Genomic DNA, 72089 nt, shown 5'->3' on the forward strand with positions numbered 1-72089 from the left:
TTTGTCATAGAAGTAGGAGCCCACCACATCTATGATGATACCGGGTTTTGTCACAATTATCATCATAGAAGTGTCATATGTATGACAGAAAAAAACTTTGTTCGGCCCAAAATGTCACGGATGTGTCTTTTTTTGTAGTGTCAAAGAAGAATGCTCAAATAACGAAGCCGAGTATGATTTGCTCATCTTTGGCCTCTTTCTTGCACTCTCCATGGATGTGTGCATCCTCCATGCATATGGGGATTCACAGTTAATTGTGAGGCAGGTTAATGGCCTATACGAGGTTTGTAAACCCGAGTTAGTACCATATTGTGAAGCTACCCAGAAGCTCATGGAAAGATTTGAATACATTCAAATCGACCATGTCCCACGTAGTAAAAATGCATCTGCAGATGCACTTGCCAAATTGGCATCATCCCTTGTCTTTCCAGATGGTAAAGCAGACATTAGAATAGAAGAAAGATGGCTCTTACCTGCAGTATTAGAGCTTCTGTCTGAGAAGTATGAGGTCAATAGTGTTGTAACCAATTATGTTGGTGAGGAAGATTGGCGTAAGCCTTTCCTAGATTACTTCAAACATGGGACACTTCCGAGTGACCCCGTCTCAAGACGTCAACTCCAAAGACGACTTCCTTCCTACATATTTAAAGCAGATGTTTTGTATGGGCATTCTTTTGGGCATGAACTACCACTCCGTTGTCTCTCCAGAAGTGAGGCCAATATCGCCCTAAAAGAAGTGCATACTGGTGTATGTGGTGGCCATCAAAGTGGCCCATGAATGTATCATAGCATCAAGCTTTCAGGAAGCTATTGGCCACGCATGATGGGTGATTGTATAAAAATATCACGATCCTGCTATGATTGTCAGGTGCATGGAGATTTCAAGCATCAACCACCCGCACCACTCCACCCCACAGTACCTTCATGGCCATTCGATGCATGGGGCATTGACGTAATAGGCTCTATTGACCCTCCTTCTTCTAAGGGGCATCAATTCATCTTAGCCATCATAGATTATTTTTCTAGGTGGGCCGAGGCTATCCTATTAAGGGAAGTTAAATCAGAAAATGTCATTAGATTCGTGGAGCATAACATCATTTATCGCTTCGGTGTGCCTCACCGCATAACATCTGATAATGGCCTGGCTTTAAAGTCAGAAAAGATCTTCAAATTTGCGGCCAAGTATAAGATTCAGTGGAACTATTCCACTGGGTATTATCCACAAGCAAATGGACTAGCAGAAGCTTTTAACAAAAGGCTTTTCAAGATTCTAAAGAAGACAATGACAAAGCATAAGAGAGACTGGCATGACCGCCTCTTTGAAGCATTATGGGCATACCATGTGACAGTCCTAACGCCCACTCAGTCAACACCATATTCACTTGTGTTTGGAACTGAAGCTGTCCTACCTCTAGAGGTGGAGCTTCCTGCACTTCGAGTTGCTATACATGAGGAGGAATCCTACTCAGGTTTGAAGAGTTAGACTCACTTAAGGAGGGGCATCTCAACACCCTCCAAAATCTACAGTTCTATCGACAGAACATGATCAAGGCATATGACAAACTTGTCAAGCCATGAGTATTCAGAAAAGGAGATCTAGTGCTTGCTTTAAGGCATCCTATCATCCTCACTGGCAAGGGAAAAGGCAAATTTGAGCCAAAGTGGGAAGGACCCTTCGTTGTTGAACAAGTATATGATGGCGGTGCCTATCAAGTCATTAATCAGGAGGGCGTTCGTCCAATGCCCCCTATAAATGGCCGCTTCCTCAAGAAGTACTTTGCGTGATTTTTTTTCAGATGTAATTTCTAATAATGAATTTCCCTCTTCTTCCAAAAAGGGCATCAACATGCCCAATAATAAAACGGTTTTTCTCAAACATCGTTGAGCTGGTGGTGCAAGGTTTGACTGCCAGGAGACTTGTCACTTTGTCAAAGGGAGGTTGTGGTGGATCTCGCTTACAGCTAAGTGACCTACACACAATGCACCAATGTCACATGCTAAGTGGGGGCAAACAAGTTGTGGGGACTGATTTGAGCCCGAGCTGAAGTGAAAAGCCTATCATTGGTGTTGCGTCTCATCTTGCTTAGCCGGATGAAACTATAGGGAAAAGAGTAGAGAGGGCTGCCTGTTTCGAGAAAAGTTGTTTTAGTGTGTAGCTTCTTGCCACCCTGGTGAGGCCTAAAACAAGGGTCCAAATAAAATGCCTGCGAGGGTTCTAGTTTCCACAAAGGTAGGTGGCTACTATCCAAGTTATCAAGATGGATCCCCCAGCAAACAGGTCCAGTTCATGAAGTAGTCTGTGGTCAGCAAAGAACACTCAAGCAAAATCCAGGAATGAAACATCAATATCAAGTCAGCGGTAGCCAAAGGAAGTTGCACAAGCAAGAGAATATCAGTTTAAAGTTGCGGTCATTAAGCAAAACCGCATTAGCAATAAGAGAAAATATCTCTAGTAGGCCCAATAAGCGTATCCATCATCTCCAAGCAACAAAGGGTCCACCCGGAAGGAAGGCGGATAGTAGCCATTTACCACCCCTCAGCAAAAGTAATGGCAGAATCCCAACAAACTTTTACCCATGCAAACCAATACCAATCAGCCATATCCTAAGTCCCATGACGGGACCGACACGCAATGCCAATGATGGGCTCTTACCGGATAGATGACTCAGGGAGGTCGACACAACCTTGGTCAAAGCCCCATTGAAACATGTTGTCTCTTACATGCAGACACAATGGAAGTGAAGTTGTGATGTTCAGACCACCACCTCCTTTAGCGGTTTAGTCTCCTTGCAGCTTTACCCGAAGCCACCTCATAGCTCGGTGATAAGAGAAAAATCCAAAATTTCAAACAAAACAAACAACCAACTCTGTTTTTTGGGTTTACTCAGAATTGCCTATTCAGGTACAACTTGCTCAGATCATTGACCAACTTTCACATGTCGGGAGCAGTGAAGTATGCCAGTGCGGTACATAAGAATCTGTGAAACCCTTCAGTTCTATTGGCTGGCACCGTGGCAGTTACATGGTTGCAATAGAGTTGATAAATTCCTTTAAGAAGTGGCATCGACTTTCGCTACATATTAAAGAAGATCCAAGGTGACTTTGTTGGCTGTCATCGCAGTGATAAAGCGGTCGCAACAAGTACTTGAGATATTTTGAGGCAATGGAATGGACTTTCTTCATGGTCTCACATTATTTTCTACGAGTTCTAGTGTTTTCCTAGTCTTGCATCATAGATAATGGAAACGCACTAATTTGTGGCATGGACTTCCGCTGCATTAATCTCTTCTCTCATTTGTGGCATGGTTTCGCCATAATATCTGTAACACTCATTGGTGGTATGGTTTCGCCACAACGTTTAGTATTCATCTACGGCATGGGCTTTCGCCGTGTTTTTTTCTCTCTTACTATTTGTGGCATGGATTCACTGCAACCATACTTACAATCTATATGGTCCACTCATGGCATGGACTTTTGCCATGGTGTTCCATTCATTCATTATTTTGGCATGGACTTTCGCCAAATTCTATGAGTTCTTTCTTTAGTACCCTGAACAGGTATAATTATTCTGTCCAAACTGAGGCAGCAATTCATATTTGCGCCATATTAGATAAGTTTGCACCAAGTCGAGTTTGTCTTGCTCCGCACGCATACTCCACTTGGTGGGGGGCATTTGTTTGATGAAATTTTGTCACCGTCCATAATAAAGTTGCCTGAGTATGTTTACATGGGCCACTTTGCTAATTAGGCCATGTGTTTAGACTTGGTAAGAAAAAGATTAAAAGAAAAAGAATGAATGAGAAAGCAATGTGGTGCTTAGTAATATACGTACGTGCGTTAGACTAGCCATAGTGGGAGTAACTTAAGCAGTAACATCGAGTCTAACTCAGCAAATTTGCTTATGTGGCAATGAGTTAATGAGGAGAGAGGTAGTTATAGTAACTTAGCTAGTTACTGTAACATCACATGTCCCAATGCAATATGAGTCTATAACCTAATAAATGAAGCTTTGCATGTTACCACACTTATATTACTACCCACTATGAAGATAGTAACATAGTCTAGGGATATGTGTATGTTACTAGTATATGTTTTTTTTTGCGGGTGATGTTACTAGTGTATGTTACTATGCATTGTGGCTAGTCGTAGACACTAAAGTCCCGTGATTAATTAATGTTGCATGCACATGCACGGGTCATGTCTCACGTACAATTACTAGTCATATGTGTGACATCATGCACATCAGGCGCGAAGAGCCGTGGCTAGTTATGCATACTGTACGTATAATGATGGGCGGATATGCACACTGGGAATAATACACGGGCCGGGATGTGATCAGGTCGTCGTGTACGTATGCGTCGCTGATGCCCACGTCCAGCCGCGTACGCATGATTGTTTTGTGTGGTGGATTAAACAGCCTAACAACCTACTGTATGCCTGATAAGAAGAGATAAGGATTGGAGAGCCTGGATTCTAGGCAGCGACGCACTCAGCCCAACAGAAAATTGGCCGCGCTCACGGTGCCCCCTCCAGCCCTAGCATTAGGTTATAAAAGGGACTTCTCCTTCCACGCAAAAGAGGGAGACGCACGCACACACACCGCCGCAAGGCTGTCGCCCTTCACATCCACGCACACCCATCTACACGCCATAATGCTTTTCCTCGACCTACGTAAACACATCAGGCGAACAGCTTCAAGAGAAGATCAACCATGGCATTCCACGATGCTGAGACTACACGCTCGTTGCAGCGATCCCTTTGATCCTCTCCCTCTCGTTCTTTATGGCTCGGAAAATTAGATTGGTTCACACCGTCTAATATGTTGCCTCGGAAAATTAGATTGGTTCACACCATCTAATATGTTGCCTCGGAAAATAGATTGGTGCATCCAATCTTTGTTTCCTCGAAAAAAGAGAAATAGATTGGTTCATCCGATCTTCGTTGCCTCGGAAAGTAGATTGCTTTGTTCAGTCTACAAATTTTCTTACTGACAGGTACAAGTTGCAAGATTTGTTGTTGATGCTTGTCGCATAAAACAAGCGAGTAGAATATAGGTACAGGACAAGGAGAGGAGGAGATCAGGCCAGAAAAGCAATTTATGTTAAGAGTTAGATTCGACAGAAATTACAGGGCTGACATAGGTGCACTCCGAAATTATTTTCGGACGTTCCATGATGAGTATGAAGCTCAAATTTTTTACAGGTGCAGAAGTCACACACGTTGATGTCGTGTTAAAATTTTAGGTCATTCGGCCGAGAGGAAGGCCAGACAAAAATTGCAGAAAACACGATATGTGCTTGGTGGTACAGCCAGCTTCAGAAACATCATGCCGGCCAAATCTGAAAGAGTTCTGATCTGAATTTTTTTTAGGCAATCCAAAGATCCTCGGATATGTTCAGTAATATTTTTTTAGGATTTTTGAGGCAATATAATAGGCGTAGCAGTGCGCACAAGTCAGATCTTAATGTCGGGCGAAGCAAATTAGTATGCCCGATTGATGATTTTGTGTAGGCTGATTTGTTCGGCGACAAAGCTTGAGAATTTTGTAGAACAAGTTAAGTTATCAAAGAAGCGTCTCTAAAAGTTTGGGCTCAAATGCTCAGAGATACAGAGAACAACATTTTTTTTATGAGTTACGTCCAGAGAATAGGTGTAGCAATTTAGTACTAGAATTAGTAAAGCTCAGAGTGGTGCTTGGTCGTGTGGAGCAACCCTCATAAATTTGGTGCAAACGTTGGCACTCGCCATCATGATGATTTATGGTGTGCCTCTCATACTCAAAGCCTTGCCATCCCATGCGTGCACGCATGGTGCAACAACATGCTACTTGTAGTTGACAGTTATGAATTAATACGCAACAGTGTATGGCGCTTGTGATTTGCTATGAAGTCCCTGTTGGAAATATGCCCTAGAGGCAATAATAAATTAGTTATTATTATATTTTCTTGTTCATGATAATCGTTTATTATCCATGCTATAATTGTATTGATAGGAAACTCAGATACATGTGTGGATACATAGACAACACCATGTCTCTAGTAAGCCTCTAGTTGACTAGCTCGTTGATCAATTGATGGTTATGGTTTCCTGACCATGGACATTGGATGTCATTGATAACCGGATCACATCATTAGGAGAATGATGTGATGGACAAGACCCAATCCTAAGCCTAGCACAAAGATCGTGTAGTTCGTATGCTAAAGCTTTTCTAATGTCAAGTATCATTTCCTTAGACCATGAGATTGTGCAACTCCCGGATACCGTAGGAATGCTTTAGGTGTACCAAACGTCACAACGTAACTGGGTGACTATAAAGGTGCACTACAGGTATCTCCGAAAGTGTCTATTGGGTTGGCACGAATCGAGACTGGGATTTGTCACCCCGTGTAAGCGGAGAGGTATCTCTGGGCCCACTCGGTAGGACATCATCATAATGTGCACAATGTGATCAAGGAGTTGATCACGGGATGATGTGTTACGGAACGAGTAAAGAGACTTGCCGGTAACGAGATTGAACAAGGTATAGGGATACCGACGATCGAATCTCGGGCAAGTATCGTACCGCTAGACAAAGAGAATTGTATACAGGATTGATTAAGTCCTTGACATCGTGGTTCATCCGATGAGATCATCATGGAAAATGTGGGAGCCAACATGGGTATCCAGATCCCGCTGTTGGTTATTGACCGGAGAACGTCTCGGTCATGTCTGCATGTCTCCCGAACCCGTATGGTCTACACACTTAAGGTTCGATGACGCTAGGGTTATAAAGGAAGTTTGTATGTGGTTACCGAATGTTGTTCGGAGTCCCGGATGAGATCCCAGACGTCACGAGGAGTTCCGGAATGGTCCGGAGGTAAAGATTTATATATGGGAAGTCCTATTTTGGTCACCGGAAGAGTTTCGGGGTTTATCGGTAACGTACCGGGACCACCGGGAGGGTTCCGGGGGTCCACCAAGTGGGACCACCAACCCCGGAGGCTTGCATGGGCTAAGAGTGGTGAGGGACCAGCCCCTTAGTGGGCTGGTGCACCTCCCACAAGGGCCCAAGGCGCAGGGAGAGTGAGAGGGGGCAAACCCTAGGTCCAGATGGGCCTTAAGGCCCACCCTAGGGGCGCCTCCCTCTCTTCCCCTCTTGGCCGCCACCCTTGATCCCCATCTAGGGCTGCCGCCCCCTAGGGATGGGAACCCTAGAGGGGGCGCAGCCCCTCCCCTTCCCTATATATATGAGGCCTAGGGCTGCCCATAACACACGCGATTTGATCTCACCTCTTGGTGCAGCCCTCCCTCTCTCTTCCTCCTCTTCTGCGGTGCTTGGCGAAGCCCTGCAGGATTGCCACGCTCCTCCACCACCACCACGCCGTTGTGCTGCTGCTGGATGGAGTCTTCCTCAACCTCTCCCTCTCTCCTTGCTGGATCAAGGCGTGGGAGACGTCACCGGGCTGTACGTGTGTTGAACGCGGAGGTGCCGTCCGTTCGGCACTTGGTCATCGGTGATTTGGATCACGACGAGTACGACTCCATCAACCCTGTTCACTTGAACGCTTCCGCTTAGCGATCTACAAGGGTATGTAGATGCACTCTCCTTCCCCTCGTTGCTAGTCTCTCCATAGATAGATTTTGGTGACACGTAGGAAATTTTGAATTTCTGCTACGTTTCCCAACAGTGGCATCATGAGCTAGGTCTATTGCGTAGATTCTATGCACGAGTAGAACACAAAGTAGTTGTGGGCGTTGATTTTGTTCAATATGCTTGCCGTTACTAGTCTTATCTTGATTCGGCGGCATCGTGGGATGAAGCGGCCCGGACCAACCTTACACGTACTCTTACGTGAGACCGGTTCCACCGACAAACATGCACTAGTTGCATAAGGTGGCTAGCGGGTGTCTGTCTCTCCCACTTTAGTCGGATCGGATTCGATGAAAAGGGTCCTTATGAAGGGTAAATAGCAATTGGCATATCACGTTGTGGTTTTGCGTAGGTAAGAAACGTTCTTGCTAGAAACCCATAGCAGCCACGTAAAACATGCAAACAACAATTAGAGGACGTCTAACTTGTTTTTGCAGGGTATGCTATGTGATGTGATATGGCCAAAGGATGTGATGAATTATATATGTGATGTATGAGATTGATCATGTTCTTGTAATAGGAATCACGACTTGCATGTCGATGAGTATGACAACCGGCAGGAGCCATAGGAGTTGTCTTTATTTATTTATGACCTGCCTGTCAACATAAACGTCATGTAATTACTTTACTTTATTGCTAACCGTTAGCTGTAGTAGTAGAAGTAATAGATGACGTGACAACTTCAAGAAGACACGATGATGGAGATCATGATGATGGAGATCATGGTGTCATGCCGGTGACAATGATGATCATGGAGCCCCGAAGATGGAGATCGAAAGGAGCAATATGATATTGGCCATATCATGTCACTATTTGATTGCATGTGATGTTTATCATGTTTATACATCTTGTTTACTTAGGACGACGGTAGTAAATAAGATGATCCCTTACAAAAATTTCAAGAAGTGTTCTCCCCTAACTGTGCACCATTACTACAGTTCGTCGTTTCGAAGCACCACGTGATGATCGGGTGTGATAGATCCTTACGTTCACATACAACGGGTGTAAGACAGTTTTACACATGCAAAACACTTAGGGTTAACTTGACGAGCCTAGCATGTACACACATGGCCTCGGAACACAGAAGACCGAAAGGTCGAGCATGAGTCGTATAGCAGATACGATCAACATGAAGATGTTCACCGACGTTAACTAGTCCGTCTCACGTGATGATCGGACACGGCCTAGTTGACTCGGATCATGTAATCACTTAGATGACTAGAGGGATGTCTATCTGAGTGGGAGTTCATAAGATGAACTTAATTATCCTGAACATAGTCAAAAGGATTTTGCAAATTATGTCGTAGCTCACGCTATAGTTCTACTGTTTAGATATGTTCCTATAGAAAAATTAGTTGAAAGTTGATATTAGCAATTATGCGGACTAGGTCCGTAAACTAAGGATTGTCCTCATTGCTTCTTGGAAGGCTTATGTCCTTAATGCATCGCTCAGTGTGTTGAACCTCGAACGTTGTCTGTGGATGTTGCGAACATCTGACATACACGTTTTGATAACTACGTGATAGTTCAGTTAAATGGTTTAGAGTTGAGGCACCAAAGACGTTTTGAAACGTCACGAGACATATGAGATGTTTCGAGGGCTGAAATTGGGATTTCAGGCTTGTGCCCACGTCAAGAGGTATGAGACCTCCGACGATTTTCTTAGCCTGCAAACTAAGGGAGAAAAGCTCATTTGTTGATCTTGTGCTCAGATTGTCTGAGTACAACAATCATTTGAATCAAGTGGGAGTTGATCTTCCAAATGAGATAGTGATGTTTCTCCGAAGTCATTACCACCAAGCTGCTAGAGCTTCGTGATGAACTATAATATATCAGGGACATATATGATGATCCTTGAGATATTCGCGATGTTTGACACCGCAAAAGTAGAAATCAAGAAGGAGCATCAATTGTTGATGGTTGGCGAAACCACTAGTTTCAAGAAGGGCAAGGGCAAGAAGGGATACTTCATGAAACGGCAATTCAGCTGCTGCTCTAGTGAAGAAACCCAAGGTTGAACCCAAACCCGAGACTAAGTGCTTCTGTAATAAGGGGAACAGCCACTGGAGTAGAATTACCCTAGACACTTGGTAGATTAGAAGGCTGGCAAGGTCGATAGAAGTATATTGGATATACATTGTGTTGATGTGTACTTTACTAGTACTCCTAGTAGCACCAGGGTATTAGATACCGGTTTGGTTGCTAATTGTTAGTAACTCGAAATAAAAGCTACGGAATAAACAGAGACTAGCTAAAGGTGAGATGACGATATTTGTTGGAAGTATTTCCGAGGTTGATCAAATATCGTGCGCTCCCTCTATCATCGAGATTGGTGTTTGCGTTGAGCATAGACATGATTGGATTATGTCTATCGCAATACGGTTATTCATTTAAGGAGAATAATGGTTACTCTGTTTATTTGAATAATACCTCCAGTGGTCTTACACCTAAGATGAATGGTTTATTGAATCTCGATCGTAGTGATACACATGTTCATGCCAAAAGATAGTAATACCACCTACTTGTGGCACTGCCACTAAAGTCATATCGGTATAAAACGCATGAAGAAGCTCCATGTTGATGGATCTTTGGGCTCACTCGTTTTGAAAAGTTTGAGACATGCGAACCATGTCTATTGGTGTATATGCATGAAGAAACTCCATGCAAATGGACCGTTTGAACTCACTTGATTTTGAATCACTTGAGACATGCAAATCATACCACATGGGCAAGATGACTGAAAGCCTCGGTTTCAGTAAAATGGAACTGGAAAGCAACTTGTTGGAAGTAATACATTTTGATGTGTGCAGTCCAATGAGTGCTGAGGCATGTAGTGGATATCGTTATGTTTTTACTTCACAGATGATTTGAGTAGATGTTGAGTATATTTACTTGATGAATCATGCGTCTGAATTATTGGAAGGTTCAAGTAATTTCAGGGTGAAGTTGAAAGATCGTCGTGACAAGAGGATAAAAGATCTATGATATGATCATAGAGATGAATATCTGAATTACGAGTTTGGCACAGAATTAAGAGATTGTGGAAATTGTTTCACAACTGATACAGCCTGGAACACCATAGTGTGATGGTGTGTCCGAACATCATAACTTCACCCTATTGGATATGATGCATACCATGATGTTTCTTATCGAATTACCACGATAGTTTATGGGTTAGGCATTAGAGACAACCACATTCACTTTAAATAGGGCACCACGTAATTCCGATGAGATGACACCGTATGAACTATGGTTTAGAGAAACCTAAGCTGTCATTTCTTAAAAGTTTGGGGCTGCAACGCTTATGTGAAAAAGTTTCAGGCTGATAAGCTCAAACCCAAAGCGGATAAATGCATCTTCATAGGACACCCAAAACAGTAGGGTATACTTCCTGTCTCAGATTCGAAAGCAATAAGGGATTGTTTCAAGAATCGGGTCCTTTCTCGAGGAAAAGTTTCTCTCGAAAGAATTGAGTGGGAGGATGGTGGAGACTTGATGAGGTTATTGAACCGTCACTTCAACTAGTGTATAGCAGGGCACAAAGAGTTGTTCCTGTGGCACCTACACCAATTGAAGTGGAAGCTTATGATATTGATCATGAGACTTCGGATCAAGTCACTCCCAGACCTCGTAGGATGACAAGGATGCGTACTACTTCAGAGTGGTACGTAATCCTGTCTAGGAAGTCATGTTGCTAGACAACAATGAACCTACGAGCTATGGAAAAGCGATGGTGGGCCCGGATTCCGATATATGGCTCGAGGCCATACAATCCGAGAGAGGATCCATATATGAAAACAAAGTGTAGACTTTGGCAGAACGGCTCGATGGTCGTAAGGCTGTTGAGTACAGATGGTTTTTTAAAAGGAAGACGGACAATGATGGTAAATGTCACCATTAAGAAAGCTCGACTTGTCGTTAAGTTGTTTTTCGACAAGTTCAAGGAGTTGACTACGATGAGACTTTCTCACTCGTAGCGATGCTAAGAGTCTGTTGGAATTATATTAGCAGTCACTTCATTATTTATGAAATCTTGCAGATAGGATGTAAAAACATTGTTTCCTCGACGATTTTCTTGAGGAAAGGTTGTATGTGATACAACCGGAAGGTTTTGTCAATCCTGAAAGATGTTAATAAGTATGCAAAGCTCCAGCAATCCTTCTGAGGACTGGAGTAAGCATCTCGGAGTTGGAATGTATGCTTTGATGATGATCAAAGATTTTGGGTTGATACAAAGTTTATGAGAAACTTGTATTTCCAAAGAAGTGAGTGGGAGCACTATAGAATTTCTGATGAGTATATCTTGTCGACATATTGTTGATCAGAATGACGTAGAATTTCTGGAAAGCATATAGGGTTATTTGAAAAGTGTTTTTCAATGGAAAGCCTGGATTAAGCTACTTGAACATTGAGCATCAAGATCTATAAGGATAGATCAAAACACTTAATGGTACTTTCAAATGAGCACATACCTTGACATGATCTTGAAGGTGTTCAAGATGGATCAGTCAAAGAAGGAGTTCTTGCCTGAGTTGTAAGGTACGAAGTTAAGACTTAAAGCTCGACCACGGCAGAATAGAGAGAAAGGACGAAGGTCGTCCCCTATTCTTAAGACGTAGGCTCAACAGTATGCTATGCTGCATACCGCACCTGAAGTGTGCCTTGCCATGAGTCAGTCAAGGGGTACAAGAGTGATCCAAGAATGGATCACAGTACAACGGTCAAAGTTATCCTTAGTAACTAGTGGACTAAGGAATTTTCTCGGTTATGGAGGTGATAAAGAGTTCGACGTAAAGAGTTACGACGATGCAAGCTTAACACCTATCCGGATAGCTCTGAGTAGAGATACCGGATACGTATAATGGAGCAACAATTTAGAATAACTCCAAGTAGAACAGTTATTTGAAATGGCTCCAAATAGAGCGTGGTAGCTGCATCTAGGAGATGACATAAAGATTTGTAAAGCACACACGGATCTGAAAGGTTCAGACCCGTTGACTAAAACCTCTCTCACAAGCAACATGATCAAACCCAGAACTCATTGAGTGTTAATCACATAGTGACGTGAACTAGATTATTGACTAGTAAACTCTTTGGATGTTGGTTACATGGCGATGTGACCTGTGAGTGTTAATCACATGGCGATGTGAACTAGATTATTGACTCTAGTGCAAGTGGGATACTGTTGGCAATATGCCCTAGAGGCAATAATAAATTAGTTATTATTATATTTCCTTGTTCATGATAATCGTTTATTATCCATGCTATAATTGTATTGATAGGAAACTCAGATACATGTGTGGATACATAGACAACACCATGTCCCTAGTAAGCCTCTAGTTGACTAGCTCGTTGATCAATTGATGGTTACGGTTTCCTGACCATGGACATTGGATGTCATTGATAACGGGATCACATCATTAGGAGAATGATGTGATGGACAAGACCCAATCCTAACCCTAGCACAAAGATCGTGTAGTTCGTATGCTAAAGCTTTTCTAATGTCAAGTATCATTTCCTTAGACCATGAGATTGTGCAACTCCCGGATACCGTAGGAATGCTTTGGGTGTACCAAACATCACAACGTAACTGGGTGACTATAAAGGTGCACTACAGGTATCTCCGAAAGTGTCTGTTGGGTTGGCACGAATCGAGACTGGGATTTGTCACTCCGTGTAAGCGGAGAGGTATCTCTGGGCCCACTCGGTAGGACATCATCATAATGTGCACAATGTGATCAAGGAGTTGATCACGGGATGATGTGTTACGGAACGAGTAAAGAGACTTGCCGGTAACGAAATTGAACAAGGTATAGGGATACCGACGATCGAATCTCGGGCAAGTATCGTACCGCTAGACAAAGGGAATTGTATACGGTATTGATTAAGTCCTTGACATCGTGGTTCATCCGATGAGATCATCGTGGAACATGTGGGAGCCAACATGGGTATCCAGATCCCGCTTTTGGTTATTGACCGGAGAACGTCTCGGTCATCTCTGCATGTCTCCCGAACCCGTAGGGTCTACACACTTAAGGTTCGATGACGCTAGGGTTATAAAGGAAGTTTGTATGTGGTTACCGAATGTTGTTTGGAGTCCCACATGAGATCTCGGACGTCACGAGGAGTTCCGGAATGGTCCGGAGGTAAAGATTTATATATGGGAAGTCCTGTTTTGGTCACCGGAAGAGTTTCGGGGTTTATCGGTAACGTACCGGGACCACCGGGAGGGTCCCGGGGGTCCACCAAGTGGGGCCACCAACCCCGGAGGCTTGCATGGGCTAAGAGTGGTGAGGGACCAGCCCCTTAGTGGGCTGGTGCGCCTCCCACAAGGGCCCAAGGCGCAGGGAGAGTGAGAGGGGGCAAACCCTAGGTCCAGATGGGCCTTAAGGCCCACCCTAGGGGCGCCTCCCTCTCTTCCCCTCTTGGCCGCCACCCTTGATCCCCATCTAGGGCTGCCGCCCCCTAGGGGTGGGAACCCTAGAGGGGGCGTAGCCCCTCCCCTTCCCTATATATATGAGGCCTAGGGCTGCCCATAACACACGCGATTTGATCTCACCTCTTGGTGCAGCCCTCCCTCTCTCTTCCTCCTCTTCTGCGGTGCTTGGCGAAGCCCTGCAGGATTGCCACGCTCCTCCACCACCACCACGCCATTGTGCTGCTGCTGGATGGGGTCTTCCTCAACCTCTCCCTCTCTCCTTGCTGGATCAAGGCGTGGGAGACGTCACCGGGCTGTACGTGTGTTGAACGTGGAGGTGCCGTCCGTTCGGCACTTGGTCATCGGTGATTTGGATCACGACGAGTATGACTCCATCAACCCCGTTCACTTGAACGCTTCCTCTTAGCGATCTACAAGGGTATGTAGATGCACTCTCCTTCCCCTCGTTGCTAGTCTCTCCATAGATAGATCTTGGTGACACGTAGGAAATTTTGAATTTCTGCTACGTTCCCCAACTGTCCCAATTGCATTCCGCGACCGACGAGTCCGGAAAAGGGTCCAAGCCGACAAGGTTGGACTTTTATTTGTTTTGTGCCGACGAGGCCGAACACTTCTCGCTTATAGACTTCATCAAAAATCCCGCCACCAGCGGTCCTAGATGACATTCACCATGGACCGACGAGGCTTTGGTAGAATACATGTTTGCACTGTTCATGCACGTTTGGAGAACAATTCACACATGCTTGAAGACAACGACCATCAAGAGCAGCTTAATCGGAGGTTTTCTACAAGATGCATCTTGTGGATGTAATTAACCGGATCGTCTTCCAAGGCTCCGGGAACCTGAAGCTACACAGTCGCTAAACTTAGTCAGATTGCATAGAGAAACATGATGTACTTTTTTGGGAACCATTTGATGTAATTCTCCAAAAGAATTAATGAAATACAGAGTTCCCCGATCTTGTGTGCCTCTTTTATTTATTTGTATACAAATGTATATTGGCACGCCCACACTTCATTTTATTGCCGTTGCGCATTAGGAAATACCCCTGCCCAGGGGACGTTTCTTTTTCGCGGAACAGTACCGTATGCTCATTACCATTAACATGAAACTGACATTGCCTTTGGTGCAATCAATGACAGCCCCTGCAGTATTCAAAAAAGGTCTTCCAAGAATAATAGACATATTATTGTCCTCGGGATTATCAAGAATAATAAAGTCCGTTAAAATAGTAACGTTTGCAACCACAACAGGCACATCCTCACAAATACCGACAGGTATATCAATTGATTTGTCAGCCATTTGCAAAGATATTTTAGTAGGTCTCAACTTATTCAAATCAAGTCTACGATATAAAAAGAGAGGTATAACCTTAACACCGGCTCCAAGATCACATAAAGCAGTTTTAACATAGTTTTTTTTAATGGAGCAAGGTATAGTGGGTATTCCTGGATCTCCTAACTTCTTTGGTATTCCACCCCTAAAAGTGTAATTAGCAAGCATGGTGGAAATTTCAGCCTCCGGTATCTTTCTTTTATTTGTAACAATTTCTTTCGTATAGTTAGCATAACGATTCATTTTGAGCATATCAGTTAATCGTATACGCAAAAAGATAGGTCTAATCATTTCAGCAAACCTCTCAAAATCCTCATCATCCTTTTTCTTAGATGGTTTAGGAGGAAAAGGCATGGGTTTCTGAACCCATGGTTCTCTTTCCTTACCATGCTTCCTAGCAACAAAGTCTCTCTTATCATAATGTTGATTATTTGATTGTGGGTTATCAAGGTCAATATCAGGTTCAATCTCTACATCATTATCATTGCTAGGTTGAGCATCAACATGAACATCGATATTAGCATTATCACTCGGTTCATGTTCATTAGCAGATTGTGTTTCAGCATTAGAAATAGAAATATCATTGGGATTCTCAGGTGTGTCAACAACAGGTTCACTAGAAGCATGCAAAGTCCTATCATTTTTCTTTTTCTTTCTTTTAGAAGGACTAAGCGCATCAATATTAGTTCTCTAAGAATCTTTCTCAATTCTCTTAGGATGGCCTTCAGGATACAAAGGTTCCTGAGTCATTTTACCAGTTCTACTAGCCACTCTAATAGCAAAATCATTCTTATTATTTAATTCATTGAGCAAATCATTCTTAACTTTAAGTACTTGTTCTACTTGAGTGGTTACCATAGAAGCATGTTTACTAATAAGTTTTAGTTCACCCTTAACATTAGCCATATAATCACTCAAGTGTTATATCATATAAGCATTGCGTTTTAATTCTCTACCAAAATAAGCATTGAAGTTTTCTTGTTTAACCATAAAGTTATCAAACACATCTAAGCATTGGCTAGCAAACTTAGTAGGAGACTCTGGAAGCCCTGAAAACACAACCAGCACAACTATCCAGGTGGTCTCTGGAAGCATCGGTTAGTCCATTATAAAAGATATCAAGTATCTCATTTTTCTTAAGAGGATGATCAGGCAAAGCATTAAGTAACTGGAGAAGCCTCCCCTAAGCTTGTGGGAGACTCTTCTTCAATTTGCACAAAATTATATATTTCCCTTAAAGCAGATGTTTCTTATGAGCGGGGAAATATTTAGCAGAGAAGTAATAAATCATATCCTCGGGACTACGCACACAAGCAGGATCAAGAGAATTAAGCCATATCTTAGTGTCACCCTTTAATGAGAACGGTAATAATTTAAGGATATAAAAGTAGTATGTTCTCTCATCATTAGTGAATAGGGTAGCTATATCATTTAATTTAGTAAGATGTGCCACAACAATTTCATATGCATAGCCATAAAAAGGATCAGATTCAACCAAAGTAATTATCTCAGGGTCGACAGAGAATTCACAATCTTTATCAGTATCAAAGATAGGTGAAGTAGCATAAGCAGGATCATATTTCATTCTAGCATTCAGAATCTTTTGTTTTAGCTTAGCTAATAATTTCTTAAGATCACTCCTATCATTGCAAGTAAGAAAGTCTCTAGCAGTTTCTTCATCCATAACATAGCCCTCAGGCAGAACATGTAAGTCATATCTAAGAGGAGAATCTTCATCATCACTCTCATCAATATTATCAGTTTCAATAAGTTCAGTCTCTCTAGCCCTAGCAAGTTGTTCATCAAGAAATTCACCAAGTGGCAAAGTAGTATCAAGCATATAAGTAGTTTCATCATAAGTATTTGATACGTCTCCAACGTATCTATAATTTTTGATTGCTCCATGCTATATTATCTACTGTTTTAGATATTATTGGGCTTTATTTTCCACTTTTATATTATTTTTGGGACTAACCTATTAACGGGAGGCCCAGCCCAGAAATGTTGTTTTTTGCCTGTTTTAGGGTTTCGAAGAAAAGGAATATCAAACCGAGTCCAAACGGAATGAAACCTTCAAAAACGTACTTCTTTTTCCTATATATATCCACGTACCCCCAAACAATCGGGGACGGAGCCAAAAACCTAATTCCACCGCCGCAACTTTCTGTATCCACGAGATCCCATCTTGGGGCCTGTTGCGGAGCTCTGCCGGAGGAGGCATCGATCACGGAGGGCTTCTACATCATCATCCAAGCCCCTCCGATGAAGTGTGAGTAGTTTACTTCAAACCTACGGGTCCATAGCTAGTAGCTAGATGGCTTCTTCTCTCTTTTTGGATCTCAATACAATGTTCTCCCCCTCTCTCGCGGAGATCTATTCGATGTAATCTTCTTTTTGTGGTGTGTTTGTTGAGACCGACGAATTGTGGGTTTATGATCAAGTCTATCTATGAATAATATTTGAATCTTGTCCGAATTCTTTTATGTATGATTGGTTATCTTTGCAAGTCTCTTTGAATTATCAGTTTGGTTTGGCCTACTAGATTGGTTGTTCTTGTCATGGGAGAAGTGCTTAGCTTTGGGTTCAATATTGCGGTGTCCTTTCCCAGTGACAGAACGGGTAGCAAGGCACGTATTGTATTGTTGCCATCGAGGATAACAAGATGGGATTTTTATCATATTGCATGAAACTATCCCTCTACATCATGTCCTCTTGCTTAAGTCGTTACTCTGTTTTTAACTTAATACTCTAGATGCATGCTGGATAGCGATCGATGAGTGGAGTAATAGTAGTAGATGCAGAATCGTTTCAGTCTACTTGTCTCGGGCGTGATGCCTATATACATGATCATACTTAGATATTCTCATAACTATGCTCAATTCTGTCAATTGCTCAACAGTAATTTGGTCACCCACCGTAGAATACTTATGCTCTTCAGAGAAGCCACTAGTGAAACCTATGGCCCCCAGGTCTCTTTCTCATCATATCAATCTCCATCACTTTACTATTGCTTTGCTTTTACTTTATTTAGTTTGCATCTCTATACCAAAAATACCAAAAAAATATTATTTATCATCTCTATCAGATCTCACTTTCGTAAGTGACCGTGAAGGGATTGACAACCCCTAAGCGCGTTGGTTTCATTGAGCTATTGTTTTTGTGTAGGTACGAGGGACTCGAGCGTAGCCTCCTACTGGATTCATACCTTGGTTCTCAAAAACAGAGTAAAATACTTATGCTACTTTGCTGCATCATCCCTTCCTCTTCGGGGAAATCCAACGCAGTGCTCAAGAGGTAGCAGTATCATGCATAGCAGAAGTGGCATCATCAATAACATGCGCATATCAGAATTAATAGCAGAAGTAGGTTTAGGTGTCGCAAGCTTACTCAAAACAGAAGGTGAATCTAGTGCAGAGCTAGATGGCAGTTCCTTACCTTCCCTCGTAGTTGAGGGATAAATCTTAATTCTTGGATCTTTCAAGTTCTTCATAATGATAAGCAGATATAAATCCCAAGTGACTCAAGGAATAGACTATGCTCCCCGGCAACGGCGCCATAAAATAGTCTTGATAACCCACAAATATAGGGGATCGCAACAGTTTTCGAGGGTAAAGTATTCAACCCAAATTTATTGATTCGACACAAGGGGAGCCAAAGAATATTCTCAAGTATTAGCAGCTGAGTTTTCAATTCAACAACACCTGGAAACTTAATAACTGTAGCAAAGTATTTAGTAGCAAAGTAATATGATAGTAGTGGTAACGGTAGCAAAAGTAATATTTTTGGGTTTTATAGTGATGGTAAAAATAGCAACGAAAAAGTAAATGAGTAGAGAACAATATCTGGAAAGCTCGTAGGCAATGGATCGGTGATAGAGAATTATGTCAGATGCGATCAATCATGTAACAGTCATAACCTAGGGTGACACAGAACTAGCTCGAGTTCATCAATATAATGTAGGCATGTATTCTGAATATAGTCATACGTGCTTATGGAAAAGAACTTGCATGACATTTTTTAATAGAGTACCGTGGCAGCGGGGTCCTAGCGGAAACCAAGGGATATTAAGGCCTCCTTTTAATAGAGTACCCAACCAAAGCATTAACACATAGTCAATACATGAACTTCTCAAACTACGGTCACCACCGTTAAGTATCCCGTTTATTGTCACTTCGGGGTTAACGGATCATACCACTTAATAGGTGACTATAGACTTGCAAGATAGGATCAAGAACTCTCATATATTGATGAAAACATAATAGGTTCAGATCTGAAATCATGGCACTCGGGCCCTAGTGACAAGCATTAAGCATAGCAAAGTCATAGCAACATCAATCTCAGAACATAGTGGATACTAGGGATCAAACCCTAACAAAACTAACTCGATTACATGATAAATCTCATCCAACCCATCACCGTTCAGCAAGCCTACGATGAAATTACTCACGCACGGCGGTGAGCATCATGAAATTGGTGAAGGAGGATGGTTGATGATGACGATGGCGACAGATTCCCCTCTCCGGAGCCCCGAACGGACTTCAGGTCAGCCCTCCCGAGAGAGTTTAGGGCTTGGCGACGGCTCCGTATCGTAAAACGCGATGATTCTTTCTCCCTGGTTTTTTCTCCCCGAAAGTGAATATATGGACTCAGGGTTGAGGTCGGTGGAGCGTCAGGGGGCCTGCGAGGCAGGGGGCGCGCCCAGGGGGTAGGGCGCGTCCCCACCCTCGTGGACAGGTGGAGGCCCCCTGACGTGGATCTTCCTTCCAGTATTTTTTATATATTCCAAAATAATGATTTTCAGGTCATTCCGAGAACTTTTATTTCTGCACAAAAATAACACCATGACAATTCTGCTGAAAACAGCGTCAGTCCGGGTTAGTTCCATTCAAATCATGCGACTTAGAGTCCAAACAAAGGGCAAAAGTGTTTGGAAAAATAGATACAGCGGAGACGTATCAAGCAGCGCCACCGCCTAGCCACCGTGGACAGCAGCGCCACCTGACGGCCACTACCAGCGTGAGAGGCCATCACCCGCCGACGTGATCCATCTCATAGCCGAGAACCCCGCCGGGCGGCCGCCTCCTCTGCGCCACACGCCGGGCCACTGGAGCCAAATCCAGTTGGATCTAGTCACAGACCATCCCGCACTGCACTTCCTCGTGCAACACCACCAGCCCTCCCAGCTTCGCCGCAACCACTCAACACCACGTTGCCGTCGAGCGCCATCGCCGGTAGCAAGCCGCCGCTCTGTCGCGACCCAAATCTGGGGTTGCCCCACGCGCCCTTGGTTGTCCTGCACCACCTGACCACCGATGCGAGAGGGAAGAGGGCCTGCGCCATCGACATCGGCCGCCCTGGCTTAGCCCGGCAGCTTCCTCCCGCGCAAACAAAGGGGGGGGAGGGAGGTACGGCCGGACCTGGTGGCTAGGTTTGGAGCTCCTCCCGTGTCACCCGAGCGGGGACGTCGCGGGGGCTTATTAAAGCTATTTTACAGTTGCACGCTGTGTTACAGTTTGTTGTTGTTGTTGTTGTTGTTGTTGTTGTTGTTGTTGTTGTTGTTGCAACATTAGTAATTACTCCCTTTATAAAGAAATACAAAAGTATTTTGCTCTTATATTTCTGTAGAGAGGGAGTAGTTTCTCCTGCTAGCAGGCAAGCGCAGCAGATGTAGTGTGTGGTTCGCTGCATGTCATGCATGTGGATTTCAAGGATGAAGAGCTACGGATGGAGCACTTGCGCGCAAAGGCTGGCCCAAGCATGGATGCAAATCCAGCCAGCGACTGATGCTCGGATCGGATGGATCGATTATTTACGGCCTCTCACAAGGAAAGGAGACACGCCCATCTGCATGGCTATTCCGCGCGCGCTCGTTCCAACGCCCGATTTCGGACAGCAGTCTAAACAAAGTCAAGTTTCCTTAAACAAATCTGGGTGAGGGTTAATTAAATGACGCAGCGGGCCCCCCACCGGTTGAAATCACGGGGCCAGAGAGATTTATGGTAGGAGACAGTGGGCCCCATCAACTGATTTCACGGAGCCAGACTTTTGACTTGGTTCATCAATCCCACCTGGTGGGTCCTACTTCCTTCGCTGATGTTGCCGTAAGAAAAGATTCGCTCGCTGCAGCGATCGACCGCGAAAGAGTCGTTTCGCTGCACAAGGCCATCGAGACGCATTTCTTTTGCCGTTGTAGCACCTCATAATTCTTCCGGAATCTGCCGATTGGATCCGGATGTGGTGGACTGATTGACCAGCCAAAGTTGGTAATTTAGAGCATGGCTAGCTCTCATCTAAATGAGAAATAACTAAATCTCATCGATCTAACTGTTACCCTGTTGGATTTTGCGCAGACTAATGGGATTTTTTATTTTCATTTTTTGGTTTGATTAATCAAATGGCATAGGAGTTAGATCGGATGAGAGATTCGGGCAGTTTATCATCCCAATGCATGATGCGTATCAACTTGCGAAGAACGTAATGGATATTTATATGAATTTAACTTGATGGAAAAAATACAGGCCCATCGTTTAGCTAGTTATTACACACAGCCTCCTCGCCACAAAGGTAGAAACAAGGGAGACGCAATCAAACACATACTAATTCCACAGTTCATCTCTAGGGCGTCTCCTGCAAGAGTCAGCACAGCGTGAGGTACATATCATGGGTAGAAGCAAGCATTCAAATCCTCGATGTCCGGACTCATAAGGATGATGCGGATCTCTTTTCTGAAGATGAGTCAGTGGCCCGATGCTGATGACGGTTTCTAAAACGTGTGCGTTTTAGATTTTTTGCACCGACTGTTGGTTCCGATACGTTATGTGGATGGATTGACGATGACACCGGTTTTATATATGGGGAGTGAGAGCACTCCATATTATCGAGTTTGTAAGGATGGGTAGTGACTTGGAGTGAATTAATGTATGATCTTTTTAGATCTTTATGAAATATTTAATAATGATGATTGCATGCATCGATTGATGCAGAGTTTAACCTTCTTTTCATTAAAAACAAGAAATCCTGGACATCTTGGGCGCGACGAGAAGCGGGTTCTTGCGCGTGACCTGCTCGCGGCCGGCTGCCATGTAGTCGAAGAAGCAGACGTGTGCGTCGGCATGGCGGTGCGCGCCGCAGCAGGTGGCCGTGGCCCACCACCGGCACACAAATCCCAGCAGGCCCACCTTTTGCTGGCACGCATTGCATCGGTTCTTCGTAGCCCCCGCCGTCTTCTCGGGCGTCTTCTCCTCGCCTCCAGCTTTCGCCAGCTTCAGCGACCTCAGGCCGGACATGACGGCGGCGTCAAAGGCCATGAGGTCCAGCAGCTGCTGCCGTTCCTTGTAGCAGTTGGAGCAGAGATCGTTTGTGGCCGCGCCGTCGCCGAAGAACCCGCAGCCGTTGGCGCACGGGGCCGCGCCGCCGCCGGCATGCTGCCTCGCCTCCATGTTCTTGGTCGTCGGGCGAGGGGCCGATCGATTGATTTACGAGCAGGTCTCGCGCGACGTGTTCTCGCCGAGAAGGTTGGTTGCTCGCGATGGCCTCTCTTGGAGATTTTGTTGCGTAGCGAAAGCCTTTTATATATACTAGCACTAGCGAGCCCATGGACGATGATGCATGTTGGGCAACGGACGGACCTTCTCGCTCTGTACTCGATCGGGCTCGGAATCCGAGCAGTGCAAGGAAGGAAGCTAGACGCCAGCGCGACCCAGGCAATCCGGTGGGCTGAGGGCTGTGTTCTTTTCAAGACTAGAATCCGCTTGACTAACTCGATCGGAAGGAGGTCTCCGTGGCGCGGGCACACTAGGCAGTGGTGCACACGAGCAAAGTGGCAAGGCAGCGGCGGCAAGCAAGCACCATCGAGATGTTCGGTACGGAGGTATAGGAGTGTACTACTCCAGCGACATCCCAGCCTCTAACAAAAAAACCCTGGCCGACCTGCTCTTGTTCAAGTTGAGCTCTGCATCCATCACACTCTCCACTCATCTGGCCATTTGCACCTGTTCCGCCCCATCGATCAATCAGCCTCTTTCAATTCCATCCATGCGGCCGTACGACCAGGGTTTTCTCGAGGGTTTTGCCGGCGGTGTCCTGACCATCCCCGCGCTCCTGCTCACGCGGGGTTGCTCATTCGATCAGATATATGGTAGTAACGGGTCCATCGTCTCTCACACCCACCACCTTCTCACTCTCTCTCTCACACATCCTTCCTCTTTTTTCTTCATGCAGCTAGGTAGCGCAAGTGTTGCTAGAGTGGAAATTAAATCAAGTCACTGCCAAGATAAACAAAATGAAAAAAATCAAATCAGACATGGTGCGACTAGCTGTTCACGATCGTCATAGTGCATGGGGATGCCACTTCATCTAAACCCACATTGTCCAAAACTGATATAATCAAGGGGTGAACTCAGGAGGAAACCATAAGGTTCAAATAAATAAGTGGAAATCACAAGTCGGAAGGGGATGGTAAGTGAGAGTCTCATAGACTCATATTATTATTTGCAGGGTTCATTTGAGCGCTTTGAGCCCTCGCTCCCTTTTTATCAGTAGTATTGCAGAATTTAGCATCGTACAGCCACACATCATGTCATAATTTTAGTACTTTGCATATAACTAAAGACCAGTACCTTGGGAAGCACCTTGCCGGAATATCCATTCAACATACTCCAAACTTTTTCTACACGAACTAAAACACATTTTTTGAACCGGGCATTACCCTTTTCCATTGCAAACAACAGAAATACAACCAATTCCGAATACAGAGTCAGGAGGAGGGAAAGAGGTAAGGCGAGTTCAAGCTACCAGGAAACCCACTGCCATTCGGTCGCCGTCGACCCAAACGCTGTGGGGCGAAAACCTGATAACACCTACAGTTCAAGAGTACCAAGCTCCAACAAACCCAAAGAGAGATACATGCCAACACACCAAAAGATCATAAACGTAAAGGAAAAGCTACTATGAAGATGATGGCCCTCCTAGCAGCACGCCCACTTCATCCGCTTCAAAGCAGCATGGGACCACAACGTTCTTCAAGCTCCTCCAATCGGCTGGGCGGCAGTCGCGCAAAGCCTCGTCAGCTGCATCGTGCTGGTCCTGATCATCTCGGCACCTGAGCGTAGCTTGTCAGTATCATCACCTTTCTGCAGCCCTGTCCAATATAAAAGAAAAGAGCACATAGGGAGCACGAATTCAAAAGAAGACTTAATTTGCTTTTTCTCAAAAGTAGCCTTATTGCGAACGAGCCAGATCGTATAGAATTTATCCCCTCCTGGAAGGAAGGAATAGCACCAAGCAAAGAATTGCCAGTAGTTATCAGGACACTTATCGGTGCCAATAGCCACCCCCAATAGATCGCCACACCACCCTAGCGACCGAACATGTAAAGAACAGGTGCTGAGAAGTCTATTTCGTTATAAAATGAACATACAGGGTTCCTAGGCCATTTCCTATGGCGCATCACCTGTCTAGTCAGCACCGCGTCTTGCAAGAGTTGCCACATAAAAATTTTGATCTTGAGTGGAATTTTAGCCTTCCAGATCCATTTATAATGACACCCATTGAGAGGTTTTTCAAGCCACTTATAAACAGATTTGGTGCTAAATTTACCATTCTGGTTCAGGTTCCAAACCACTCAATCCTCTTTGTCAGTAAGAGGAAGTTTGTTAACTGTATCTAAAATGACCCCCCATTGTTCAAATAGAACAGGAGTGAGCCTTCGTCTGAAAATGGAATCCGCTTCCACATTAAACACTTGTTTGATAGTACATTCAGGGGTATTGCAAATATCAAAAAGTTGAGGGTATTGATCCTTGAACGGAAGCAGTCCGTTAGTAGGATCACTCCACACCCTAGCAATGTTTCCAGATTCGATATCAATTTTTCTACTAGCCATATAAATTTCCTTGACTTTTAGCAGGGCTTTCCAACAAGGAGAGTCAGAAAATCTTGGGCCAACATTAGCTACTGTCCTATTCCGCAAGTAACGAGCACGAACAATGTTTTTCCACACCCCATTTTGTGTTTCAAGCTTCCACCACCGTTTTACCATCAGACTAATGTTCTGTTTGCGCACGTCCTTAATCCCCAGACCACCCTTCTCTTTGGATCTGCAGATTCTGCTCCATTTCACAAGATAATATATTTTTTTCTTGTTACACCCTTGTCAGAAGAATCTTCTTCTATGCTTATCCAATCTTTCAATGAACGTTTTGTTCATCAGCCACATAGATATATGGTACAGTGATATCTGGGTGACAACAGAGTCTAATAAAGTGTGTCTCCCTCCCATGAAGGCAACATTACCCACCCAAGCTTCAAATCTTTTTAGATATTTGCAGACAATGAACTCCCAATCAGAGTTTCTGAGGGTGGTATAACTAACAGGCATGCCCAGATATCTTAGAGTAAATCCGAGGCATACCGTCGATCATCCGAGGATCAAGCAATCACACGAGCACAACACCGAGATTTGTTAACGAGATTCACCGATATGGCTACATCCCCAGGGCCTGCCTACGGGCGCTTCTCCCCATGACACCGCTACAATACCGCACTCGGTCGCCCTGGACACCGGCACATGACGCCGGCTTCCCCTGCATTCCGGTGCTATTATGTTGGCATAGGTTACATCGTGTGTCTACCCCCGCTATATATGAGAGGCCTAGAATACAAGTGTCCTACTAGGACACAACTTCATATCCTATCTAAACACAATACTACTCAGAGTTCAACTGTAACCTAACTCGTACACTATATTCGACACAACTCTAACAAACTTCACCTTGACGAATATTCTCCACCACCTTGAATTCGTCAATGCATCAAACTTCCATGTACATTGGATTTGAGTTTATCCCATGAGTACCGCTGCTACTCCAAAGACTCCATATGTCTCCACCTGCAACTTGTAGTCCCTTCTTTTCTTGACCACGGTCAACACTCGAGCAAAATTAAGTTCCTCTTTACTCTAGTCTATACTCCCAACTTCCAGAGTATCCGTCCAACTTCATCACACACCGATCACTGACCTGCGTGAAAGTGAACAACTCACATATTGGGTGTCACACATAAGAGTTACCTGAACTGAACACCATTGCTCCTTTCTTGACTTCCTGTTTGAAACTTCAAGGAATTTCACTATTGCTGTAGTCATCCCGAGTCAAATTCGCAGTTGCCTCACCACATGTATGACCACCAGAGCCCTGACCCGTCTCCATGCCTCGTGCGTACCGCACGCCTCGCCGCTATAACCGCGTCGAGCCTCCGCTGTCCCGGTCGAGTCTCAAGGGTCGCGAAACCACACCACTCAACCCCCACTGCAGAGTACCACCGATCATCACCAACCGATGACGAGTTTCACGCTTCCATCAGACCACTGGGCTCCAGTCCGAATTACGTATCCCTTGCTTTTTCCCGCCTGCTGAATAGGCTTCGATTCTCTAGATCCTTACACCGTGCCTCTCAATCCAGCTCCACCTTCAACATGACTCCATGGTAGATGATTTATCCACCCTCACGCCTCGTTGATTTCAAGCTCCGTGTGTACATCACCTTGAATCAACCACGCGCCATAGTCTTGTCGAAGCCGCACAAGCCTCGGGCATGTGCACCACGTGTTTCCACGCCCAAAAGTCGGTCACCATCAGCATCACGCTTCTATGTCGTCGTCGCCGATCCCACCACCGTCTTCTGTACCAACCGATTTGCGTCGATCCGTCAGACTGATTAGTCCGACCAAGCCGAACTTGTTCGACTGCGTGACACACTCGAGGCCCCCAAACTGTCTTCCGCAAATTTCTATCCATCACATGATATTTCATCTTAGCTGACATGACTTCCTGCAACGCCTTCAAGCATCCTTGTCGCGCCAATAATTTTTCACCCGTGTCTGCCATAACCCAAGGTTTTCAATTCCGTAGAACCTCTCCACCTCAAACCAGGTAACCGTTGACGCAATGGATCTTCGTACGGTTGACCCTGTAAAAAATACATGAGCAATCTCCCTTCATGTGATAGCTCCGCTTGTAACACCCGACGCTAGCTTTGCTTTGTCCTGCCTCTTTCGGATGGATGCACATAGACGATGGATATTTCCTCCGACTCAATCTGCTACTGCCTTTCTGTGTCACATGAGGACTCGATCCTCTTCTTTTTTTTGTCTCAGCCAAATCTCGTACCCAGTACGCAATACACAGCTTGTACGCCTCCTGCCTTCCACCGCCGGTCGCCGGACTCCGCGTCCGCGTACACGCGTATACCCGAGCAGCCCAATGCTACACGGCTGCACGCGCCTCCGGTCTGATCCGATCCTGCTCCAACGCCTCACGCGGCCAGCCTGCCACGGTTGTACGCTCGCCCGTCGAAACGTTGAGCGATCGCCGCACGTCCTGCCTGCCGCTTGCACGTGTCTGACAGCCGAACGCTCGCCCGATCAATCCCCGGGATCCATTGCCGCACGTCAAGCCTTGTGTGCGCACGAGCCGCTGATTTGCTTTTTTCTAATCTCGCCCAAAACCACGCCACAGTGGCTGCATCTCAAACTCGATATTTTCTTTAGATCAATGAATCCGCAGCCTTCTCGTAACCTAGCTATGATAACACTTGTTAGAATAAATCCGAGGCATACCATCGATTATCTGAGGATCAAGCAATCACACGAGTACAACATCGAGATTTGTTAACGAGGTTCACCGATATGGCTACATCTTCGGGGCCTGACTACGGACGCTCCTCCCCATGACACTACTACAATACCGCACCCGGTCGCCCTGGACACCGGTACATGCCGCCGGCTTCCCCTGCGTTCCGGTGCTATTATGTTGGCATAGGTTACATCATGTGTCTACCCCCGTTATACATGAGAGGCCTAGAATACACATGTCCTACTAGGACACAACTCCATATCCTATGTAAACACAATACTACTCAGAGTCCAACTGTAACCTAACTCGTACACTATATTCGACATAACTCTAAAAAAGCTGCCTATATCACAATTGAAGAGGTCGGCATATTGCTTAATCACAGCATCATCTCCCCCCACAGTTAAAATCTCATTTTTTTCTTTGAAAATTGACTTCTAACCCAGACATCATTTCAAACATGTACAGCAACAACTTCAGGTTGACTGCTTTGTCGATGTCATGTTCAAGACAGATAATTGTGTCATTTGCATATTGAAGAACCGCAACTCCATCAGGGATCAGATCCGCAGCTAAGCCAACCAGCACATTATTACGCTGGGCATTCTTCATCATTTTCCTGAGGCATTCAGCAGCTAAATTAAACAGGAATGGGGAGTGAGGGTCGCCTTGCCGTACCCCTTTTGCACTATGGAAGTACGGCCCCACACTATTACTCAATTTACCGTGCCATTCCAAAGAATCTGGCTAATCCACCCACACTAGGTTTCATTAAATCCCCGCAGCTTATGGCATTCTAATAAGAAATCCTAGTTAACCTTATCATATGCTTTCTCAAAGTCCAGTTTCAACACCACACCAACCCACTTTTTCACATATGTGTAATTAAGGATTTCATGAAGCGAGAGCACACCATCCATAATGTTCCTCCCTTTGACAAAGGCATTTTGGACTGGACTAATTAGCTTGTCAGCATAAACCGAGACTCGGCGATCTAGGACTTTTGTGATAAGCTTATAGGGGCATCTAAGTAAGCAAATGGGTCTGAACTGTTGGATTTTGTTAGCCCCGGAGAGCTTCGGAAGCAGCGTGATGATCCCGTAGTTCAACCGCTGAACATCCAACGTCCCTTGGTGAAAGTGTCTAAACAAGGCCATGATATCATCTTTGACTATATCCCAGCACATTTGGTAGAATTCTACCGGGATATTATCAGGTCCTGGGGCCCTATTGGGGGCCATGTCAAAAAGGGCCTCTTTGAGAACTCTCTGCACAGGTCGGTGTTATCCTTCTCACTAAGCTTTTCCTCCGATGCCTATGTGTCACTAGTAGAAAAAGGGCCTTTAGTAACACTAATATTTCTTGAATAATTAGTTTGACCATTGTTTGACCATAGTTTGACCACAGTTTGACCACAGTTTGACCAGATTTGACCAAAATTGAAATAACTGAAATAATTATTTAGTAACACTAATATTCTAGAATAATTAGTTTGACCATTGTTTGACCACAGTTTGCCCACTGTTTGAATTTTTTTCGATTTTTTTCACTCTAGATCTTAAAGCCCCGTAACTTTTTTTCTATTAGGTTTTTGAGGATTTTGAAAATGTTTAACGGGGTTCCCCGGCCTGAACCGGGACTAATGGGGTTACCTGGCCTGGACCAAAGCCCCTTTTTCTACTAGTGTGTCAGGATCCAGGTGAAACTAGTTTCCAGGCGCTGGGCCGAACAGTTCTTTATAGAACTCAGTGGCGTGTGCAATCAACTTATCGGTGCCGTCTATCTCCATGTCACCAACCTTAAGGGAGTGTATCGTGTTTTTCCATTCACGCCCATTAACTATATGATGGAAGTAATCAGTATTCAAATCCCCTTTGAGCAACCATCACTCGTGTGATTGTTGTAACCAAAAAATTTCCTCACTCACAAGCAGCTCATGAAGTTCAAAACAGACATCGATCTTTCTACTGTATAGCTCAGGGGAAAGAGGGGCTTCTTCTTCTAATTCTTCCAACCTTTCCAGCTCCATCCGAAGATCTTCCTTCCTTTTCTTATCATGGCCAAATCTATCCGAGCCCCACCCTTTAAAATACGACTTAAACCTCTTGAGCTTGATGTTTAAAACATCGATGGGATTGGAAGAAAAAACCTTGTGTGACCAAATTTTCTAGACCAACGGCAGGAATGTATCATCTTTCACCCAAGCTAGGTCGAACCGAAACTCTCTTGGTTTTGGAGCCTCACGCCCCTCCTCACCCATGGACAGCAACAGGGGGTTGTGATCTGAGATTTCCTGAACCAGCTTCCTCACAGAAACCAAAGGAAACAAATCCTCCCAGGATTCAGACATCAGGATGCGATCAAGTTTCTCCAAAGTGGGATGAGTTTGATTATTAGTCCAGGTGTACTTGCCCGCTAATATGAATTTCTCTAAGCGCCAGGGTATTTATATTGGAGTTGAAAATATTAGATGATTTGTGACTAGACATCTTTTTGTTTTTCTCCCCAGAGTGTCTAAGAATATTAAAGTCCCCACCCACAATATACGGGACTTGCATACAGCCACACATTGTAGCAAGCTCACTAACGAATTCTTCCTTAAATTCCTCATGAGCAGACCCATAGACTATTAACAAACCCCAATTGATTTTCTTTTTCTTATCATACAGCACTAGCTGTAAGATATATTTGCCCTTATCACAGGAGACAATATCCAGGTTATCATTTCTAATACCACATAAGATACCCCGGCCTTCCCAACAGAGGGAATCCAGTTCCAACTAAAGATATTAAAGGGATCAATTTTCCTCAAACATCCAGGAGTGAAGTTTCTTTTCATGGTCTCTTGCAGACCCAGAAAATCCACATAATGGTCAATGATCATATCAGAGAGGCAAGTGGCCATTCCCTTCTTGCCTACCCCCCTGGAATTCCATATGACACCTTTCATTTAGAACGTTTTTTATGATGCTGAGCCCTAGTAACCCTACCAGGAGGCAATGTAGGGTTACAGAATTCATCCCCTATGGAGTTCTTCTTCTTTTGGCTACTAGTCACAGGCCTAGAGAGCTTAACCGCAGATCTGCGTTGCTTTTTCTTATTGGATCTACCAGCAGAGCATTGTTCATTTATAGTTTCATCTTGTTCTAACCATTCAAGGTTGACAAGAGCTTTCTTCCTCAGCCCATTAGTGACAATAATGTCATCATCATCGCCCTGCCTATTGTCCTCTATACTATTCTTTTCTTCTAGGTTCCCTCTGACTTTTTCCAACTCACGAAGCACATCAATGTAAGTAAAGTCATTGTCCGGGATACAGACCCCCAGTTTAAAAGCCCTTATCATTAAATCATTATCAGAAAGAAATGCGAAAGAATTTTTGTTCAGGTTTGGTTTGTTACCTGCCACATATTTCTCATTGGACATCCTCACAGCTCTAGCTTCCACATTTTCCTACATGCCTCGAGCGTTACGCTTGCTGAATCTGTGTACGCCTTCTGGGGCAGGTGGTGGAGTGAGTATGATCTCCTCATTACGGTCAGGTGAAGGGAGTTGAACCACATAATCAGTAGATATCTTCATCTTCGGGTCCACCTCACCATCAACCTCCACAACCTGAGTAATATTAGTAACAGCCGCAACATATGATAGACTGCGATTAACCACAGAATTGTTTTTTGCCTGCACTTTGTGAGAATCAGACCCAGGTATCACATTTTCCGGGATCACAGTTGGGCCGACTGTCGCCAGCCAGCTCGAGGCACCATGTGCATCCTCCAGATCATACACACCCTTCTCTCTAGCCAAAGTTTCGATGAGCAGAGATCCGTCCACCTCACATTCAGAGGAGGCAGATATCTCATTCTCAACTGGCAGCGAACGACAGGTTTTGCCACCACGAGAAGTACCACTTTTGCCATGATCAGGGGAATCAGAACGACTATCACCGTCTTTTGGATCATCTCGTTTTCTCTTGGAGTTGGGTCATGTTTAGCAGGTTCATTATTGGAGATATGAGCATTAACATCCTCCACAACAGGGTTTTGACCAAAATCTCCTCAACCTCATAAGTAAATCTGTAAAAACAACCCCCCAGCACCCCCTCAGCTGAGCTGGGGAGTTTATCCACCAGCCTATAGCCAATCTTGGCTCTGACTGAAGAGGGACGATTTATGGTAGACATATCCACCTCCAAAGTGATCCCCACCAGGCCCCCAACATATGGAACAGTCTTATCACATCTTTTGTTAATTAGAAGGGATTATCCCAATCCTAACCCATGCGACCTCCAATAATCCATTAGAATTAATGTCTTCAGACAAGGGGGAAAACCTAACACTGAAATTGCATTGTTTCAGCCTCACATTTTCCACAAACAGAGCCCGATCTACTTCCCTAGGATTAGGCATCCTCATCACAAATTTTTGAGGAGCAAAAAACCTAGCAGAACAATGCCACCCTTGCCCCACATAAACACTAAGCTCATGCTCATATCCTTAGTAGGAGCAGAGCCCTCTACAATAGTGACAACAATGTTGAAAATATTCTCTCTATCCTGTCTATCTACACTGAAATCAGGGATGTAATGAAATCCTTGCCCCTTGGCTTGAAAATCACACATCGCGGGCACATATTCCCGAGGAAGAAATTCAAAGCAAACAATGGCAAGATGCCCCTTCTTCTTACATCTAACGCGGATAGCTTGAGGACATCTAGCAGTAACATGACCCAACAAGTTGCAAATCTGACAAGGCTCACGAGAAGGATTGATATTACTAGTTTCCGCAGCAGGATCACGGGCACGCGGTGGCGTAGGGTTCCTCCCAGGAGCACGTTGAACGCGATCCCCTCCCCCACGACGCTCTTGCCGAGCAGGAGCAGCATGCTTCCCGCTCGCATCGGCAGCGCCAAGCGATGATCCCAGATCCGCATCGCCCCCATGAAGGAAATATGCCCTAGAGGCAATAATAAAGTTATTATTTATTTCCTTATATCATGATAAATGTTTATTATTCATGCTAGAATTGTATTAACCGGAAACATAATATATGTGTGAATACATAGACAAACAGAGTGTCACTAGTATGCCTCTACTTGACTAGCTCGTTGATCAAAGATGGTTATGTTTCCTAACGATAGACATGAGTTGTCATTTGATTAACGGGATCACATCATTAGGAGAATGATGTGATTGACTTGACCCATTCCGTTAGCTTAGCACTTGATCGTTTAGTTTGTTGCTATTGCTTTCTTCATCACTTATACATGTTCCTATGACTATGAGATTATGCAACTCCCGTTTACCGGAGGAACACTTTGTGTGCCACCAAACGTCACAACGTAACTGGGTGATTTTAAATGTGCTCTACAGGTGTCTCCGAAGGTACTTGTTGGGTTGGCGTATTTCGAGATTAGGATTTGTCACTCCAATTGTCGGAGAGGTATCTCTGGGCCCACTCAGTAATGCACATCACTATAAGCCTTGCAAGCATTGCAACTAATGAGTTAGTTGCGGGATGATGTATTACGGAACGAGTAAAGAGACTTGCCGGTAACGAGATTGAACTAGGTATTGAGATACCGACGATCGAATCTCGGGCAAGTAACATACCGATGACAAAGGGAACAACGTATGTTCTTATGCGGTCTGGCCGATAAAGATCTTCGTAGAATATGTAGGAGCCAATATGGGCATCCAGGTCCCGCTATTGGTTATTGACCAGAGAGGTGTCTCGGTCATGTCTACATAGTTCTCGAACCCGTAGGGTCCGCACGCTTAACGTTCGTTGACAATATAGTACTATATGAGTTATGTATGTTGGTGACCGAATGTTGTTCGGAGTCCCGGATGAGATCACAGACATGATGAGGAGCTCCGGAATGGTCCGGAGGTAAAGATTCATATATTGGATGATATGGTTTGGCCAAGGGGTCAGGCCCATGGGGCTATAAGTCGGTGCAAAAGGAGTTTTGCGGAGGCCAGGGAGCCAAACGCCGGAGACCCTGGCGTCTGGCCCTGGGCCAGACGGCGAGGCCCATGGCGTTTGGTCCTGGAGTGCGAGTGGGACCCATGCCTTTCGGGCAAAACCGACTTTGAGGAGGCTTTTGCTCCAAGTTTCGACCCCAGGGCTCAACATATAAATAAAGGGGCAGGGCTAGCACCAATGACACATCAAGAAACACCAAGCCGTGTGCCGGCAAGCCCGTCCCCTCTAGTTTATCCTCCTTCATAGTTTTCGTAATGCTTAGGCAAAGCCCTGCGAAGATTGTTCTTCACCAACACCATCACCACGCCGTCATGCTGCCGGAACTCATTTACTACTTCGCCCCTCTTGCTGGATCGAGAAGGCGAGGACGTCACCGAGCCGAGTGTGCGGAACTCGGAGGTGCCGTGCGTTCGGTACTTGGATCGGTCGGATCGTGAAGATGTACGACTACATCAACCGCATTGATATAACGCTTCCGCGAACGGTCTACGAGGGTACGTAGACAACACTCTCCCCTCTCGTTGCTATGCATCACCATGATCCTGCGTGTGCGTAGGGAAATTTTTGAAGTTACTACGTTCCCGAATAGTGGCATCAGAGCCTGGTTTTATGCATTGATATAATATGCACGAGTACAACACACGTGAGTTGTGGGCGATATAAGTCATACTGCTTACCAGTATGTCACACTTTGGTTCAGCGGTATTGTTGGATGAAGCGGCACGGACCGACATTACGCGTACGGTTACGCGAGACTGATTCTACCGACGTGCTTTGCAAAAAGGTGGCTGGCGGGTGTCAGTTTCTCCAACTTTAGTTGAACCGAGTGTGGCTACGCCCGGTCCTTGAGAAGGTTAAAATAGCACCAACTTGACAAACTATCGTTGTGGTTTTGATGCGTAGGTAAGAACGGTTCTTGCTAAACCCGTAGCAGCCACGTAAAATTTGCAACAACAAAGTAGAGGACGTCTAACTTGTTTTTGTAGGGCATGTTGTGATGTGATATGGTCAAGACATGATGCTAAATTTTATTATATGAGATGATCATGTTTTGTAACCAAGTTATCGGCAACTGGCAGGAGCCATATGGTTGTCGCTTTATTGTATGCAATGCAATCGCCCTGTAATGCTTTACTTTATCACTAAGTGGTAGCGATAGTCGTGGAAGCATAAGATTGGCGAGACGACAACGATGCTACGATGGAGATCAAGGTGTCGCGCCGGTGACGATGGTGAGCATGAAGGTGCTTCGGAGATGGAGATCACAAGCACAAGATGATGATGGCCGTATCATATCACTTATATTGGTTGCATGTGATGTTTATCTTTTATGCATCTTATCTTGCTTTGATTGATGGTAGCATTATAAGATGATCCCTCACTCAATTATCAAAGTATAAGTGTTCTCCCTGAGTATGCACCGTTGCGAAAGTTCTTCGTGCTGAGACACCACGTGATGATCGGGTGTGATAGGCTCTACGTTTAAACACAACGGGTGCAAAACAGTTGCACACGCGGAATACTCAGGTTAAACTTGACGAGCCTAGCATATAACAGATATGGCCTCGGAACACTGAGACTGAAAGGTCGAGCGTGAATCATATAGTAGATATGATCAACATAGTGATGTTCACCATTGAAACTACTCCATCTCACGTGATGATCGGACATGGTTTAGTTGATATGGATCACGTGATCACTTAGAGGATTAGAGGGATGTCTATCTAAGTGGGAGTTCTTAAGTAATATGATTAATTGAACTTAAATTTATCATGAACTTAGTCCTGGTAGTATTAGCATATCTATGTTGTAGATCAATAGCTCGTGTTTAGCTCCCCTATTTTATTTTTGATATGTTCCTAGAGAAAACTAAGTTGAAAGATGTTAGTAACAATGATGCGGATTGGATCCGTGATCTGAGGTTTATCCTCATTGCTGCACAGAAGAATTATATCTTTGATGCACCGCTAGGTGACAGACCTATTGAAGGAGCAGATGCAGACGTTATGAACGTTTGGCTAGCTCAATATGATGACTACTTGATAGTTTAGTGCACCATGCTTAACGGCTTAGAATCGGGACTTCAAAGACGTTTTGAACGTCATCGACCATATGAGATGTTCTAGGAGTTGAAGTTAAATATTTCAAGCAAATACCCGAGTTGAGAGATATGAAGTCTCCAACAAGTTCTATTGCTAAAAGATGGAGGAGAATAGCTCAAGCAGTGAGCATGTGCTCAAATTGTCTGGGTACTACAATCGCTTGAATCAAGTGGGAGTTAATCTTCCAGATAAGATAGTGATTGACAGAATTCTCTAGTCACCATCACCAAGTTAGTAGAACTTCGTGATGAACTATGATATGCAAGGGATAACGGAAATGATTCCCAAGTTCTTCGTAATGCTGAAATCAACGAAGGTAGAAATAAAGAAAAATATCAAGTGTTGATGGTAGACAAGACCACTAGTTTCAAGAAAAGGGCAAAGGGAAGAAGGGGAACTTCAAGAAGAACGGCAAGCAAGTTGCTGCTCAAGTGAAGAAGCCCAAGTATGGTCCTAAGCCTGAGACTAAGTGCTTCTACTGTAAAGGGACTGGTCACTGGAAGCGGAACTGCCCCATGTATTTGGCGGATACGAAGTATGGCAAAGTGAACAAAGGTATATTTGATATACAGATTATTGATGTGTATTTTACTAGTGTTCGTAGCAACCCCTCGGTATTTGATACTGGTTCAGTTGCTAAGAGTAGTAACTCGAAACGAGAGTTGCAGAATGAATAGAGACTAGTTAAAGGTGAAGTGACGATGTGTGTTGGAAGTGGTTCCAAGATTGATATGATCATCATCGCACACTCCCTATACTTTGGGATTAGTGTTGAACCTAAATAAGTGTTATTTGGTGTTTTCGTTGAGTATGAATATGATTTGATCATGTTTATTGCAATACAGTTATTCATTTAAGTAAGAGAATAAATTGTTGTTCTGTTTACATGAATAAAACCTTATATGGTTACACAGCCAATGAAAATGGTTCGTTGGATCTCGTTCGTAGTGATACACATATTCATAATATTGAAACCAAAAGATGCAAAGTTAATAATGATAGTGCAACTTATTTGTGGCACTGCCGTTTAGGTCATATTGGTGTAAAGCGCATGAAGAAACTCCATGCTGATGGACTTTTGGAATCACTTGATTATGAATCACTTGATGCTTGTGAACGATTCCTCATGGGCAAGATGACTAAGACTCCGTTCTCCGGAACAATGGAGCGAGCAACTGACATGTTGGAAATAATACATACTGATGTATGCGGTCTGATGAATGTTAAGGCTCACAGCAAGTACCGTTATTTTCTGACCTTCACAGATGATTTGAGCAGATATGGGTATATCTACTTAATGAAACACAAGTCTGAAACATTTGAAAAGTTCAAAGAATTTCAGAGTCAAGTGGAGAATCATCGTAACAAGAAAATAAAAGTTTCTACGATATGATCGCAGAGGTAAAATATTTGAGTTAAGAGTTTGACCTTCAGTTAAAACAATGTGAAATAGTTTCGCTACTCACGCCACCTGGAACACCACAGTGTAATGGTGTGTCCGAACGTCATAACCGTACTTTATTAGATATGGTGCGATCTATGATGTCTCTTACCGATCTACCACTATCGTTTTGGGGTTATGCATTACAGACAGCTGCATTCACGTTAAATAGGGCACCATCTAAATCTATTGAGACGACACCATATGAACTATGGTTTGGCAAGAAACCTAAGCTGTCGTTTCTTAAAGTTTGAGGTTGCAATGCTTATGTGAAAAAGTTTCAACCTGATAAGCTCAAACCCAAATCGGAGAAGTGCGTCTTCATAGGATACCCAAAAGAAAATGTTGGGTACACCTTCTATCACAGATCCGAAGGCAAGATATTCGTTGCTGAGAATGGATCCTTTCTAGAGAAGGAGTTTCTCTCGAAAGAAGTGAGTGGGAGGAAAGTAGAACTTGATGAGGTAACTGTACCTGCTCCCTTATTGGAAAGTAGTTCATCACAGAAATATGTTCCTATGACTACTACACCAATTAGTGAGGAAGCTAATGATAATGATCATGTAACTTCAGATCAAGTTGCTACCGAACCTCGTAGGTAAACCAGAGTGAGATCCGCACCAGAGTGGTACGGTAATCCTGTTCTGGAGGTCATGTTACTTGACCATGACAAGCCTATGAACTATGAGGAAGGGATGATGAGCCCAGATTCCGCGAAATGGCTTAAGGCCATGAAATCTGAGATGAGATCCATGTATGAGAACAAAGTATGGACTTTGATTGACTTGCCCATTGATCGGCGAGCCATTGAAATTAAATGGATCTTCAAGAGGAAGACGGACGCTGATAGTAGTGTTACTATCTACAAAGCTAGAATTGTCGCAAAAAGGTTTTTGACAAGTTCAAGGTGTTGACTACGATGAGAGTTTCTCACTCGTATCTATGCTTAAGTCTGTCCAAATCATGTTAGAAATTGCCGCATTTTATGAAATCTGGCAAATGGATAAACAAAACTGCATTCCTTAATGGATTTATTAAAGAAGAGTTGTATATGATGCAACCAGAAGGTTTTGTCAATCCTATAGGTACTAACAAAATATGCAAGCTCCAGCGATCCATCTATGAACTGGTGCAAGCATCTCGGAGTTGGAATATACGCTTTGATAAGTTGATCAAAGCATATAGTTTTATACAGACTTACGGTGAAGCCTGTATTTACAAGAAAGTGAGTGGGAGCACTACAACATTTCTGATAAGTATATGTAAATGACATATTGTTGATCGGAGATAATGTAGAATTATTATGCAAAGCATAAAGGAATGTTTGAAAGGAGTTTCTCAAAGAAAGACCTCGGTGAAGCTGCTTACATATTGAGCATCAAGATCTATAGAGATAGATCAAGACGCTTGATAAGTTTTTCAATGAGTACATACCTTGACAAGATTTTGAAGTAGTTCAAAATGGAACAGTCAAATAAGGAGTTCTTGCCTGTGTTACAAGGTGTGAAGTTGAGTAAGACTCAAAACCCGACCACGGCAGAAGATAGAGAGAATGAAAATCATTCCCTATGCCTCAGCCATCGGTTCTATAAAGTATGCCATGCTGTGTACCAGACCTACTGTATATCCTGCCCTGAGTTTGGCAAGGGAGTACAATAGTGATCTAGGAGTAGATCACTGGACATTGGTCAAAATTATCCTTAGTGGAATAAGGATATGTTTCTCGATTATGAAGGTGACACAAGGTTCATCGTAAAGGGTTACGTCGATGCAAGTTTTAACACTGATGCAGATGACTCAAAGTCTCAAACTGGATACATATTGAAAGTGGGAGCAATTAGCTAGATTAGCTCCGTGCAGAGAATTGTTGACATATAAATTTGCAAAATACATACGAATCTGAATGTAGCAGACCCGTTGACTAAACTTCCCTCACAAGCAAAACATGATCACACCTTAGTACTCTTTGGGTATTAATCACATAGCGATGTGAACTAGATTATTGACTCTAGTAAACCCTTTGGGTGTTGGTCACATGACGATGTGAACTATGGGTGTTAATCACATGGTGATGTGAACTATTGATGTTAAATCACATGGCGATGTGAACTAGATTATTGACTCTAGTGCAAGTGGGAGACTGAAGGAAATCTGCCCTAGAGGCAATAATAAAGTTATTATTTATTTCCTTATATCATGATAAATGTTTATTATTCATGCTAGAATTGTATTAACCAGAAACATAATACATGTGTGAATACATAGACCAACAGAGTGTCACTAGTATGCCTCTACTTGACTAGCTCGTTGATCAAAGATGTTATGTTTCCTAACCATAGACATGAGTTGTCATTTGATTAACGGGATCACATCATTAGGAGAATGATGTGATTGACTTTACCCATTCCGTTAGCTTAGCACTTGATCGTTTAGTTTGTTGCTATTGCTTTCTTCATGACTTATACATGTTCCTATGACTATGAGATTATGCAACTCCCGTTTACCGGAAGAACACATTGTGTGCCACCAAACCTCACAACGTAACTGGGTGATTATAAAGGTGCTCTATAGGTGTCTCCGAAGGTACTTGTTGGGTTGGCATATTTCGAGATTAGGATTTGTCACTCCGATTGTCGGAGAGGTATCTCTGGGCCCACTCAGTAATGCACATCAATATAAGCCTTGCAAGCATTGCAACTAATGAGTTAGTTGCGGGATGATGTATTACGGAACGAGTAAAGAGACTTGCCGGTAACGAGATTGAACTAGGTATTGAGATACCGATGATCGAATCTCGGGCAAGTAACATACCAATGACAAAGGGAACAACCTATGTTGTTATGCGGTCTGACCGATAAACATCTTCGTAGAATATGTAGGAGCCAATATGGGCATCCAGGTCCCGCTATTGGTTATTGACCAGAGAGGTGTCTCGGTCATGTCTACATAGTTCTCGAACCCGTAGGGTCCGCACGCTTAACGTTCGTTGACAATATAGTACTATATGAGTTATGTATGTTGGTGACCGAATGTTGTTCGGAGTCCCGGATGAGATCACGGACATGACGAGGAGCTCCGGAATGGTCCGTAGGTAAAGATTCATATATTGGATGATATGGTTTGGCCAAGGGGTCAGGCCCATGGGGCTATAAGTCGGTGCAAAAGGAGTTTTGCGAAGGCCAGGGGGCCAAACGCCGAAGACCCTGGCATTTGGCCCTGGGCCAGACGCCGAGGCCCATGGCGTCTGGGCCAGACGCCAAGGATTGTGGCGTTTGGTCCTGGAGTCCGAGTGGGACTCTTGCCTTTCGGGCAAAACCGACTTTGAGGAGGCTTTTGCTCCTAGTTTCGACCCCCAGGGATCAACATATAAGTAGAGGGGCAGCGCTAGCACCAAAGAAACATCAAGAAACACCAAGCCGTGTGCCGGCAACCCCGTCCCCTCTAGTTTATCCTCTGTCATAGTTTTCGTAGTGCTTAGGCGAAGCCCTGCGAAGATTGTTCTTCACCAACACCGTCACCACGCCGTCGTGCTGCCAGAACTCATTTACTACTTCGCCCCTCTTGCTGGATCGAGAAGGCGAGGACGTCATCGAACCGAACGTGTGCAGAACTCGGAGGTGCCGTGCTTTCGGTACTTGGATCGGTTAGATCGTGAAGACGTACGACTACATCAACCGCGTTGATATAACGCTTACGCGAACGGTCTACGAGGATACGTAGACAACACTCTCCCCTCTCGTTGCTATGCATCACCATGATCCTGCGTGTGCGTAGGGAAAATTTTTTAATTACTACGTTCCCCAACAGCCACCCCACTTCTCCTGGTGAGTGGCGGCGATTTGCCTCCCGTCAGCCGCTTCATCCCATCCGTCGAATCCGGATTCGCCGGATCCAGAAGCCCTCGTGGACGACGAGTTCCCCGTCTCCACCTTCCTTTTCTAGACGTTGGAGTCGAAGCCGCGCCCACGACTGCGGTCGAAGCACCCGGCTCCCCGGCCATGGCGGCCCGCACCAAAACCATCTCCTCTCATCTTGGTGGAACTGCTAGTTTGTGGTTGCTTGGATGGAGGAAAAGTGGGAGGGGAAGCAACTACTTGAGCAAAAGAACGGGTATCACCATGAATTTTTCCTTCCCACCAACCGAAAGATTGATGAACCCTAGATCTGACCGGAGGAGGCGCATCCCAGAAGTGGGAGAAGCACTCGTCGAGATCTAAAATGGGAAAGGTGGGAGCGGCCGTGCTTTTTATACCTGCCTCGCTCTCGCAAACCCTAGCGTCACCTGATCCATGGCGGTCGGATCTCTCGTCCACCACGTGTTGGCCATCGGTCCCAAGGCGGGCCGGTCCACGTCCTAGGATTCCCGGTCCAGCGGTCGAGGTAGGGGAAAACCAGTGAGTCCTCACACGCCCGGCCATCCCGTGTACCGCAGCCAACGTGGCTGCTCCCGCGCGCCCGTGCCCCTCTGCTCCGCGCGGTGGCACACTTGGTCCGGCCACCGCCGTAGCCACCGGAATCTTGTCATGAACCCTACCAAAATGACACGGGAAGGAGAGAATACCCCCGATCTCGATCGATTCGCCCTCGCGTAGGAAACGCACGTCCACCGTGCGCCCGTGCTCGTCGAGCAGCACGATCCGGAGCGCCTTGCATCGAAGCCAGACCACGCCGTCGACCAGCGAGATCCGTCGCGCGGTCGCCAGGTCCGCGGCATACGTCACGCGCCAGTGGGCATCCATCCAATCTTGTGTATCTCTACCTTGGATCTCATTCTCACCTGAACTAAAACACATATTAGAGATAATCGAAAGTTTAATATTGTTTCAACCTTATTTGCTACTTTTGGGGTTTAAAATACATTTTTGGCAATTCTCGATAAAAAATAACCTAAATGTGATCAACAAATTGTTAAATTTTCCATGGGCTCATGCTATGACTTTAGGAGATAGGTGAAAAAGCTCACGAGATTTGATGAAAGTGTGCTTGTACTTTTCTTTGTAATTGGTAGAATGTTTCTTAGACTTAAAGTGAAACTATAATGTTTCTAGTGACCAACTATTTTCTTTGTGCATGTAACTTCAAAAAAACACTAGGACATACACTTTACATTAGTATTGAACTATTGATAAATATTTCCACTCTTCATATCATAGTTTCTTTCTAGAACTTTGCATATACCTAAAAACCGGTACCTTGTGAAGCCCAATGCAAATATATTTACCCAACATACTCCAGATTTTTTTTCTGCATGAACTAAACCATTGATTAAAGATAATTTCAAATTGTAAGCTTTATTAGATCCCATTTGCTAGTTTCTAAGATTAAAAATGCATTCTTTGCATTTTTCAACCAAAGAATAGAAACGAACCTAATGTGATCAACAAATTATAAACTTTTGCATGGGCTCGTATTTTGTGTGTGGGCTCTAGGTGAAAAAGTCTCACAATGTGTGATAAAAGTTTTTTTTTCTACTTTGCTTTTATAACGGGTGGACCTCCTAGGATGTTTCTTTGATATTGAACTTAAACTACGAGTTTTCTAATGTCCAGTCAACAAATTTGAACAATAGTGGAGACGCGGGTGTGAGGAAAGCTCCGTGAAATTTCTGCTTCAACCAACCAACAAAGTGTGAAAGGATGGAGACGATGAATTACTCTACTCGGGCAAGGCATGGAGCATTGGCCATCGCTGTGGAAACGGAAACCACCTCCACCTATTTGTAGCGAGAAGAGGACGTCGGAGAGACGTGGTACGTACTACGCGCTTTTGCCTGAACATGCAAGCATATGTTCTGGCTCTATCCATCCAGCCACTTTACTCATCAACTGGCCAAAGGGATGACGGGTGTTCACCAATCACCATCACACGTAGTACGTACGTATTTCACTTCACCTCAATATGCATGTGATCATCCATCGATCGCTCGGGGCACGGTGACTGATCAACGCGCGTTGCCACTCCGCGGCCTAGCAACACACGTAGTACGTACGTGTTTCACTTCACTACAATGAATGAAACTCTTTTATTATCGGGGCATCTCCAAGCAGACCCATAAACGGCCTGCATCCGTTTGGACCACGCTATTCGGACCGTAGAAGCCATCCAATATGGGCATGTTTTAGTCCGCGCCGCGATCCGGACCCGTTTTCTCCCGCAAAGCGGAGACAAACGTGGAGAGGTTTGCGAGAATCCGGACTGCTCCCAAACTTGTTTCTAATGTGGAGAGGTTTGCGAGAATTCATGCAGTTGTAGAGCGCGCCGCTCTACATTAAAAGCGGCTCAAGGCACTCGCGACCACTCACTGCCTCTGCCATTGAAGCGGCGCGCCGACCAAGGGCGCCACCCGCTGCATGCCCGACTGAACACGCCTCCTTGCCACATTCAAACGCCTCCATTGAACCCGTGTGGAACCCGAAAAACCTACTCCGGCCACACGCCCGTTCACGAGCGGATCAACATTAAACACAACACCGGGCAGGCTCCTCCTGTCCACCCTCTATATAAACTAGGCCAGACACCAGGCAAGAAGCACACCAATCCACCACTCCCCATCTCCTCCTTCCACCATTTTCTCCAATCTTTCGATGGCATCCGACGATCCGGATAGTAAATGAAGTATACAAGGCCTGTTGCAAAAGCTTTTCAGGGAAAGTAGTAGGACTCTTTTCACAAATAGGCTTACTTGCAACAATTTCAGGAATAAATATTCATGTATCAAAACCTGTCGGCCCTGCGTTTCAGACCTTCTAATGCAAACATAGTTTGTGGCGAAAATGAAGTCAGTTGTGATCTTTGAACAGCCTTTCGAGCCAAATGTATGCTCTTTTCGCAGCTTCTGCTTCATCTAATGATTGAATTTAGTCTTGGTTTGTAAACTCCAAAACTAAGATAATTTGGACAATGGTCAAAGTAGTAGGACTGATGAAGTTGCGATTGTTTTGCACTTGTGTTGGCCTCTCAGCACAAAAAAATGTATAATAAAAAGTAGTTGGGGAAATGAGATGGAAAAATATATCACTGTAATTTTTTTTTCTATCAAGACTAGAGGCCTAAAGAAGAGAGAGAGAGAGAGAGAGAGAGAGAGAGAGAGAGAGAGAGAGAGAGAGAGAGAGAGAGAACAAATGATCAACACTTCGGCACCATTGGGTGTTGAATCATTTTCTGTCACGCCTCAGCTAAAAGTTACCTGGAAATCATTGTAACATCACCAAAAATCATTAGAATCATCGGTGTTGCAACATTTTCTCTTGCTCGCGGTAAGTTATGATTCCAAGATATGTTTGAATCTTGCCAATCCTGACTTCTTGCCTTCGCAACAGGTAATAACTTGTTTGTGTCTGTTTATTTACTGCATGGCCTGTTGTTACCTACCTGTTTTTTGGGGATAATAAACATTGACATCTATTATAGGGATCGTACATATGTATCATACTATTGAATGGATTGCTAAACAAGCACCACGTCTTGCCATGCACCGGCGGAAGGGAAAAGAGATGTGAACCCATGGTTGAAGAATGGCACAGCGAACTTGCAGACTATGGATGGATTGTTGAAAGAGCACCACATCTTGCAATGCGCCCGTGGAAGGGAAAAGAGATGTGAACCGATGGTTGAAGAACCGCACGTAAACTTGTACTTGTATTCTATATAGAAGAATGACACCTGCTAGTGGTTGCACTCTCCTGTTTCAGCCTCGATCCCTCTAGGTTTGTGACCCCTCTTCACAAAATAGACCTCCCAAAGTCATATTTCTGCTTTAGGTTAATCTTTCTCTTGTTTAAATAAATAAATCTGTAGAAGAAAATAGTGCAATCAAGATCAATCATAGAGACGCAGACGCGAGGAAGGCTCTGTGAAATTCCTGCTTGAACCAACGAACAAGCGTGAAAGGATGGAGGCCAGGAATTACTCTACTGGCCATGGCTATGGCCGGAAACGTAAACCACCTATTTGCCAGGAAGAGGACATCGGAGGGACGTGGTACATAGGTACTACGCGCTTTTGCCGCAACGTGCCAAGCATCTGTTCTGCATCTGAGACAAATAATCTAGAAAATCTCAAAAATGGAAAGCATCCTCCCCGCAAAAATAAAATAATATGCAAAGCATCCATTAGTTGATTTTGTGGTCCTCTGTAATTAGATAGGTTTAATCTTTTTATTGTATATTAAAAATAAATGACAGATTCACCAGAGTAGAGACAAATAATCTACATCATCTCACAAAATGCAAAACATCCAGTAGTTGATTTGGTGGTCCTCTATAAGTAGGTATAGGTGAACCATGCACCTAGGGGCTTAGTATTAATCTATACAGTTCAATATTTTTCTCGTTTCCTGATGCAATACTTCTTTCCGTACATATATTATTTGAAGGACGGTGCATATATATATATATATATATATATGTGTGTGTGTGTGTGTGTGTGTGTGTGTGCGCGCGCGCGCGCGTCAAATTTCTCTAAACAAACAAATAAATATTTCAAAATGACTACGTAGAGTACTAGCTCTTTCTCGTAATACCAGGGGGTGCTCCGCTAAAACATAAGGGGGGTAATTAATCAGTATTATTTTTCATGAAAAGAAGGCAGTAGTCAGGGTAAGTTTGCTTATCTTTAGAAATTCTACGTGTTCAGGCTGCTGCACTTCAGCATATGGGAGCTCCTTTTGACTTTTAACCATCCAAAGCCTTTCTGTCCGGAACTTTTTTCTTGGACGGACTGGTAGTGTAGGATAAGAAGACAATTCCCGGAAGTTCCTATTGTTTTTCCAGCTGCCTGGGGAAATGTTCTGAGAATTTTAGTACTTTAAAAAACAAGTTACGAGTTCTTACAAGGAATCACAGGAGACACTTTATCTAGACACTATGAAAAATTGCTAGGATTATAGCACTCATGATATAGCTAGTTGGATTTGGCAATAACAGCGCTTGTGCTTTGCTCCTCCGGAAACCGTATCATGCTAATCATTGTTGTTGATATTGATGTCTTTGTTGTTCTTGATTGCTTCGGTGTAGCATTTTGGCTATGTGCTTACGAAATATTTCAATTGCTTCTTAGGATTTAGTGTAATTTGTTCCAACTTGATATTAACTCATTGCTCTGTATGAAAAAAATATTAATAAATATATATTATCATATAATAATAATAATTGTAATTGACTGGCAAGAAGAAATTAAACGCTTGGTTTTGGTTGGGTGCATATGGTGGCGGTGGCAACAATTACTAATGCATATGCATCATCTATAAGATGCTCAACAATCATACTCGAGCAGATATATACTCCCTCCGTTCCTAAATATAAGTTCTTTAGACATTTTAAATGGACAACAACATACGAGTGTATGTAGACAAATTTTAGAATGTAGATTCACTGATTTTGCTCCGTATGTAGTCACTTGTTGAAGTCTCTAGAAAGACTTATATTTGGGAACGGAGGGAGTAAATCCCAAGGATGGAAAGTGTCCAAGATCTTCGATAGGAAGGCACAAGAAATTAGCCTAATTAAGTCTACCATGGATCAACAGGACACTAGCTTAGTTGAATCATTTTCTATCACGGCTCAGCTAGGAAGACGTGGGCGCGGGGAAGGCTCCGCGAAAATTCTGCTTCAACTGACCAGCAAAGCGTGAAAGGAAGGCTCCGCGAAATTTCTACTTCAACGGCTCAGCTAGGAGCACTAGCCATGGCTGTGGCCGAAAATGGAAACCACCTATTTGCAGCAGGAAGAAGACGCGGTGTGGTAGTCTGGTAGCGCTTTTGACTCAACCATGCAAGCATCTGTTCTATCTCCATGGTGCTAGTACGTACTAAGCTGGGAAAAGGAACGACGGGTCCCGCTCTCACGCCCACCACCTTCTCTCTCTCTCTCTCTCTCTCTCTCTCTCTCTCCCTCTTTTTTCTTCCTGCAAGCAAGTCACTGCCAAGATAAACAAAAGTGAAAAATCAAATCAGACATGTCACGACTAGCTGTTCAGGCTCGAGATAGTGCATGTGGATGCCACTTCATCAAAACCTACATTGTCCAAAACAGATATAATCAAGGGGTGAACTCAGGTGGAAATCATACAGTTCAAAAAATAATTGAAAACTTCCACGCAAAATATAATAATAATAATAATAATAATAATAATAATTGAAAACCACACGTCAGATGGGGATGGTAAGTGACTAAAAAGCAGTAGCTTGTGTTTTCTCAGAATATTTTTGGGGTTCATGTGAGCGCTGTGAGCCCTGCTTTTACCCAGTACTAGTGCTGAATTTAACATCATACTGCCACTCATCATCTCATTATTTGTTTTTAGTACTTTGCATATAACTAAAAAGCAGTAGCTTGTGAAGCACTTTGCAAGAATGCTCCAACCTTTCTCTACATGAAATAAAATACCCGCTCCGTACCAAAATATAAGACGTTTTCGCAGTTTAAATGAACGGCAAGAACGTCTTATATTTTGGTACAGAGAAAGTATATATTAGAGATAATGCCAAATTTATGGTTTTTTAGGTCTCACTCGTTACATTTTGGGTTTAAAGTACATTTTTGGATTTTTCATTAAAAAGGGAATAACCTAAATGTGATCAAGAAAATATTAAAGTTTCCATGGGCTCATACTATGGCTTTAGTAGATAAGTGAAAAAGCCCCACCAAATTTGACAAAAGGTGTACTTTTTAATTTGTGGATCTCCTAGGATTTTTCTTAGACATTCAAGTCAAACTATAAGGTTTCTAGTGACCGATTATTTTATTTGTGCATGTAACGTCAAAAATAGACTAGAGCATATACTTACATTAGTATTGATAATTTTTTTGTTGGAGTATCATACTTCTACTCTTGATATCACAATTTCTGTCTAGTACTTTGCATATACTCCCTCCGTAAACTAATATAAGAGAGTTTAGAATACTAAAATAGTACTCTAAACGCTTTTATATTAGTTTACAGAGGGAGTACCTGTTAACCGGTACCTTGTGAAGCACAACGCAAAAATACTTACCCTACATACTCCAATTTGTTTTCTGCATGAACTAAATCATTGATTAAAGATGATGTCAAATTGTAAGCCTTTTTAAATCTAATCAGCTTCAAAATTAAAATGCATTTTTGGCATTTTGAATCCAAATAAACAAATTGTAAGCTTTTGCATCGGATCATATTTTGTGTGTGGGCTCTAGGTGAAAAAGTCTCTAGAGCGGACGCGGTCATATAATTATTACAGTGTATGATAAGATTTTCTCTTGTACTTTATTTGATAATGGGTGGATCTCCTAGCATGTTTCTTTGATATTCAACTCAAGTTATGAGTTTTCTGGTGTCCAGTCCACAAATTGTATCAATCATGGAGACGCGGGCACGAGGAAGGCTCCGCGAAATTTTTGCTTCAACCGACCAACAAAGTGTGAAAGGATGAAGACCGTGAATTACTCTACTGACCATGGCTGTGGCCGGCGATGCCGGAAACAGAAACCATCTATTTGCAGCAGGAAGAGGACGTCGGAGGGACGTGGTACGTACTACGCGCTTTTGCCTCAACATGCAAGCATATGTTATGCATCTATCCATCCAGCTACTTTACTCATCAGCTGGCCAAAGGGATGACGGGTCTTTCTCAACTCTCTCTCTCTCTCTCTCTCTCTCTCTCTCTCTCTCTCTCTCTCTCTCTCTCTCTCTCTCTCTATACCAATTACCATCACAGGGACGATCTGGGCAGGCTATCGCATGGGCCATGCCCTGCTCGCTCAGGTTGCCGTTTGCAGGAAAGGTCATCAAGCCACTCCAGGCGACACGAGACACTACCGCAAGCAATGTGCATGTGACCCATCCATCGACCGCGCTTGGCACCTCCTGCTGCCGTCCATGTGTAGCTCGTCGACTTAAAACGGCGCCGCCGCTCCTCCCTTCTCCTCCTCATGTGCACTCCCCCCCCGATCCACCCCACCTCCGGTCGTCGCCCGCGCTCCTGCAAGCCGCCGCCGACCTCCTCAGCCGGTCAACCGCGCCCAACGCCCTTCTTTGTTTTCTCCCCCTCTCCTCACTAATCTCTCTCCGTTCCCAAACTACAGGACGCCATGGCAACCGGAGGCAGGGGACGCAGCCGTGATGGGCCCGAGCTCGGCGGCGTGGAAGCCATTGGAGGCGCTGGCGAGGCCAAGGTCGGTGAGCCTGGCAGTGGTGGTCTTGTGCATTGAGCGCAGGTAGGACTTCCTCATGAGTTGTTTTCCTCCAACGCCGGGGTGTGGATCTACGTGCGGGCTGCAGCCGCCGCCACCGCCTCGATCCGGACCCCCTTCCCCCCGCTTCCCGGGGACAGACCCCGTCACCTTCTCCCTTCTTCCTCGGACCCCAAGACGTCCTGCTGTCATCTCCTCCCTGTCCCAGTCTTCATCCGGTCATCAGGTTCCCCTCAAAGAAGGTATGCATGAGCAGCTAGCTAGGTTGTTTGTTCTCATCCACCGCAACATCAGTTCTCTTTCTTATTGAATATAATCAATCAATACCACTAGGCCGTAGAGATGGGATCTTCACAATGTCTGGGTCAGATCCGCCCCTGGTGTCCATAGCAGGATCATGCATGTTGTTGTGTTCATAGATTCCATCTTGTGGATGATGATTTGTGTATGATTGGTGTGCTATCTTTATCTTGCGTGGTTACAAATTTTAGTTGTTTTTACAAGGAATGGTGTGTGATAGCTTAGTGCATTTTATCTTATAGTAAAATAATTAGAACTACTCTGCACATGGATACCCTTGCGTGTACAATTGCTGTATTTTTTAGAAGATACTAACTAACTAAAGATTCTAACTACCGCTCTTTGTAGATTTTGAAGGAAGGGGAGAAGTCTGCTAAGCCACCCCCTTAGGAAGCGGATGGACTAGCTCGACGCGGTCGTTTCCTGCCCATTCTGCAATCATGGGAGCAGCATTGAATGCCGGATGTTAGTACTATATTCACGTGTTTTCCTGTTAGTTGGTTGATAATGGATGGCTATCTATCCATTCAACATTGTGAATGGCCTTCTTTTTCTCATCAGTCATATGCACAACCTGAGTGGTGAGGTTACTTGTCAAATCTGCCAGGAAAGCTTTAGCACCACTGCAAATGGTACATAGAACTGCAGATTGTGCCTCTGGCATGCCGACGTCCTCACCCCATCATTGTGCGCCCCTGCCTGTCCGCTCATGCATTCACATTGAGGAAGATGATGAGTACCTCGGCCTGGCCACGCCGCCGTCCTCTCCCCGTCATCACGCGCCCCCACTCGTCATCCATCTGCAGCTTTTCCAGTCCCGGCCGCCGGAGAGTCTCGCCGGAACAAGCACCTTGCAATCGTGGTGTGCTTCTCCGTTGGTGTTGTCGTATAGACATCTTGCAAGTAAGTGACCTTCAATCCAAATGTTATCTTTCTCTGCACTTGATTTCAGTTGCTTTCTTACGGTCTCCTGAATTACTTGGCATGTGTCAGCCATTCTGAATAGGGAACGTTCTTACGAGACATCATGTTCACTTGGGATACTTATTGGATTAAGGAAGAAATTTTGAAATGCTTCTGAAACAATATCGTTTCATTAGTTGAGGACTTTGGGTAGTTCAGCATATTCGATTGAGCATAATTAAGAAGCTTCATTTGTAATTATATAAAAAAATTGTAAAATGATCTGTAAAAGTTGAACTTCTCACCAAAATTATATCCCTGAAGTTAAATCAAGTGAAAAAATAGTGTGCTACAGTGCAGTTACTTGCAGCTGGGACTGATCTGATGAAGAAATTATTCTGTTAAAAACCTGGCAGATAGTTTTTCTGCTGGCAATATAATTACACTTGTTTGGATGTGCTTGTTTCGGATTAAATGATAGAATGGGTGTTGTACTGTTGTTCTTGATTTTCTCACTTATTTAGTAGTGTTTGACGGGCATTCTAATCATCTTTTGAGACCACTTTGGAGATGGAACCTGATTGAAAATCTCGGACTTCCCTGTTAGCAAGAGTATTTTATATTTGACCATGAAAATGTGTAATGCTATTGTTCCTACAGATTCAAGAACTCAGATTTAGTAACACGATAGTTTTTTATCATGCCTCGTTATGAAATCATGTTTGCTTGCAGTGCAAAGGTCAATTGAGAATTTGAGATCCTTTGTGAAGAACTGTAGGTGCTTGCTTGTCGACTACCTAGAGATTTTGTTTCTGAATATTTTTGTGTTGGATCGCAGGATGTTGCTGATATATGGTCGTGTTTGTTCAAAAAAGTCATGTTGTGTTACTGATCAGGATATTAGTATATCCCAATCTCATCACAGGATCTGTTCACTGGGTTTCTGAAACTATATAGCATTTTATTAGTTATGGGTTGGGGCAGTCTTCCTTTTTTCCTCTTGAGAAAACATTGAAGCTTAATGTCTTGATGCATTTGAAAAAGAGAATGGGAAAACAAAACAATTTACTTAAGGGTTACATGAGTGCCTCTGAATTTTAAAAAATGTCAGCAATAGTTTCCTGTTTTGACTAAGATTCTTTATTTTCTTGGGAGCAAGCATTTTCTGTAATTCACACCACAACATGACGGCATGTGCATAGAAAAAACCATCATTTCGGTAATCAGAATATTAGCTTCGGTAGCCTCATTTGCAATTGTGTCTGTCTGTCAAGTTGATGCCGAGGTAGCTAGCAAAGATGCATGATGCATATATTATTCAGTACTGTTCTTACTGACGTTTTTCTTTCTGATGATAAACCACGGGGATAAATTGGCAATGTATCTCTTCACCTTCCAGAATGAGAGCTTCACGGAGGTCCTCCTGGTGTGGGAGAACATGAGAGCCTAGAAATGCAAATGAGGCTGGAAGGATTATTTCGTTGGTGTCCGAGAGCGAAATATTTTGTGTTGCAAAGTTAGCCGTGCACCCTGTGTCGGAGCTTTGGGATGATGATCTTGCCGCTACGCTGGTCATGTGTCAAGCGTATGCCTTTTACTTTTAATACACGGCATCTTTGAGGTGCAGGATTTCTCCAACAGCACTATACATAGGGCCTTCCAGACTATCTCATAGATTTTATTCTGTAAAGTCGTGTGAGTTGTTTCATATGGTCGAGTGTGAATGAATTGCTGGGATGCCACTTCTGCTGGTTGGGATGTTGATGGCGTGTGTGCTTTTTGCCGCTGCTAGCATCTAGATGAGTAGTACAGTGCACAACTGCATTAGCTTGGGACGTATGTGCTTCAATACTTCTTTTTTCTGTTGGGCTTTAATATTCTACTAAATTTCTGATCGATAAAAATGTTTGTGGCTACTATAGTATATGTGAAATATACAAACATTTATTCCTTGTTTTCTTATCGTCTAATGTGTTTGACACTTTTTCTTTCAGATTTACCTCTCTTCTTTGTGCAGCAAGTGCAAGGTCTCAACATGTTCAAGGCTACTTCCAGCTCTTCTTTTTTCATTTTCATCTTATTTTTGTTCATGCATTTTTCTACCATACAAGGACTTGAGGTGATTTGTGTTGGGGAACGTAGCAGAAATTCAAAATTTTCCTACGTGTCACCAAGATCTATCTATGGAGAAACTAGCAACGAGGGGAAGGAGAGTGCATCTACATACCCTTGTAGATCGCTAAGCGGAAGTGTTCAAGTGAACGGGGTTGATGGAGTCGTACTCGTCGTGATCCAAATCATCGATGACCAAGTGCCGAACGAACGGCACCTCCGCGTTCAACACACGTACAGCCCAGTGACGTCTCCCACGCCTTGATCCAGCAAGGAGAGAGGGAGAGGTTGAGGAAGACTCCATCCAGCAGCAGCACAACGGCGTGGTGGTGATGGAGGAGCGTGGCTATCCTGCAGGGCTTCGCCAAGCACCGCAGAAGAGGAGAAGGACTTGGGAGAGAGGGAGGGGCTGCACCAAAGGCATAGGTATGGCTGCCCTCTATCTCCCCCACTATATATAGGAGGGCCGGGGGGGCGCCAGCCCTAGGAGATCCAATCTCCTAGGGGGCGGCGGCCAGGGAAGGTTTCCCTCCCCCCCAAGGCACCTAGCAGGTGCCTTCCCTCCTTGGGACTCTTCCTTAGGGTTCCCCCTTCACCCTAGGCGCATGGGCCCTAGGGGAAGTGGCGCCCCAGCCCACTTTGGGCTGGATCCCTTCCCACTTCACCCCATGGGACCCTCCGGGATAGGTGGCCCCACCCGGTGGGCCCCCGGGACCCTTCCGGTGGTCCCGGTACAATACTGATGACCCTGAAACTCGTCCCGATGGCCGAAATAGGACTTCCTATATATAAATCTTTACCTCCGGACCATTTCGGAAATCCTCGTGACGTCCGGGATCTCATCCGGGACTCCGAACAACATTTGGTAACCACAAACAAGCTTCCTTTATAACCCTAGCGTCATCGAACCTTAAGTGTGTAGACCCTACGGGTTCGGGAGACATGCAGACATGACCGAGACGTTCTCCGGTCAATAACCAACAGCGGGATCTGGATACCCATGTTGGCTCCCACATGTTCCACGATGATCTCATCGGATGAACCACGATGTCAAGGACTTAATCAATCCCGTATACAATTCCCTTTGTCTAGCGGTATTGTACTTGCCCGAGATTCGATCGTCGGTATCCCTATACCTTGTTCAATCTCGTTACCGGCAAGTTTCTTTACTCGTTCCGTAACACATCATCCCGTGATCAACTCCTTGATCACATTGTGCACATTATGATGATGTCCTACCGAGTGGGCCCAGAGATACCTCCCCGCTTACACGGAGTGACAAATCCCAGTCTCGATTCGTGCCAACCCAACAGACACTTTCGGAGATACCTGTAATGCACCTTTATAGTCACCCAGTTACGTTGTGACGTTTGGTACACCCAAAGCATTCCTACGGTATCTGGGAGTTGCACAATCTCATGGTCTAAGGAAATGATACTTGCCATTAGAAAAGCTTTAGCATACGAACTACACGATCTTTGTGCTAGGCTTAGGATTGGGTCTTGTCCATCACATCATTCTCCTAATGATGTGATCCCGTTATCAACGACATCCAATGTCCATGGTCAGGAAACCGTGACCATCTATTGATCAACGAGCTAGTCAACTAGAGGCTTACTAGGGACATGGTGTTGTCTATGTATCCACACATGTATCTGAGTTTCCTATCAATACAATTATAGCATGGATAATAAACGATTATCATGAACAAGGAAATATAATAATAACTAATTTATTATTGCCTCTAGGGCATATTTCCAACAGTCTCCCACTTGCACTAGAGTCAATAATCTAGTTCACATCGCCATGTGATTAACACTCACAGGTCACATCGCCATGTGACTAACACCCAAGAGTCTACTAGAGTCAGTAGTCTAGTTCACATCACTATGTGATTAACACTCAATGAGTTCTAGGTTTGTTCATGTTGCTTGTGAGAGAGGTTATAGTCAACGGGTCTGAACCTTTCAGATCCGTGTGTGCTTTACAAATCTCTATGTCATCTCCTAGATGTAGCTACCACGTTCTATTTGGAGCTATTCCAAATAACTGTTCTACTTGGAGCTATTCTAAATTGTTGCTCCATTATACGTATCCGGTATCTCTACTCAGAGCTACCCGAATAGGTGTTAAGCTTGCATCGACGTAACCCTTTACGACGAACTCTTTTACCACCTCCATAATCGAGAAAATTCCTTAGTCCACTAGTTACTAAGGATAACTTTGACCGCTGTCATGTGATCCATTCTTGGATCACTCTTGTACCCCTTGACTGACTCATGGCAAGGCACACTTCAGGTGCGGTACACAGCATAGCATACTGTAGAGCCTATGTCTTAAGCATAGGGGACGACCTTCGTCCTTTCTCTCTATTCTGCCGTGGTCGAGCTTTAAGTCTTAACTTCATACCTTACAACTCAGGTAAGAACTCCTTCTTTGACTGATCCATCTTGAACACCTTCAAGATCATGTTAAGGTATGTGCTCATTTGAAAGTATTATTAAGCGTTTTGATCTATCCTTATAGATCTTGATGCTCAATGTTTAAGTAGCTTAATCCAGGCTTTCCATTGAAAAACACTTTCCAAATAACCCTATATGCTTTCCAGAAATTCTACGTCATTTCTGATCAACAATATGTCAACAACATATACTAATTAGAAATTCTATAGTGCTCCCACTCACTTCTTTGGAAATACAAGTTTCTCATAAACTTTGTATAAACCCAAAATCTTTGATCATCTCATCAAAGCGTACATTCCAACTCCGAGATGCTTACTCCAGTCCTCAGAAGGATTGCTGGAGCTTTGCATACTTATTAGCATCTTTCAGGATTGACAAAACCTTCCGGATGTATCACATACAACCTTTCCTCAAGAAAATCGTCGAGGAAACAATGTTTTTTGACATCCTATCTGCAAGATTTCATAAATAATGCAGTAATCGCTAATATAATTCCAACAGACTCTTAGCATCCCTATGAGTGAGAAAGTCTCACCGTAGTCAACTCCTTGAACTTGTCGGGAAACACCTTAACGACAAGTCGAGCTTTATCAATGGTGACACTTACCATCATTGTCTGTCTTCCTTTTAAAATCCATCTGTACTCAACAGCCTTACGACCATCAAGTAGTTCTTCCAAAGTCTACACTTTGTTTTCATATATGGATCCTCTCTCGGATTATATGGCCTCGAGCCATTTATCGGAATCCGGGCCCACCATCGTTTCTCCATAGCTCGTAGGTTCATTGTTGTCTAGCAACATGACTTCCAAGACAGGATTACGCACCACTCTGAAGTAGTACGCATCCTTGTCATCCTACGAGGTCTGGGAGTGACTTGATCCGAAGTCTCATGATCAATATCATAAGCTTCCACTTCAATTGGTGTAGGTGCCACAGGAACAACTCTTTGTGCCCTGCTATACACTAGTTGAAGTAACGGTTCAATAACCTCATCAAGTCTCCACCATCCTCCCACTCAATTCTTTCGAGAGAAACTTTTCCTCGAGAAAGAACCCGATTCTAGAAACAATCCCTTATTGCTTTCGGATCTGAGACAGGAGGTATACCCAACTGTTTTGGGTGTCCTATGAAGATGCATTTATCCGCTTTGGGTTCGAGCTTATCAGCCTGAAACTTTTTCACATAAGCGTCGCAGCCCCAAACTTTTAAGTAATGACAGCTTAGGTTTCTTTAAACCATAGTTCATACGGTGTCATCTCATCGGAATTACGTGGTGCCCCTTTTAAAGTGAATGTGGTTGTCTCTAATGCCTAACCCATAAACTATTGTGGTAATTCGATAAGTGACATCATGGTATGCATCATATCCAATAGGATGCAGTTATGATGTTCGGACACACCATCACACTATGGTGTTCCAGGCTGTATTAGTTGTGAAACAATTTCCACAATGTCTTAATTTTGTGCCAAACTTGTAATTCAGATATTCATCTCTATGATCATATCATAGATATTTTATCCTCTTGTCACGACGATCTTTCAACTTCACCCTGAAATTACTTGAACCTTTCAATAATTCAGACTCGTGATTCATCAAGTAAATATACTCAACATCTACTCAAATCATCTGTGAAGTAAGAACATAACGATATCCACTACACGCCTAAGCACTCATTGGACTGCACACATCAAAATGTATTACTTCCAGCAAGTTGCTTTCTAGTTCCATTTTACTGAAACCGAGGCTTTCAGTCATCTTGCCCATGTGGTATGATTTGCATGTCTCAAGTGATTCAAAATTAAGTGAGTCCAAACGATCCATCTGCATGGAGTTTCTTCATGCATATACACCAATAGACACGGTTTGCATGTCTCAAACTTTTCAAAAATGAGTGAGTCCAAAGATCCATCAACATGGAGCTTCTTCATGCGTTTTATACCGATATGACTTACGTGGCAGTGCCACAAGTAGGTGGTATTATCATTACTATCTTTTGGCATGAACATGTGTATCACTACGATCGAGATTCAATAAACCATTCATTTTAGGTGTAAGACCATTGAAGGTATTATTCAAATAAACAGAGTAACCATTATTCTCCTTAAATGAATAACCGTATTGCGATAGACATAATCCAATCATGTCTATGCTCAACGCAAACACCAATCTCGATGGTAGAGGGAGCGTACGATATTTGATCAACCTTGGAAATACTTCCAACACATATCGTCAGCTCACCTTTAGCTAGTCTCCATTTATTCCTTAGCTTTTATTTCGAGTTACTAACACTTAGTAACCGAACCGGTTTCTAATACCCTGGTGCTACTAGGAGTACTAGTAAAGTACACATTAGCATAATGTATATCCAATATACTTCTATCGATAGCCTTCTCATCTACCAAGTATCTAGGGTAATTCTGCTCCAGTGGCTGTTCCCCTTATTATAGAAGCACTCAGTTTCGGGTTTGGGTTCAACCTTGGGTTTCTCCACTAGAGCAGCAGCTGATTTGCCGTCTCATGAAGTATCCCTTCTTGCCCTTGCCCTTCTTGAAACTAGTGGTTTCACCAACCATCAACAATTGATGCTCCTTCTTGATTTCTACTTTTGTGGTGTCAAACATCGCGAATATCTCAAGGATCATCATATATGTCCCTGATATATTATAGTTCATCACGAAGCTCTAGCATCTTGGTGGCAGTGACTTTGGAAAAACATCACTTTCTCATCTGGAAGATTAACTCCCACTCGATTCAAGTGATTGTTGTACTCAGACAATCTGAGCACAAGCTCAACAATTGAGCTTTTCTCCTTAGTTGGTAGGCTAAGAAAATCGTCGGAGGTCTTATACCTCTTGACGTGGGCACGAGCCTGAAATCCCAATTTCAGCCCTCGAAACATCTCATATGTTTTGCGACGTTACAAAATGTCTTCGGTGCCTCAACTCTAAACCGTTTAACTGAACTATCACGTAGTCATCAAAACGTGTATGTTAGATGTTCGCAACACCCACAGACGACGTTCGAGGTTCAGCACACTGAGCGGTGCATTAAGGACATAAGCCTTATACGAAGCAACGAGGACAATCCTCGGTTTACGGACCTAGTCCGCATAATTGCTACTATCAACTTTCAACTAAATTTTCTCTAGGAACGTATCTAAACAGTAGAACTGAAGCGCGAGCTACGACATAATTTGCAAAATCCTTTTTGACTATGTTCAGGATAAACAAGTTCATCTTATGAACTCCCACTCAGATAGACATCCCTCTAGTCATCTAAGCGATTACATGATCCGAGTCAACTAGGCCGTGTCCGATCATCACGTGAGACGGACTAGTTAACGTCGGTGAACATCTTCATGTTGATCGTATCTTCTATACGACTCATGCTCGACCTTTCGGTCTTCTGTGTTCCGAGGCCATGTCTGTACACGCTAGGCTCGTCAAGTTAACCCTAAGTGTTTTGCATGTGTAAAACTGTCTTACACCCGTTGTATGTGAACGTAAGGATCTATCACACCCGATCATCACGTGGTGCTTCGAAACGACGAACTGTAGCAACGGTGCACAGTTAGGGGAGAACACTTCTTGAAATTGTTGTAAGGGATCATCTTATTTACTACCGTCGTTCTAAGCAAATAAGATGTATAAACATGATAAACATCACATGCAATCAAATAGTGACATGATATGGCCAATATCATATTGCTCCTTTTGATCTCCATCTTCGGGGCTCCATGATCATCATCGTCACCGGCATGACACCATGATCTCCATCATCGTGTCTTCTTGAAGTTGTCACGTCATCTATTACTTCTACTACTACAGCTAATGGTTAGCAATAAAGTAAAGTAATTACATGACGTTTATGTTGACAAGCAGGTCATAAATAAAGACAACTCCTATGGCTCCTGCCGGTTGTCATACTCATCGACATGCAAGTCGTGATTCCTATTACAAGAACATGATCAATCTCATACATCACATATATCATTCATCACATCCTTTTGGCCATATCACATCACATAGCATACCCTGCAAAAACAAGTTAGACGTCCTCTAATTGTTGTTTGCATGTTTTACGTGGCTGCTATGGGTTTCTAGCAAGAACGTTTCTTACCTACGCAAAAACCACAACGTGATATGCCAATTGCTATTTACCCTTCATAAGGACCCTTTTCATCGAATCCGATCCAACTAAAGTGGGAGAGACAGACACCCGCCAGCCACCTTATGCAACTAGTGCATGTTTGTCGGTGGAACCGGTCTCACGTAAGAGTACGTGTAAGGTTGGTCCGGGCTGCTTCATCCCACAATACCGTCGAATCAAGATAAGACTAGTAATGGCAAGCATATTGAACAAAATCAACGCCCACAACTACTTTGTGTTCTACTCGTGCATAGTAACTACGCATAGACCTAGCTCTTGATGCCACTGTTGGGGAACATAGCAGAAATTCAAAATTTTCCTACGTGTCACCAAGATCTATCTATGGAGAAACTAGCAACGAGGGGAAGGAGAGTGCATCTACATACCCTTGTAGATCGCTAAGCGGAAGCATTCAAGTGAACGGGGTTGATGGAGTCGTACTCGTCGTGATCCAAATCATCGATGACCAAGTGCCGAACGGACGGCACCTCTGCGTTCAACACACGTACAGCCCGGTGACGTCTCCCACGCCTTGATCCAGCAAGGAGAGAGGGATAGGTTGAGGAAGACTCCATCCAGCAGCAGCACAACTGCGTGGTGGTGATGGAGGAGCGTGGCTATTCTGCAGGGCTTCGCCAAGCACCGCAGAAGAGGAGAAGGACTTGGGAGAGAGGGAGGGGCTGCACCAAAGGCATAGGTATGGCTGCCCTCTATCTCCCCCACTATATATAGGAGGGCCAAGGGGGGGCGCCAGCCCTAGGAGATCCAATCTCCTAGGGGGCGGCGGCCAGGGAAGGTTTCCCTCCCCCCAAGGCACCTAGGAGGTGCCTTCCCTCCTTGGGACTCTTCCTTAGGGTTCCCCCTTCACCCTAGGCGCATGGGCCCTAGGGGAAGTGGCGCCTCAGCCCACTTTGGGCTGGATCCCTTCCCACTTCACCCCATGGGACCCTCCGGGATAGGTGGCCCCACCCGGTGGGCCCCCGGGACCCTTCCGGTGGTCCCGGTACAATACCGATGACCCCGAAACTCGTCCCGATGGCCGAAATAGGACTTCCTATATATAAATCTTTACCTCCGGACCATTTCGGTAACCACAAACAAGCTTCCTTTATAACCCTAGCGTCATCGAACCTTAAGTGTGTAGACCCTACGGGTTCGGGAGACATGCAGACATGACCGAGACGTTCTCCGGTCAATAACCAACAGCGGGATCTGGATACCCATGTTGGCTCCCACATGTTCCACAATGATCTCATCGGATGAACCACGATGTCAAGGACTTAATCAATCCCGTATACAATTCCCTTTGTCTAGCGGTATTGTACTTGCCCGAGATTCGATCGGCGGTATCCCTATACCTTGTTCAATCTCGTTACCGGCAAGTTTCTTTACTCGTTCCGTAACACATCATCCCGTGATCAACTCCTTGATCACATTGTGCACATTATGATGATGTCCTACCGAGTGGGCCCAGAGATACCTCCCCGCTTACACGGAGTGACAAATCCCAGTCTCGATTCGTGCCAACCCAACAGACACTTTCGGAGATACCTGTAATGCACCTTTATAGTCACCCAGTTACGTTGTGACGTTTGGTACACCCAAAGCATTCCTATGGTATCTGGGAGTTGCACAATCTCATGGTCTAAGGAAATGATACTTGACATTAGAAAAGCTTTAGCATACGAACTACACGATCTTTGTGCTAGGCTTAGGATTGGGTCTTGTCCATCACATCATTCTCCTAATGATGTGATCCCGTTATCAACGACATCCAATGTCCATGGTCAGGAAACCGTGACCATCTATTGATCAATGAGCTAGTCAACTAGAGGCTTACTAGGGACATGGTGTTGTCTATGTATCCACACATGTATCTGAGTTTCCTATCAATACAATTATAGCATGGATAATAAACGATTATCATGAACAAGGAAATATAATAATAACTAATTTATTATTGCCTCTAGGGCATATTTCCAACAATTTGTTGGTTGTAGGGCATGGGGAGCTTCACAATTATGTTAGCTCTATACTGAATGTATCAAAACATTGTTATGGTTACTTCTTATTGTTTGGTTACACAAAGTCATGGCAGCACAAGTTGTATGTATATCTTGAGATACATGGTGATGCGTCTTTGTGAGATTAATTGTGAACCAAATTTATTGACGCTTTGACAGTTTCTGATTTAGTGGCTTACACTGAAGGTGCATACCATCAGCAAAGATATGATTAGGCTTAAGATATAAGGAGAAATAACCATTATATATGAAATTTAATTACACATGGTTTTTCGCTTCCGTGAAGGATGGAGTTATGTTTAATGTCCAACTTTCACATTTTGTTGTGTATGGATCCATAGTTGATGACCAAGTTATTGTTTATGTGTGTTATTTGACTGTCAATCTATGGGTTGTTGTATATAATGGCTGAGAAGTCCATTGTGTGCGCATGTTCGATACGAGATATGGTAGCATATGGAAAGAATATCTGCAAAGCTATATATAGTTCAAATTTAGATTTGAGCTACATTGTTGCATTTGTTCATTTTATTGAAATAATTGTGTCCTAATTAGAATGACCGGGAAAATTTGCTTTTATTATTATACGTGCGTTGCACGTGCACGCTTACTAGTAACAGAAACAAAATAGCCCAGGGTAAAAATGAGATCCAAAAAATTACAAGGAACTATCTGAACTGAACTCCACATCTCCAGGGCCTGCCCTCGAACGATCGGACCCTGACTACGGCTGCGGGCTGCTGCTCTCCGCGGCTCCGTGTTCCTGCCAAGGCACTTGATGTGTCGTCGCTAGCCGGCTCGCCTCCGTGGATCCGTTTGCCGGGGACCTTGGGTATTTATAAGGTTCAAAGAAATCCATTGGATTGTGATACAACGGAAAATAGTAGGGAGTAATTTATACTAGTGTTATGCATATGACACTAGTCTAAATTACTATCTTTATTGTGCAAAGTAATATATTATTAGTGTCATAGAGGACTTCATTTATTAGCTTATAGACTTATTTGTCTTGAAAACCGTTATGTTACAGTAACATATTATATTACCACCTCTTATTAATTATTTGCCACATAAGCAGAATTTTCTCAAGGTGCGCTATGTTACTAGCTAAGGGCTTGGGGAGTTGGGGTCCTAGCCTCTTAGGAACTCAGACAATTAATTGAATTTGGGGAAGATGGGAGTGGGAGGGAGACGATGAGATGGCGGCGTGTTTTTGGGAGAGAGCGAAGGAAGGAAAGGATTAGGGATAGTTGACTTGCTCTTCGTGCGTGACTTCTTCCATTCGTACGTGTGTGTGACTTGCTCGCTTCTTATTTTCTATACGATGGGCCCTGCTCGGGCTGGGCCTTAGGCCGTCGCACTCGCTGCCATGGCCCAAGGCTGGCCCTGAGTGCATCTTAGCTATGCAGAGCCCGGGTGTCGGTGTCAAAACCGGCGGATCTCGGGTAGGGGGTCCCAAACTGTGCGTCTAAGGAGGATGGTTACAGGAGGCAGGGGACACGATGTTTTACCCAGGTTCGGGCCCTCTTGATGGAGGTAAAACCCTACGTCCTGCTTGATTATTCTTGATAATATGAGTAGTACAAGAGTTGATCTATCACAAGATCATAGAGGCTAAACCCTAGAAGCTAGCCTATGGTATGATTGTATGTTGTCCTACGGACTAAAACCCTTCGGTTTATATAGACACCGGAGGAGGCTAGGGTTACACAAGGTCGGTTACAAAGGAGGAGATATGCATATCCGTATTGCCTAGCTTACCTTCCACGCCAAGTAGAGTCCCATCCGGACACGGGACGAAGTCTTCAATCTCGTATCTTCATAGTCCAACAATCCGGCCAAAGGAGTACGGCTATCCGGAGACCCCCTAATCCAGGACTCCCTCAGTAGCCCTTGAACCAGGCTTCAATGACGATGAGTCCGGCGCGCAGTGTTGTTTTCGGCATTGCAAGGCGGGTTCCTCCTCCGAATACACCACGGAAGCGTTTGAATACAAGGATAGTGTCCGACCCTGCAAAATAAGGTCCACATACCACTGTAGAGAGAATAATATTTCCACAAATCTAATCTGCTGACACGTTTTGCCAGCATGACACCACGCCACGGCCCAGTAATTATTTGAACCGTTTTTCTTTAACCAGCCCCGCACATAATGCGAGGCCGTTTCTTGACACGTCTCGTCAAAGCAGAGATCGTGTTCCCCTTATCACGGGATTCTCATCAATACAAACGTGGGTAACCCAACCGTGCCTATTGGTATGACTCCTAGATCTTAGGTAAGTCTCGAACGGCCACGAGGAGGACGCCTGATATTCGTCCCCTTTATAAAGGGACAAGACTTTTTCTTTTTTCCCTCCCGTGCTCAATCGAATCCTTCTCCCGCCTCGGGTTCTAACATCCAAAGCCCAGGTCAGGTGCTTCGGACCTTCAATCATGTTCGGATCCAGTCTTCAAGGCCGGTGGATGCCTTCCTCCATCACGGAGGAGGACATCAAGGAGCTGAGGGAGGCCAGATTTCTGACCGCCGAAATTTTGCATAGGCTGCCCACCCGAGGAGGTCGTCCCTACTCCCGAACCCAACGAGAGCGTTGTGTTCATCTCGCACTTCCTCCGAGGATTAGGCCTCGCTCTGGATCCCTTTGTTAGGGGTCTTATGTTCTATTACGGGCTGGATTTTCATGATCTGGCCCCGGATTCCCTTCTTCACATCTCGTCATTTATCGTCGTTTGTGAGGCCTTCCTCCGCATTACCCCTCACTTCGACCTGTGGCTCAAGACCTTCGATGTGAAGCCGAAGATGGTCGAGGGGCAGTACGTAGCGTGCGGAGGTGCTCTAATAAGCAAAATTGTTGACGCTCCATGGACAAAGGGTTTCTTTCCAGAGGTGTCCGGATTGTGGCAACGGGAGTGGTTTTACGTCACAGCTCCCCGAAGTGCCAAGTGGGTAGCTGCCCCCACCTTTCGCTCGAGCCCTCCACCACAACTGATGTCATGGATCAGCAGGGGCTGAGCTGGGGTCCAGCCAAGGACGTGCCAATACTGCAGAGTCGTATCCGAAATCTCTTCGAGGGAGATTTTAGTCTAGTTATGGTAATGCAAGTTATACTGGTTCGTCGAGTCCAGCCTTGCAAACGCCGGCCCCTCCGCGTGTGGGAATTCAACCCGGAAGGATCGCGCACTATTTAGAATTTCCTCGGCATGACGCACAAGGAGATGTACAAATCGTTCTTCGGACCCCAAATAGAGTGTCCGGACACTACCGAGGACGTGAGCCTAAGCTGCAACCGCCCCGCTGCCCAAGTAAGTAATCCCATGGCCGAACACACTGTCCTTTTATTTATCATGACATCATTCTGAAGAATCGCTCTTTGACCAGGATTGGATAACAAAGGCGAAGATGATCCGGTGTTCGGTCCCCCTTCCTGAAGGCTTGGACAATGCGGTGCTGGAAAAGATGCTCGAGCCAGCACCTTGTCTAGTGCCCTCAAAGGAAGATGAAGGGGGAATAAAGAGGGCGAAAGCGGGCCTCCATCGCTACCTATTCCAATCAAGGGAATGAGCGCCTCCGCGAGGGAGGATAACCAAGGGGAAGAATCTTACATTCTCTCTCCCCGGGGAAGGAAGAGGACTACCTCTGAAAAATCCGGAAACTAAGGTTTCCAAACGGGAGAAGAAATCTCCGCCAAAGGGTCCTGCCTCGGAGGGTATTCTTGCCGCACAATGTCCGCGCAGGGATCAGCCCTCTACCGAGCTGTAAGTAATCAAAAAGTACTTAATAGTGAAGATATCCTACCTTACTTCCGAAGATAATAACCGATGCTTGTAAATTGTAGTCCGGATCGCAGCCCTTCTCGACAGAGTTCATCTTCGGGGGATCTTCTTCCGGAGATGATGGAGAGCGAAACGCCTCCCCCGGACTCCCCAGCTCAAGAAGCGGGCGACCTTGAAGTGTCGTCGCGAAGGGTATCTCCGGATCCAATATCGCCAGAGGATAACCCTTTGGCTACCCAGCATCCCCAGTATCCGGCTCCTGAGGAGAGCGACAGCAAGGGTCTGTACTGTGTGCGGTCGGACGCGCGGAAGGATCTTTTGGGGAAATCTATCGTCTCGGAAGCGCATCGTACGCTAATGGGTACGGTAATTGAAAGGATTTCATCCGCCGAAAGCGGTTTGCACAAAGCTTTTATAAGTTTGCTGAAAGGATTCGAGGTACGTGAAATGATGTACATTTTTGACAGTACCGCACATTTTTAGATGTGCCATGTGTAGATAGTAGCCCCTGAGACTCTGGCTGTCATCGAAAACGGCGGAAAACAGAGGATCATAGTCCCAGGTAATAGCCAGACCACCTGTATGCGCAGGTGGTTGAAGCTCCGGTGGCTAGCCGGACTGATGGGTTTGCTAAACTAAAGCGGTAGCTAGATGCAGCAGATGCCGACATCGTGCTTGTCAACAAGCGGCTTGACGAGGCACAGGGTAGGTGATTTTTCTGGTGATTGTCACGTAATAAGAGCAGCATGATGTCAGTATCTTTAATATGGTGTGACTGCAGATGGAGCTGCCACCGTGGAGACCCTTCGGGCGGAGCTTGCCCGAGCCAAGGAGCAAGCCAGGAGCAGCAATGCGGCCGCTTTAAAGGCGGCCGGGGAGTTCAGGGCCGAACAGGCCGCGCATTGCGAGAGCAAGGAAAAAATAGCCAAGATGGCTATAGAGTTAAAAGATGCTGCTGACCATTACCAGCTTCTTGAAGAAGAAAACCGGACGAAGGCGATGGGTCTGGAAAAGGCCCGGGTGGCTGCCAAGGAAGCCCGCTCCCCAATTAGAGCGACGAAGGAGGAGCTGCATCAAGCTGCGGATATTGTATCCGCAAAGCCCTTCTTGTTGCGGACTAAGTTCGGGGATCCGAAGTATGCACCTCTGGACCGGCTCTGGAGTTCTGTGGACGCCTACGTGGATTTGGCTGCAAGTGCTGCTGATGCGGCCGAGTACTTCAAGGATCGGAAAGATCACGAAGTGGAAAAACTGTTTTGGTCACAGTTTCATGCTCCAGCCCGTCAGTGTTGGGACAAACCCACCGGCGACATATGCCGAACCGTCCTCCGGCAACAAATGCAGGACAAAGGTAGAAGATGAACAGAATTTTCCGGCGACGAACGCCCCGGCCGCCGAACGGCCTGTATGTTGGCTTCTATTCATGGAGGTACACACGCACACACGCAGCACAACCCCGGAAGAACTCTCACATCGACCAGGCGCATACCACGGTCCCGACGGAGACTACATCTTGCTTAGGCCCCTCCCCCTCGGCTCGACACATACCATCACCGTGGCGCGGCAACAGACCGGCACGATTATAAACAGTACAACGGAGGGCCTTTTATACCAGGTGCACACACACCACCCGGCCACCACACCGGCCACTATTTCAACTAATCTAGCAACATGCAGACCCATGTACACTGCCCATGCAAACCGGCCGCACGACTTGACTGCTAACAAACTCATGGATGCCCGGCCGTTGCGCTACCTACGTGCATGCCCACGATCAGCATTTGCGCGACCTCCAACGTCCACACGAGGCCAGCTCTGCACAATCCGGCCATGAGTGCACACGTCAAGATTAGAGCCAATAATTTCCCTCTTAATCTTGACACGGCTCGTCGTCGACCATCGTCGTGAACGCCTCCGTCTGACGCCACCGTGCGCCTCTACGCGCAGCCGCGCCTCCATGGTCGTCTTCGCTCGACGCCTCCGCGTGCCTCCGCGCCCGCTGCGATGTGCCGTGTGCTCGTCGCGCCCGCGCCATGGTTGCCGCATCGCTCGACGTCGAAGCCGTGTGCCACCACCGCATCCGACTCGCTGTGCGTTGCCACAATGCGCTCGCCGCCCACCGCGACCGCGCCGGCACGACCTCCATGCCCGCCGTGCTCGTCGTGGACTCACCATGCGCCGCCTCTGAATCCACCATGACAGCCGTAGCGCCGCGCACCTCCATAGGCCGACACACGGCCCAGAGCTTCGCGCATCCGCCGACGAACGCCGCCAATGCCGCCACACCTCCGGCACGGCAAACCAAGCCCAAGCCAACCAAGCTCTGATACCAAATGTTGGGACAAACCCACCGCGACATATGCCGAACCGCCCTCCGACAACAAATGCCGAACGAAGGTAGAAGATGAACAGAATTTTCCGGCGACGAACGCCCCGGCCGCCGAACGGCCTGTATGTTGGCTTCTATTCAACTCAGCTACTCAAACACACATACATGGAGGTACACACGCACACATGCAGCACAACCCCGAAAGAACTCTCACATCGACCGGGCGCATATCACGGTCCCGACAGAGACTACATCTTCCTTAGGCCCCTCCCTCTCGGCTCGACACATACCATCACCGTGGCGCGGCAACAGACCGGCACGATTACAAACAGTATAGCGGAGGGCCTTTTATACCCAGGTGCACACACACCACCCGGCCACCACACCGGCCACTATTTCAACTAATCTAGCAACATGCAGACCCACGTACACTGCCCATGCAAACCGGATGCACGACTTGGCTGCTAACAAACTCATGGACGCCCGGCCGTTGCACTACCTACATGCATGCCCACGATCAGCATTTGCGCAACCTCCAACGTCCACACCAGGCCAGCTCTGCACGAGCCGGCCACGAGCGCACACGTCAAGATTAGAGCCAATAGTCCGCTGCTGTTGAATGAGCAAATGGCCGAGTGGACCGAGCTCCATAGATTATCCGGACTTGCCATGAGGTCCGTCGTGGATCATCTGTGGCTGAGAGGGCCAAGGACGAATAGCTACTTTGGCTTAGTGCAACAATTCCTTGGTGTTGTGCCGAACATCTATGCTGTAAAGAGGTCGGCGTGCATAGAAGGCTCGCGGATGGCCCTTGCCCGTGTCAAAACATACTGGGCGGAGATGTATGCCACCACTGTTGCAGCACAGGGTTCGGCCATAGGCCGAGTAGCTGCCGAGCACTACTTTGAAGAAGTTCTTGAAGGTGCTCGTTCGATAGAGGCTCAGTGCTCGAAGAATATTATGTTTGAGTGACAAGTATTTCCATTGTAAAAACAATGTTTTATTGAGTTTATCAAGGCTGTATTTATACTTTTGCCTGAAAGTACTATGATGCCTCCTGTGCGGCCGTTTATGTATATATGTATATAACCTGAAAGATGGCAGTTGTCGGCTTCAGCCCCCACGCATATAATGCGGGGGTGTTCGCAGAAGACGCATGTTCACACTTGATCCAACGTCTTGATCCATTAAGGAGGTGATAGCGCATCGAACTAGGCAATCGGACTATAATGTTTTAACAGTTTCACTTAGCCAGAGGAGTTTGACAGTGGGGCTACTACATAGCCCCTGGTGGCTCCGCACTCATCCAAATTCGGGGTGCGTACATGCCTGGCCGAGAAATGGCCCTTCGTTAAAGCGGAGGATTCCCGAAGATTCCGCTAGGTCATCGAGTGGTTGACCAGTCTCACACTATATCATGACAGTCAGTTTTCGGCTTTCTGTACTGAGGTGCTCGTCCGGATGAATCAGGGCACAGTCGCAATAGTTCTCCTGGTGCCACCTTAGCCGATAGAGCGGAACGTAAGGCAGCAAAAACACAGGAGCAGGGCAAACCCAACATTTGATCAAAGACATGATTTGAAGCTAATGCATATAAGGCCAAACTCGCGACGCCGAACACTCCCTAAGGTATTCGGTCTTTATGGTGTAAACCGGGCTTAAGCAGTGCCCTTTGTAATAAGCCTCTGGTGTCCAGGTACGTGCAATATTCTGACGTGGCCACATGCCAATACGTCAGCATCCTTCTCAATTGTACTGAGAATCCGGGGGATGTTGTTCATTATGCTTTTGTATCCACTTAATGCTACATTATGAGTTAATAAAAACGCCCTTTATCAAAAACATGTTCCAGCTGAGTGACCCATAATAGTCAACTGTAATTTCGCAAAACACCATTGCACATCCAGTTCAAAGAAAAATTCACCATCACAGAGGTGGTATGTTATTCAACGTTTGCATATCAAAAAGCCATTACAAGATACCAACTTTTAGTTTCAAGGACACGGTATGGTGAATTTCAGCCAATCTGTTCAGTCAATGAAAAACGAAGATTTTCTATCGTCACGGAAGCCATGATGCTCTACAACCTCCTGTGCATCTATCTATTATTATACATTAAAAGTGTATGACGGGTTAACAAGAAAAGGGGAAAATATGATAAAAATTCTCACAAAAATCAGAAGTATCTAACCTTTAATTTAGTAAATCAGAAAATCACACCGTCAATCTAAACGTTTGTGCCTACTTCTTTTTTTTTTGCAGAAATAATCATGATCTATTATCAAACTTCAACGGAACCACAAAGCACCACAACCGTAATAAAAACTACATCAAGACTGCGAGACCGCCGAACGACCAATACCGCCGCTAGGAAGAGCTGTTGATGCCGCTCCTCTACCGGAGCCGGCTTCACTTTGCCGATGATAGCCAAGAAATCTTTGTACACGTGCTCCTAAGGAGCAGCGCCCTGGAGCCACAGTAGTCATCGTTGAGTGAACCTTTAAGTAGATCTGAAGCACCTAACAACAAATCTCGCCGCACGACAAAAAACCCTAACATCACTGCTCGAATAGATGTCAGGAATCTACGCGACCGTGTCTACTCTAAACCTACAAACCTATTTTTGGGTATCCCCGTGGTAGTCGCCGGCCATCTCTACGTGATCCCCCATCAACTGATGCCTTTATCACGTTTGGCCTTTATGGATTTTCCCTCTAGCTCCACTGCTGAAATATATATATGGCTATCTTTGTCTAAACGTACGTGTCTACTCTAGCCCGAAAAACCGAATTGACAGGCTAGGGTTTTCACCTAGAACCCTGACACGGAGAGTATACCTGCAACGACGCCACCAAGAGATAAGTGACACATGTAGGCATCAATGTCGCCGGCGCTAAAGGATACAACATTCGCTTGAATCCTCGCCCCGTGCCACCTGAGACATCAAGGGACCAACCCAACCCGAAGGAAGGGCCACATTGCCAGCACGAGGCCTTCAGATCTTGACTATGGAGCCATCATTGCCAAGCTACTACTGTGCACCGCCTTGCCCTCCCCTCGACCTCCCCCGCCGACGTGCTTGGCGCTGCCACGACATCCCTCTAGGACCCACCCACCCCCCCCCCCCCCCGGCCCCCCGCGCGTTTGCCTGGGATGGTACATCTCACTGCTGCTCGCACTGTTGCCTCCATCTCCCGCGATGTCCTGGCTTGGCCTAGCCGGGGTAGACGCTCGTCCTTGTCGCTCCTGACGTTGGCTCATGTCTTCGGTGTTGGGCAATAAGCCACAGCGAGCCCGGGACGCGGCGTCCGTGTGTGTGTGCGTGGTGGTCGCGTCGGGTTAGGCCGTGGCAGGGCTCGGGTGCGTGCGTGCGCGCCTGAGCGTAGGTGTGTGTGTGTGAGCTAGCGCGTGTGTGCGCGGGGCCACGCGGGTTAGTTAGCAAGGGTCCAAGGGAGGAGACCGCATCGGGCGCGTGAGGAGGCTGCGGCGACCATGTGCTTGTGCAATGCGCGGGCGCGAGCCGGAGCGTGCGGGGCGTGGCGAGTGGGGGGAGCGAGTGCGTGTAGGCGAGGCCTGGCATGTCAGTGCTCGCGGGTATATATAAATCCCCCACACCTCTGTGTAGCTCGACGACACGTCGAGTTTGTGCTTGAGGGAAAGAAAATGGCGTATGTGCGCCGGAAAAACCTCTGTGTCCGCTGCCTCCACCGATATTCTTCTTCCTCCTCCTTCTGTCGTTCGAGCACAGAGAGTGAGCAACGTGCAGAGAGAGAGAGAGAGAGAGAGAGAGAGAGAGAGAGAGAGAGAGAGAGAGAGAGAGAGAGGGGTAGAGCTAGGGTTTAGAGCTTGGCAAAGCTCGGCAACAACATTCGCTCCAAGCGCTATATATGCGAAGCAACCCCACAATCCCAGTCCTCGCGTCCGCACTCTGCTGCTAGCTCTGCTGCTCACAACATAATTTGCAAGGATGGGCGACTTCGACTGTGGCGCCATCGACTGCGGCGACTGTGGCGACTGCTGCGATGAGTGCTTCGACTGCTGCGATGAGCCGTGCTTCTGCTTCGTCTGCTTCTCGGATGCCATCAGCGGCAAGGCACTCCTCCGCATCGTCTGTGGTCTCGTGATCTTCGCCGTCCTCGCCGCCGTGGTCACGCTGCTCGTCATCGCCCTCGTCCCCCGCCGCGTCAGCGTCAGCGTGGAGGACGCGGCCCTCTCCCGCCTCGCCCTCGCCGACAAGAACGCCACGGCCACTGCTCTCTCCTACGACATCTCCATCGCCGTCGCCGTCCACAACGGGAATTTG

At 45.2% G+C, this 72089-nt stretch overlaps 1 protein-coding gene and 1 long non-coding RNA gene across 4 annotated transcripts; one reads left to right on the forward strand and one right to left on the reverse strand.

Moving 5' to 3' along the window:
• Window positions 1-22406: 22406 nt before the first annotated feature.
• Window positions 22407-23001, reverse strand: LOC147963883 (zinc finger A20 and AN1 domain-containing stress-associated protein 10-like). Its single transcript, XM_087528954.1, has one exon. The coding sequence runs from the start codon at window positions 22842-22844 to the stop codon at window positions 22407-22409; it is 438 nt and encodes a 145-aa protein (XP_087385080.1). The 5' UTR covers window positions 22845-23001.
• Window positions 23002-49285: 26284 nt separating this feature from the next.
• On the forward strand, window positions 49286-52843 carry LOC147963884 (uncharacterized). 3 transcript variants are annotated; one of them, XR_015609531.1, is made up of 4 exons: window positions 49286-49976; window positions 50383-50499; window positions 50642-50937; window positions 51028-52843. It is a non-coding gene; the product is annotated as an uncharacterized LOC147963884 (long non-coding RNA). The 3 variants fall into 3 exon arrangements; XR_015609530.1 differs by having other exon boundaries at window positions 49293-49552; window positions 49627-49976; window positions 50642-52843; XR_015609529.1 differs by having other exon boundaries at window positions 49292-49976; window positions 50642-52843.
• The last annotated feature ends 19246 nt before the right edge of the window (window positions 52844-72089 follow it).

Source organism: Triticum urartu, chromosome 6A (assembly GCF_056163025.1).
Source record: "Triticum urartu cultivar PI428250 chromosome 6A, HENAU_Tu73, whole genome shotgun sequence".
Lineage (NCBI taxonomy): Eukaryota > Viridiplantae > Streptophyta > Magnoliopsida > Poales > Poaceae > Triticum > Triticum urartu.

Bases quoted from the DNA above. Each gene is read 5' to 3' on its own strand.
- LOC147963883 (XM_087528954.1), bottom strand. From the start codon at position 22,844: ATGGAGGCGAGGCAGCATGCCGGCGGCGGCGCGGCCCCGTGCGCCAAC.